This window comes from Hyperolius riggenbachi, chromosome 8, assembly GCF_040937935.1.
Source record: "Hyperolius riggenbachi isolate aHypRig1 chromosome 8, aHypRig1.pri, whole genome shotgun sequence".
Taxonomy (NCBI): Eukaryota; Metazoa; Chordata; class Amphibia; order Anura; family Hyperoliidae; genus Hyperolius; species Hyperolius riggenbachi.
In genome coordinates this window covers 217,686,790-217,758,878 of record NC_090653.1, presented here as the reverse complement: position 1 = coordinate 217,758,878, position 72,089 = coordinate 217,686,790, and the positions used below count along the sequence as shown (strand labels likewise).

At 43.9% G+C, this 72,089-nt stretch overlaps 1 protein-coding gene across 1 annotated transcript; it reads right to left on the bottom strand.

Annotated features, from left to right (window-relative positions):
* Positions 1–38,737: 38,737 nt before the first annotated feature.
* On the bottom strand, positions 38,738–52,409 carry LOC137528456 (uncharacterized). The gene is made up of 6 exons (XM_068249749.1): positions 52,173–52,409; positions 45,840–45,965; positions 44,556–44,722; positions 41,861–42,029; positions 40,575–40,982; positions 38,738–39,188 (listed from the first exon to the last, which is right to left on the bottom strand). Exons 2-6 carry the CDS (start codon positions 45,948–45,950, stop codon positions 38,787–38,789), a joined length of 1,257 nt encoding a protein of 418 aa, XP_068105850.1. The 5' UTR covers positions 45,951–45,965; positions 52,173–52,409; the 3' UTR covers positions 38,738–38,786.
* Between the last annotated feature and the right edge of the window lie 19,680 nt (positions 52,410–72,089).

The following is a 72,089-nucleotide window of genomic DNA, read 5'->3' as shown; positions in this document are numbered from 1 at the left end:
TTTATTCAAGCAAGAGATCCAATAGGGTTTCCCATTTTCATTTTATATAAGTTGATCAGGAGTGGTGGATTTTTCTAATCTATTTTTATGTAAATTGAATGGTGTGTGGTAGATTGTCAATTTATGAGTATATACACCCAAGCAATGTTCTCAGTTTTCAATCATTTTATTTCATAACTGGGGAAAAAATTTAACACATGTGTGATACATTGGTCAGGTTTTTGAAATGTTACAATCAGTCAGACATTTTTTTATGCAATTCTTGAATTGAAAAGATATTTGAAAGAATGGTATGGTGTGTGGCCACCTTTACTTAGAAGAGAGAGGAACAAACAGAGGGAATATAGGAAGTAACAATACCTAAAAGATCATCATCACATTTTACAGATAGTGTCATCTTGTGGTTGTTTTACTATACTGCAGTTTAGGAAATAATCCTGTTGATACTTCCAACAATTTCTACAATTCACTCAGTATTGAAATTAAGAGGTAAACCTGGTTAACAAAAAAGATGTAAACATTGTTGGTTGCAATAGCATAAACCTTATACACACATTGGATGGTTCTCGGCCATGGCGGCCAGATGGGGCAGGCTCTGCAGAGAATGTAGTGTGTGTATGGCAGCAATGGTGTGTCGGCAAGAAATTTGGCCTATTGGATCACATCATCCATGCACAGGCCAGTGCTATTGTTTTGCTTCCTACTCCTCCCACTCAGTGCCTCTCCGTTGTGTGCTGCGCATCATCCCACCACATCCCTCCATAGCAACAGAATGCATCACTAGCCTAGAGACTAGCAAGGCACCTCTTCAGAATTCTGCCACAGAGTATAAATCCTTGGGGGCAACAGACATTGTGCACTACAGTGGCAGAAAATGCATTTTTGCAAATTACATGTAAATTCAAATAAGTATCCATTCTAGCTTGCAATTTCTATGGTACGACAAATGCTGATGTTTGAGACGGCTGTGTTTCTCTTTTGAGCAAGCCGTCTATAGAATGTTTTGTGACATAATGGATATTACGTGTATATTCTATTTGCCTTTTTTCTGACAGTAAAAATAGTTATTAAAAAACGAAATCAAATTAATGTGAACCCTCCCTAAGCTTGTTTTAACCCTTTCATCCATGTTAAGATGTAACAAACGACATGTAGATGAGCACCAACCTAATAATTGCCTGTTTTCGCTCACCACTTCAGCACCAACAATGCAGCAACTGGACGATGGCCCTGTGTGGTCAAAGGGCCCTGGTGTGGGAGCAACCAGAAACAGGAAATTTGGGCACCTGGGGCTAATGGACTGTTTGTGCACCCCATAAACACTAATGCAAAATATCAGTTATTGGGCACCCTAAGAAGAATTTTTTTGTTTTCACAATTAGTGTGTAACGAAAATCCCACGACGCCGGACGGATTGCGGAAATATGGTCGCATCCGTTCCGGCATGCAGACTTTCCAATGCGGAAATTTGGCCGCATCCGCCGCGCAAGATCCTCCAGGTGCACCGCACCAAACTCACCGGCGTGCTACACATCAGGGCTCTGCCATCTTGCCTCTAGGGGGTGTGCGCGTGCGGCAGGCACGCCTTTATACCCCTAGAAAGTGTGTCAGCTGATCTAGAAGCCAGCTGATGTTTTTGCCTGCCCTGATTGGTTGCTGCTTGGGGTGGAGACTTCTATCCCAGGCAGTATATAAGGAAGTGCTTTTCAGTCACACTTCGTCTGTGTTTGCGATACCCTGTGTCAGCACTCAGACCTAGTCAGTTCTCGTGTGATAATCCGGTAGGACCCCGGCTCTTGTCACACCTAGTCAGCCTTGTATTTTGATATTGTGTTATATATTGGTTTATCGCCAATATATACACATATTATACTGTCTTGATTTATCGTGTATGATTCTGTGCCTGTCTTGACTATTCCTCTGCTTCCTGATTCTGTACTTCGCCAGCCCGTACTGTTATCGACTATTGGCTTGGTTTCCGACTATTCTCTTGTCTCACGTTTCTGTACTGCTGCCGCCTGATCTGTTGCCGAACCTCATTTTGTCTGACCTTTCTCCCTTCAGTGGAACGTCTCCCACTGTAGGGTTTCTATCAGAGGCTTGCCTCTTTGAGACGACCGCCACTAGCAAACCCTTGCTGCTAGAGGCCGAGACTTCTCCACTCCGTCTTTTGGAGGATCTCACACACGGGGTTCCCATTCAGAGGTAACCACACCTCTGAGGAATTACCGTGTGGTGGATTGTTCCACAGATTTGCGAATTTACACTGTATATTATTGTTGTCTGCTGTTCCAGACTATACTCTATTGCACCTAGCACCTTCTTGCATCCGATTGTATCGTGTCACGCTATACTTGCATTATCGGTGATTCTGCAGATCACCATATAATCAGGTATAGCATCTGTATTATTGGTGATACTGCAGATCACCAATAATCAGAATATCTGTGCTTGCTGACACCAATCGTTACATAGTGTTTCAATAAATATTGTTTTCAAATTAATTTTGAGAATTACAGTATTGTAAAATTATCATTTTGAATCTCATTATCTTACAGATGTATCTCTTTTTGTATTAACATTATTTGCCAAGAAGAAATTTGGTCGTCCGATAAACAGCATCTGCAAGAACCATCCAAACAAAATGTTTCATTTTTAGATTGACAATATTTTAAATTATTGTTTTGATCTTTAATATCTTATACATTTATCAATTTTTGTATTAACATTATTTGGAGCGAAGAAAAGAAGTTTTAGCGTTAGGCGTCAGGAAAGGGGTTTTAGGGTTAGGCACCACCAGGGGCGTTTTAGGGTTAGGCACCACCAGGGGGGTCTAAGGGTTAGGCACCACCAGGAGGGTCTTAGGTTTAGCCACCACTAGGGGGGTCTTAGGGTTAGGCACCACTACGAGGTCTAAGGGTTAGGCACCAGACGGGGGGTCTTAGAGTTATGCGCCACCATGAGGGGGGCCTTAGGTTTAGGTACCACAAGGGGGTCTTGGGGTTAGGGACCACCAGGGCTGGTCTAAGGGTTAGGCACCACCATAGGGGCTCTTATGGTTCGGCCCCACCCGGGTGGGTCTAAGGATTAGAAGAAGAAAAAGACTGGGTCTCTACCTGGATAAATGCAATTGTAGCACTATTTTATTGCACCATAGTGACAAAACCACAAGACGTTTCGGCCGTCAGGCCTCTCTTCTTCTATTGCTGTGGACTTTTTGCACCCTGAGGGATCCGGGTGTGGACTGGTTGACTCCCTAGCTCAATTATATTATAACAGTTGAGCTCCTGGGACTGCTTCTTTTTTCCTGTGGGTCTAAGGATTAGGCATTGGTAGAGGGAAGGTTCTGAGTGAGTAGGTTAGGTGTATTTGTAGTAAAATATTGGTGATATTTACCAATGTTTTACAATGCTTATTACGACTGTAACTACAGTATGTTTTCGTTTGTATTCGTATACACGATATTTTGCAATTTCATTACCTTTATTTTAACATATTATTCTATTTTAGATAAAGATAAAGAAACTATTGTTATAGACAATTTCATAAAATTTCTGCTACAACCCGCGCTCTTTATTCCAGTCGCCTTTATTTGATATATATTTTATTTGGTATTTGGAACCAGTGGTAGTGGGCAGATAATTTCCGTGATCACAGAAATGCCGTGATTCACACGCACTTTTTCACTATTTGACTTCGGAATCCGAATCCGTGATCGATTCTGGATCACGGAAATCGGACACGGAAAATATTGAAAAATATTGAAAATATTCGGCATGCATTCACGGTCGTGATCGTGGTGCGGAAAGCTGTGATTAGGTCCTGATTATAGGAAATGGGCGGAAATGACATCCCTGGGCCAATCAGAGGCCCCCAGCCAGGCTCTAGCAACCAATCATAGGAGGGGAGCTCCGTCCTTGCTAGACTCTGTGGCACTGAGAGGATCATCTCCAGGCCATATCTGCATAAGCAAGAGTATTTTCAGTCCTTACATTGCCCTTACACATTATCTGATACTTGCATTCAGCTAGTTAGCCAGTGAGTGATTACTTAAGTTAGTTGTAGTCAGTGCAGTTGTCAGTGAGAGAGTATACTGATTGCTGTGCTTAGTGCAGGCAGGTTTACCGATTCTACTGCTCTATTAGTCACTGTATCCTTGTATTTAGCTAGCCAGTGAGTGATTAATTTAAGTTAGCTGTAGTCAGTGTAAGTCCTGATTTGATGTGCATAGTGCAGGCAGGCAGGTTCACACTGATTCTACTGCTCTATTACTGTATACTTGTTAGCTAGCTAAGCCAGCCAGCCAGTGATCAACTTCAGTTAGTTGCAGTCACTGCCACTGTTCCGTCACTAAGTTTAGTCAGTGACATTGTACTGTGCTAGTAGCGTGCAGCCGCTTATTTTGCTGTCCATGTGCGTAGTGCAGGCAGACCGCTGTCCACTAATTTTTGTCCTCTATATTACTATATGTGACACTTGTATTCAGCTAATTAGCCAGTGATCAACTTCAGTTAGTTGCAGTCACTGCCACTGGTCCATCACTAAGTTTAGTCAGTGACATTGTACTGTGCTACTAGCGTGCAGCCGGTTAGTTTGCTGTAGGCATAGTGCAGGCAGACCACTGTGCTGTCCACTGATTATCGTGTTTTATTACTGTATTAAGTATTTCGTTTTTTTGTTTTGTTTGTTTTTTTTCTGAAAAATGTGTGGGCCATCTGTCCCCAGGCCCACACATGTATTGACTTTAAAAATTAGCACACTTTCTCCACCTTGAAATATTGTGCATACAACAATGTTTGGCAGGGGTCATGGGTGTGGCAGGAGAGGGAGTGCCATTGCGTCTGCCACTTCTGGGAATGGTCCATGGCCAGGGAGAGGGCGCTCAGCTGTATGGGGTGCAGCAGAAAGGCGTCTATCAGCAGCACAGCCTGCGCCAAGTCAGCCAACGGTGGTTGCACATTTTAAGCACCTTGGGTTACCGTATAGTCGTTCAGGAGCTTGGGTGAAAGGTGAGTTCCTGGCCCCTGCTGTTGGCCACAGGGGGACACAAAGTGACTGCGATAATTGTTTTTACAATGCCTGTCTTTCCAAATCAAGTTAGAACCTAATACTCGTAATTGGCCTGGTTCAGTTCATTTTTTTCTGTGATGAAACCCGTCCTGTCCCAGGGCCTCATTGGCTGCTGCTGCTGCTGAGACACGCTGCTCCTCCTGCTGTGGCATTTCCCTACTATAAAGTCTGCATTCCCACTGCCAGGGTCCACGGATGCATGTCATTTTTTGGGCAGTATTGTCATGCTGTGGTACCACCAGTGAGGTGCCATGGTTGTTCTGTGCTGCCGCACTGACCGCTTTAGTCCTTCTCCTGCTACCGCTGAGGTTCTATTTCACTACTAAAGTCTGCGTTCCCACCAGCTGGGTCCACGGACAACTCTGCTGCCCTGTCATTGCTATCGCTGCAAGGGAAAAAAAATTACAAAATCCTCTCTGGGTGTTTTTGTGGCGTTGGCCACTCATCCTCCTCCAGTGGTACCACCACCGTCAGGTGCCATTGGGACTCATCGTCACCTCTGCGATTGCTTAAAGTATATTGCCCTGTTTAAAACCAATTATTACCAATTAATTAATAGCCGCATTTAAAGTGTTGATTCAACTTTAGAGTCCATTTTCTCAAAAACTAATAGTTCTTTTTGGAATTTTTTTGTTTAAGTTGTAGCCCCTTATCACCTTTATAATCCATGCAATTTTGGGGATTGTAGCATGTATGGGGGCTTTGCTATTAACGTTAAAGTAAAATCCAGATCACGGCCGTGAATTTCCGTGACTGTCTCATTCACGGCAAAAATCCGGGTCAACTTCGTGAGTCCGTTCAAATCCGGAAATTAAGCACGGATTTTCCGGATTTTTTTTCAACCACGGCCTGAATAATTCGAGTATCACTGTAATGAACAATCCACCATGCATCGACTTTTGGGACTCCACTGACTGCGTTTCTCCTCCAACAGTGCAACAGGAGAAAGAGTGTATAATTTTGCAAGGAAATACTTTAAAAAAAAAAAACCTTATCACACTGACTTTCCTATATGCTGTTACCTCATTTGCCTATAGATATTCCATTAATAGCAAAGTGATAATTAACCTACAAAAATTCATTTTTTCCCATCAGTATCTTCAACATGTCATACATATCCTTTTTGTCATGTCTTTGTAAGGTCAAATCTATGTTCTTTAAACAAACTAGAGCTGAGTAAACCAGACGAAAATAAACTCCAAATCCCAGCAAAGATGATGGTAAATATTTTGGGGGAGAATGTAGTTCATTTTATATCCTCGTAATATCTGCATAAGAGTCTAAACATATCTCATAATGGGCTAAACATGTGACATCTGTATAACCTCAAACATCCTAATCCTGTCTAGCCAAAGTCTCTCCAATGATTAGTTGTGTGGATATTTCGGTGAAATTTTATTTTAATTCAGGACAATGTTTTGGGATGTATAAATAGTCTCTGCAGGGTGAAGGTGCATCATTCTTAATAAAATGCATTCTTCTCGACCTTAAATACAAATCTATTTTTAATGTTTTTTGGGTTTTTTTTTTTTACTTTTAACTATTGCTTTTCTTTTACTTATGTCCCTAATTCACTATTGACATTCTATGCAGACATGATCACTGGGCTACAGAATAGTGACTCCAGCAAAGGGATGTATGTACTCTCTGGATCTTTAGTTTCAAATGTTTGTACTGTAGTTAGTATACAGTTCTATATACAGTAAAGTATAGGAAAACATATGAACATGTAGGAAGGATATACTGTCGGAACACATGAAACAGATATCATCATAAAACATCACATCCAAGATTAGTAATTTTAACATCAGTTAACCGTTTATGCTACCTGGATGTGATCCCCACGTCCAGGCGGCTGCTGCAGTGCTGCTGCGTGCTTCGGCATGCACCCACGGCTGCGCGCCCCCGTGCCGTCCCTCGGTAGCCCGGAGATCAATGAATGGGAAGGGAACATGGTTCTCTTTCATTGATCTAAGTCCCCAGCAGAAAAACCAACGGCTTCTCATCAGATTACAGGCAAACGTACATAAGCGCTCACAGACCAAACAGCAAAGACAACTGTTTCACAACCTACTACAGGTTGATTAGATATAAACAAGAGCTGAATAATACACCAGTCCAACTCGGTGGAGTGCTCCCTTGCTACTGTGATAGCTTAATGAACAAAGATAATAATGAATGGACAAGCGCTCAAAAACAGTCCTGTATTAGTAGGATTCAGTATGCTTCAAAAGCGCTCCATAAGTTCTCATGGAGATTATATATTAAGACAGCCCATCTCACAGAGATTGATAAAGTGTTACTGCAGTAGCCCTCCCCCCAATAAGGAGAGACTCACCAGATGGAGCGGCCAAACCGGGCCCGACTTTACGTTAGGGGTATAGGCCACCCCTCAGCCTCTCTGGCATCTCCGCTGCTGGGCTCACCCCGCTGTCACCTCGTTACCTCCAAGAGAAAAGACGCTTCACATAGCGTAAAAATATCCCACGTTTATTAAAAACTTGTTTTAAAAACAAAATCAGGTGCAAAGCGGCCTAGCGCGGTGTGGGACTGGGGTATAGCAAGCAAAAAGTACACCTGGTAAGCGGCTAACTATGCCGCAGACACCGAGTAACAATCCCTGCAAGAAACACCGCCGCTGGCTTAAACAGGGTGTGTATGCGAACCAATCACCGCGTCTAGTGACGTCAGACGCAACGCTGCTCCGTAGCTCCGCCCTATGCGTTTCATCGCTATGGCAACTCATCAGGGGCTACGGAGCTAGGAGAGCAGCGTGTTTAAATAGCGTAAGCCAACCTGCGCATTAGGAGTTGCTTGCTTGCCCAATCCCAAGTGCCGCTTACATATTAAGAGTAATAGTATAAAATATAATATAAATAACACTCAACATTATTTAATACATTAGCCAGTGTATTTATACAAAAATGGGAAAACATGTATGATGAAAATACAATTAGTACGCTAGGGTAGCAGCAATATTGAAAATGTCCACAAGATGGCAATCATTCAGACATATTACAAAGGTAAGCATCAAAGCTAAAGAATATACATCACATGTGCAAGCTTAGTCCGCCGATGCGACCAATCAGCCTCAAAACTGCTCCCGGCAGTAGAGTAACAGGGATCACAACTATTAGTGATCCTCTATCGATCAGTCTTAAAGAGACTCCGTAACAAAAATTGCATCCTACAAGTTCCAAAAGCTATTCTAATGTGTTCTGGCTTACTGCAGCACGTTCTACTATAACCATCTCTGTAATAAATCAACTTATCTCTCTCTTGTCAGACTTGTCAGCCTGTGTCTGGAAGGCTGCCAAGTTCTTCAGTGTTGTGGTTCTGTGATGCATCTCCCCCCTCTATGCACACTGCCTGTGTATTATTTAGATAAGGGCAGCTTCTCTCTTCTCTCTTATCTTTTACAAGCTGGATAAATCCTCCTCTGAGCTGGCTGGGCTTTCACATACTGAGGAATTACACACAGGCACAGCTGTCTGCACTTTGCAGGAAGAAACAGCCTGAAACTTCAGTGCGTGAGAGCAGGCGGGTAAAGAAACACACAAATGATCTCTTGAGATTCAAAAGGAAGGGTGTATACAGCCTGCTTGTGTATGGATGTATTTTCTATGTGTGGACATACTGTACATCAACCTACTTCCTGTTTTGGTGGCCATTTTGTTTGTTTATAAACAAACTTTTTAAAACTGTTTTTAACCACTTTTAATGCGGCGAGGAGCGGCGAAATTGTGACAGAGGGTAATAGGAGATGTCCCCTAACACACTGGTATGTTTACTTTTGTGCGATTTTAACAATACAGATTCTCTTTAAGAATGAAAAAAGTTTAATTATTGAGAAACAAAAAAAAGTTTGCTAAAGACTGTGAGGTCTTTAAACAGCATCTTGCATACAAGTGGCAAGTAAGGAAACGTGATAGGGTGAGTATCCCGCCAGTACCTCTTCTTGATATTGCGGATGGTGGGGCTGTCCTACTCCCTAATCACCCTGCTCCTCCCACTCCATGGGCCCCTAGAAACCAAGGTTATGGCCTCTTTCCTCCCCCGCCACACCAGCGACATACTCCTAAATGGAAACCCAAACCAAAAGGTGGAGGCTTGCCTTCTGGCACACAGCCAAGGTACCCACTGCAAGCAGGGTATGAATACCCGTCCAGACCTGGGCCCCCCAAGAAATACCCTACAAACAATTATCATTCTTATGAAAAAGGTTATCAGCAGCACCCAGGCCACTACCTGTAGGAGAAAGCGTACCAGACAATGAATCCTCAACCCCTTTTTTCTGTACCCATTAGTAATAGATATTATACACTCGCTCATCAGGTGGAGGAACCCCCTTCTCTATGGAACTACCCCAGACCACGATTCAGGGACGACCTGGAGATCGTCACCGGAATCTCCCCAAAAGCAGCAAACAAATAGCGAGCAGAAGAGGGTGCCAAAAAATTAACGGGACAAGGCATTTTTAACATTAGTGGGTGTCCACTGACTAAAGATGAATTAAGACTGATCGATAGGGGTTTAAAATATGCACCCCCGTGCCAGCTGAATAAGTTTGACGCCTTTATAGATGTCCACATATATGCGTAAAATTAATATAAAGAAACATTTTCTTAAAAAAGAGGGTCCGAGCACTAGAATTAATCCTTCTGAAGTCTACAGGCACACGAACCCAAGGAACAGGTCACTGTTTAATCCTCAAGATTGTGGTGCTAACACTACAGCACCGTTGATACTTTTAAACAAATGGTGTTACATGATTTAGCTAATATAGACATCCCTCGAAACTCGTCCAACTTACAATCTATGGTTAAGGGTCTTTTGGAGGACAGACATTTGGTCATCCGCCCAGCGGACAAGGGGGGAGGGGTGGTCATCCTCAATTGTGACCAATATAATGGTGAATTAAACAGACTGGTGGGGGACAGTCAGAACTACTGTAGGCAGCCAGGTGACCCCACTAGGCGCTACACTGATGAGCAGAGGGAGCTCCTAAAAGGTGGCTTATGTGAGGGTTTTCTAAATGACAGGGAATTTGAGTATCTGGTGCCTAGTTCACCACATGTCCCTGTCATTTATCAAACACCAAAGATACATACAAGTCTGACTGACCCCCCAGGTCGACCTATCATCAGTGGTATGGGCTCTATCACTCACAGATTGGGGCAATACCTTGATGATGTGCTACAACCTGCTGTCGCATTGATTCCAAATTTGTTGCGTGACACCATGCACACCCTGCAGGTCCTTCAGGGGGTACAGGTGACAGGGAATACTCTAATTGGTACAGCTGATGTATCATCCCTGTACACTGTTATACCCCATGATCACTGGCTTAGGGCTGCTGGTGTGTACCTTGGAAAAACTGACATGAGACCTGAGCAGTGTGATTTCGTCTTGAGCCTTTTGAACTTTGTGGCCATCCTGAGTAGGTCATCTATGTAGCGGGCCCACTTCAGGACACAGTTGGACATTGGTCTACTAAGGATCTCCTCCTCCCACACAGCCATAAAAATATTAGCAAAGCTAGGAGCGTACCCTGCACCCATTGCGCAACCGCGCTTCTGTACATAGTACGCTTCTGCATGCCAAAAATAGTTGTGTGTTAAGGCAAAGTTCAAAAGGCTCAAGACGAAATTACACTGTGGCCATCTTGTGGCCAAATAATAAAACTACATCTGCATACATTTTTTAATAAAATAAACCCACATTATTACATTTAAAATTAACGGTTTAACTCCTTCACCAAAAATTACCCAAATAAAATGTTAAAAACTATTAAAATAAATAAATAAATAAATAAAAAGTTACCTAAGGGTCTGAACTTTTTAAATATGCATGTGAAGAGGGTATATTACAAAACATTTTTAAGTTATAAGCTTGTAAATAGTGATGGACACAAAACTGAAAAAAATGCACCTTTATTTCTAAATAAAATATTGGCCCCAGACATCGTAATAGAGACAACATTTAAATGGTGTAATAACCAAGACAAATGGGCAAATAAAATACATAGGTTTTAATTATGGTAGCATGTATTATTTTACAGCTATAATGGCCAAAAACTGAGAAATATAGATTTTTTCCATAATTTTCTTAATATTCCTGTGAAAATGCATTTAGAATAAAATAATTCTTAGCAAAATGTACCACCCAAAGACAGCCTAATTGGTGGCAGAAAAAACAAGATATAGGTCAATTCATTGTGATAAGTAGTGATAAAGTTATTGGCTAATGAATGGGAGGTGAAAATTGCTCGGATGCATAAGGTGAAAAATCCCCGCGGGCTGAAATGGTTAGACTAGTAATTTCAGCAAAGGCCAATGAACCAAGATATACAGTATAAAGAATACTGGTAAATAGGACCTCAACAGGAGATCCTATAAAAGAGGAAACACAACATCAAAAAGGGTACAGGAATATTACAACATAAATATAAAACAAACAATTCTGAGTGGGTCAGGTGTCATACCCATGGGCTACTGCACTGCCTAAAGAAACCCTTAATTTAACCGGTTCAGCACCGCAGTCCGAAAACCTCATGCATCCGAGCAACGTTCACCTCCCATTCATTCGCCTATAACTTTATTGCTACTTATCACAATGAATTGATCTATATCTTGTTTTTTCCGTCACTAATTAGGCTTTCTTTGGGTAGTACATTTTGCTAAGAATTATTTTTTTCTAAATCTATTTAACAGGAAGATTAAGAAAGAAATGAAAAAAATTCATTATTTCTCAGTTTTTGGCCATTATAGTTTGAAATTAATATATGCTACCGTAATTAAAACTCATGTATTTTATTTGCCCATCTGTCCCGGTTATTATACCATTTAAACGATGTCCCTATCACAATTTATGGTGCCGATATTTCATTTAGAAATAAAGGTGCATTTTTTCAATTTGCGTCCATCACTATTTATAAGCTTATAATTTTAAATAATATAATAACATATTCTCTTGACATGCATATTTAAAAAGTTCAGACCCTTGGGTAACTATTTATGTTGTTTTTGTTTTTTTTATTGTATTTTTTATTTTTATAGAAAAAAGTGTGGGAGGGAAACTGCTAATTTTAAATGTAAAATAATATTTTTTTTTTATTACAAATGTATGTTGGTGCAGTTTACTATTTGGCCACAGCTAAAATTTAAAGATGCTTTTTGCTCTTAGCTATACTAAGTATAGCTAAGAGCAGTGAGTGCGGCGGGGGCGGCGTGTGTGGCGTCGGGGCGGCGGAGATCTTCAATCAACATGTAACTGAAGGTCGCAAGATGGAGGATACTGTCGTGGGACCTAATTGACGTGGGATTTTTTTCTTAAAGGTACAGGTAAGTATTTCTGGTTAATTTAGAACATTAAAGGACTTTTCTCGTTGTTGTGTTTTTATTTCATTTAACCCTTTATGGAAATGGGTAAGGGGTACTCCTGCACCCCTATACTCATTTCTCCTGGGAGGGGGGTGGGCATCTGGGGGTCCCCCTCTTAAAGGGGACTCCCAGATGCCACCATGACCCCCCCCCCAGGGAGTCGTCGCCCCCGCCTCCACCTAGGGCAAGGGAGGCGGGGAAGAGCCCCTTGTCCTTGGATTGGACAAGGGGCTCCGGGGGGGAGGGGGAGGCTTGGCCGCCCCTCCCCCCCGGAGCCCCCCCATACCATGGACCATGCGGGCTGGTATAGCTCAGGGTGCGAAGCCCCAGTCGGCCGGGGCTCCGCATTCTGGCTATCCCAGCCTGCATGGGAGACAAGGGGTTACAGAGGCTCGGGAGCTGGGACCCCACGTCATTTTTTTAAAAACTTTTCCCACACTCTGAACATGTGGGAAATAAATTTAAAAAAAAAACGACGTGGGGTCCCCCCCTCCCGAGCCTAGGATATTGTTATTCGTTGGATCATTTCCGAGGATATATTGGCGTGGGAACATTTTTTTAAAGGTACAGGTAAGTATTTGTGGTTAATTAAGATTATTAAAATACTTTTCTCGTGGTTGTGTTTTTATTTCATTTAACCCTTTGTGGAAATGGGTAAGGGGTACTCCTGCACCCCTATACTCATTTCTCCTGGGAGGGGGGTGGGCATCTGTGGGTCCCCTTCTTAAAGGGGACTCCCAGATGCCACCATGAACCCCCCCCCCAGGGAGTCGTCGCCCCCACCTCCTCCTGGGGCACCGGAGGTGGGGAAGAGCCCCTTGTCCATGGATTGGACAAGGGCTCCGGGGGGGGGGGCCTCCCCCCCAGAGCCCCCCCATACCATGGACCATGCTGGCTGGTATAGCTCAGGGTGCGAAGCCCCAGTCGGCCAGGGCTCCGCATTCTGGCTATCCCAGCCTGCATGGGAGACAAGGGGTTACAGAGGCTCGGGAGGGGGGACCCCACGTCATTTTTTTCAAAACTTTTCCCACACTCTGAACATAACCCAAAAATTTTAATTTAAAAAAAAAATAAATACAATTTTTCATTTTTTTTTTTAAATATTGTTTCCCAGTATCTTTTTAACATATCCTGCAAATTTGGTGTTGCTAGGATTTAAGAGGACTTTGCTATTAACTGCTAAAGTCGGCAGAAAAAGTTTCCACGGGAATGTCAGTACGCGATTACATTTCCTTTGAAGATTTAAGATCGATTTTCTCAAAAACTATAAGGTCTTTTTGAACAATTTTTTTTCTTCCTGTTCCCACTATTTTTCTTAACATTCCCTACACATTTGGTGTTTCTGGCATTTAAAGGGGCTTTGCTATTAACCGCTAAAGTCGGCGGGCGTTTAATTTTCCCACGGTCAGAAGAATAATATTCAAAATCGATTTTCTCAAAAACTATAAGGTCTTTTTGAAAAAAAAAATTTCCCTCTTGTTCACAATTTTCTTCTTAACATTCCCTGCAAATTTGGTGTTTTTAGCTTTTAAGGGGGCTTTGCTATTAAACATTAAAGCCGGCGGGCAGATATTTTCAAAACGGCAGCAAAGCCAGGGTTAAAACGAAAATTATCGTTTGGGAGCAATACAAGTATAAACGATAAATATCGTTTTTAAAGCCGGCGCCGTTTTTTAGCTGTCAAAAACGAAAAATAACTAGCGATAGTGGTTCTCTATGGGGCGCCGTTTTTTAACTACGATAACTGGCGCCATTTTTAATGGACCCGATTCTTTATACTCGCAAACCAAGGTTCCACTGCATATCTATTAGGCAAGCAGCCAGGGGCGCCTTTACCTACTGACCACCCAGGCAGCGGCTTGGAGCGGCTTTGATGGGGAAGGCGCAATAAATTACTGTCAGTCCAAGGGGAAATAAAAATTCCTGTCCTGAAAGACCGTTGTAAGAGACTGGAGAGAAAAAGATTTCCTTCTGTTTTAAGAAGGCAAATTACACCAAGCTTTGCTTTTTTAGTAGGAGGGCATTTGGTTCCTTTTATCCCCCTATACATTCCTAGTAGCTTGGGTCACCCTGAGCTGCTTGGTTACTCTGCTCTTTTCACAAATAGCCTTCTGCTAAGTCACTAAAGAATCATTCAGAGTTCAGAATTATAGATACTCCCTAAGAAGAAGGTGTCTGGTTTATAGCTGTTCTCTGCCCCTCCACAGAGGTGACAGCGCCCTACCCCCAAATGTTACTGAGTCTGCAGAGCGAGTGAGACAAACAAACAAACAGTAAACTCTGCAGACAGCTGTGTGCTCTGCTAGAATGTCTGCATGTCTAGATGTCAGGAGGATCGCCATGACCAGCTATGGATCATCTGATCCTCTCCCCTACACAGCCTGCACTTCTCCCTGAATTCAACAGGACAGTGTTTGAAGTGTGTAATGGACACAGTGGGGGTTGCAGGTTTTGTCTTTCATTGTGAGAGAGTGAATAGGAGGGCAGCATCTAAAGCTCAAACAATGATAATGGACATGTAAGCAATGTGTGTAATTACATCCATCACTACTTATAATTGAAGATGGCATAATAATGTATTTCCATTAATGCTGTCTGTTTGCCCTCTCTCTAATGCTATGTACCACCTCACGATTTTTCCAACGATTTTCCCGATGTTCATCAATTTTTTTTTTGAGCGACAAGTAGTCATTTACACGATGTCGTGACATCGCTTAGCGTTGTGTGGTGAAAAGTGACCGTCACTGAGGATCAAGTAAAGTACTGAGGTCGCTTGACTTCTCGTTGGCGCCCGTCCTGTAATGTCACGTGACATCTCACATACCCGCTGGCAGGAAGATGAATCGCTGGACGCTTGTCATGAGGGACACCTCGCTGGATCCATCTTCCTGTGTTGTTGCAGTCACTGTGGTGAGTGTGGAGCTTAACTTTGCTTGCCCTCACCCTCTGCTCATGCTCCCTCTCCCACTGTCTCTCTGACCAAACAACTGCTACTTGGGGAACAATGTGCACAACTATGTACAGTAGTCTGAGCACACTACAGGGGAGCCAGTAGCATTTGGAACTATTATTGTGTATTTATGTAGCACTGACATCTTCAGCACTTTACAGAGTACATAGTCATGTCACTGACTGCTCACTGGAGCTTACAATTTCATCCCTACCATAGTCAAACTGTAATGTCCAACCATATTATTATCATGTATTTATATAGCACTGACATCTTCTGCAGTACTTTATATAGCACTGACATCTTCTGCAGTACTTTACAGATTACATAGTCATGTCACTGACTGTCCTCAGAGGAGCTCACAATCTAATCCTACCATAGTCATAGTCTAATGTCCTACCATATTATTATTATGTATTTATATAGCACTGACCTCTCCTGCAGCACTTTACAGAGTACATAGTCATGTCACTGACTGTCCCCAGAGGAGCTCACAATCTAATCCTACCATAGTCCTAGTCTAATGTCCTACCATATTATTATTATGTATTTATATAGCACTGACATCTTCTGCAGCACTGTAGAGAGTACATAGTGATGTCACTGACTGTCCTCAGAGGAGCTCACAATCTAACCCTACCATAGTCATAGTCTAATGTCCTACCATATTATTATTGTTTATTTATATAGCACTGACATCTCCTGAAGCACTTTACAGAGTACATAGTCATGTCACTGACTGTCCTCAGAGGAGCTCACAATCTAACCTTACCATGGTCATAGTATAATGTCCTACCATATTATTATTGTTTATTTATATAGCACTGACATCTCCTGAAGCACTTTACAGAGTACATAGTCATGTCACTGACTGTCCTCAGAGGAGCTCACAATCTAACCCTACCATAGTCATAGTATAATGTCCTACCATATTATTATTGTTTATTTATTTAGCACTGACATCTCCTGAAGCACTTTACAAAGTAGTACATAGTCATGTCACTGACTGTCCTCAGAGGAGCTCACAGTCTAATCCCTACCACAGTTATAGTCTAATATTTTCAATATAGGATTGTTTTGGGGTAAACCAGTTGACTTATTTGTATGTTTTTTAGGATGCAGGAAATGTCTGAAGTGTCTGAAGACAGAAACTCCATGCAGATTTTGCCCTGGCCAATGTTCAAGCCTAGGACTCAGCACTAAAATGCAGTAGTGGTACCCACTGAGCCTCTATTCTACTCATAGATATCTGCTCATCCATGTCATCAATTCTGACCCTCTACTACCCTTCCTCCCTCCATTCTACTTCTCTTCTCTTGTATCACTTACACTACAAACACACTGTGCTTATCTCCAGAATGGATTATGAATCAAACTGTTAGGCCCAGTGCACACCAAAACCACTAGCAGATCCTCAAAACGCTAGCGGTTTTGGAGCAGATTTCAGAGCGATTCTAGGCATGTTTAGAGACATTTTCTAAACATGCCGAGCGTTTTTGTGAAGCAGATTACAAATATTGTTACAGTAAAAGCTGTTACTGAACAGCTTCTGTAACAAATACGCCTGGAAAACTGCTCTGATCTAGCGTTTTTCAGAGCGGTTTGCATTTTTCCTATACTTTACATTGAGGCAGAATCGCTTCTGCAAACCGCAAATGTGCAGCAGGAGGCACGTTTGCGGTTTGCTAAATACCTCAAACCGCTGGTGTGCACCATCCCATGGAAATACATTAGCCAAGCGTTTTCACAGACAAATGCGGTTGGCGGATCGCTGCTAAAACCGCTCGGTGTGCACTGGGCCTTAAACCACCTTACCATATCAGCCCTTCAATGTCATGATATACCCACTCTAGTCCTACCCTAACAGGTGGTAACATATTTGCATATCTCATAATGTTTGTGAAAAATTATTTTGAAAGTAAGAGTGTCTTGCTTGATAATCCAATCTTGCAATGTGACTGCCATTGGAACTTGTAGTGTGGATGCTGTATTTATTTAAGGTGCATACTGGCAGCATGTGCTGTATGGCATACAATGCTGATCATCCACAAGGCAAACTTAGGCAGCTGCCTAGGGTCTAGAGAGAGTTTAGGGGCCTGGTGGTTGCTAGCCCCCACCAAATCTAACTAAATAAGCCAGGTGACCATCAGTGGAGGGCAAAGTGTTATCTTGCCTAGGGCCCCATTTCATAGTTATCCCTCTCTGATGGCTTATATCATGTGTGAAGTGTTCTATAATGTATATGATTTTTGTTTTATTTTTTATGGGGGGGGGGAGGAGGGGGGGCGCCACAGGATTTCTTGCCTGGAGTGACAAGAAGGCTAGAGGCGCCCCTGCAAGCAGCCATTCTATATGTGCGAAAACCAAGGTTCCACTGTATATCTAGCAGGCAAGCAGCCATTCTATTTGCTCACAAACCAAGGTTCCACTGTATATCTAACAGGCAAGCAGCCATTCTATATGCTCGCAAACCAAGGTTCCACTGTATATCTAACAGGCAAGCAGCCATTCTATATGCTCGCAAACCAAGGTTCCACTGTATATCTAACAGGCAAGCAGCCATTCCATATGCTCGCAAACCAAGGTTCCACTGTATATCTAGCAGGCAAGCAGCCATTCTATTTGCTCACAAACCAAGGTTCCACTGTATATCTAACAGGCAAGCAGCCATTCTATATGCTCGCAAACCAAGGTTCCACTGTATATCTAACAGGCAAGCAGCCATTCTATATGCTTGCAAGCCAAAGTTCCACTGTATATCTAACAGGCAAACAGCCATTCTATATGCACGCAAACCAAGGTTCAACTGTATATCTAACAGGCAAACAGCCATTCTATAAGTTAAGAGGGTTGTTTACTTTCAACAAGAAAGGGGTAAACATTTCACCACTGGAGAAAGGTCAGTACATATACATATGCTTCCTGAATGTCAGGCTGTGCAGCAACAAATAAAAGCTAGACAGCCTGTATCTTTTTCTAATGAATTTAGCCTTGCACTTTGTTTATTTAGTCTCCACCTGTATACCAGACTCACACAACTAGGTGTATTCCAACTAGTGTTGGGCGAACATCTAGATGTTCGGGTTCGGGCCGAACAGGCCGAACATGGCCGCGATGTTCGGGTGTTCGACCCGAACTCCGAACATAATGGAAGTCAATGGGGACCCGAACTTTTGTGCTTTGTAAAGCCTCCTTACATGCTACATACCCCAAATTTACAGGGTATGTGCACCTTGGGAGTGGGTACAAGAGGGAAAAAAATTTAGCAAAAAGAGCTTATAGTTTTTGAGAAAATCGATTTTAAAGTTTCAAAGGGAAAACTGTCTTTTAAATGCGGGAAATGTCTGTTTTCTTTGCACAGGTAACATGCTTTTTGTCGGCATGCAGTCATAAATGTAATACATATAAGAGGTTCCAGGAAAAGGGACCGGTAACGCTAACCCAGCAGCAGCACACGTGATGGAACAGGAGGAGGGTGGCGCAGGAGGAGAAGGCCACGCTTTGTGAGACACAACAACCCAGGCCTTGCATGAGGACAAGAAGCGTGCGGATAGCATGCTTTGTACCGCCATGCAGTCATAAATGTAATAAAGATAAGTGGTTCAATAAACAGGGACCACGCGGCAACGCTAACCCAGCAGCAGCAGACGTGATGGAACAGGAGGAGGCGCAGGAGGAGAAGGCCACGCTTTGTGAGACACAACAACCCAGGCCTTGCATGAGGACAAGAAGCGTGCGGATAGCATGCTTTGTACCGCCATGCAGTCATAAATGTAATAAAGATAAGTGGTTCAATAAACAGGGACCACGCGGCAACGCTAACCCAGCAGCAGCAGACGTGATGGAACAGGAGGAGGCGCAGGAGGAGAAGGCCACGCTTTGTGAGACACAACAACCCAGGCCTTGCATGAGGTACCGCCATGCAGTCATAAATGTAATAAAGGTAAGTGGTTCAATAAACAGGGACCACGCGGCAACGCTAACCCAGCAGCAGCAGACGTGATGGAACAGGAGGAGGCGCAGGAGGAGAAGGCCACGCTTTGTGAGACACAACAACCCAGGCCTTGCATGAGGTACCGCCATGCAGTCATAAATGTAATAAAGATAAGTGGTTCAATAAACAGGGACCACGCGGCAACGCTAACCCAGCAGCAGCAGACGTGATGGAACAGGAGGAGGCGCAGGAGGAGAAGGCCACGCTTTGTGAGACACAACAACCCAGGCCTTGCATGAGGACAAGAAGCGTGCGGATAGCATGCTTTGTACCGCCATGCAGTCATAAATGTAATAAAGATAAGTGGTTCAATAAACAGGGACCACGCGGCAACGCTAACCCAGCAGCAGCAGACGTGATGGAACAGGAGGAGGCGCAGGAGGAGAAGGCCACGCTTTGTGAGACACAACAACCCAGGCCTTGCATGAGGACAAGAAGCGTGCGGATAGCATGCTTTGTACCGCCATGCAGTCATAAATGTAATAAAGATAAGAGGTTCCATAAACAGGGACCGGCAACGCTAACCCAGCAGCAGCAGCAGCACACGTGATGGAACAGGAGCAGGCGCAGGAGGAGAAGGCCATGCTTTTTGAGACACAACAACCCAGGCCTTGCATGAGGACAAAAAGCGTGCGGATATAGCAGCAATGCTTTTTGCCGCCATGCAGTCATAAATGTAATACAGATGAGAGGTTCAATAAACAGGGACCGGAAACTCTACACCATCCCAGATGTTCATTGGTCATGTTACTTGGTTGGGGTCCTGGAGTGTTGCGTAGTCATTTCCAATCCAGAATTGATTCATTTTAATTTGAGTCAGACGGTCTGCATTTTCTGTGGAGAGGCGGATACGCCGATCTGTGACGATGCCTCCGGCAGCACTGAAACAGCGTTCCGACATAACGCTGGCTGCCGGGCAAGCCAGCACCTCTATTGCGTACATTGCCAGTTCGTGCCAGGTGTCTAGCTTCGATACCCAATAGTTGAAGGGTGCAGATGGATTGTTCGACACAGCTACGTCATCTGACATGTAGTCCTTGACCATCTTCTCCAGGCGATCGGTGTTGGAGGTGGATCTGCACGCTTGCTGTTCGGTGGGCTGCTGCTGCATGGGTGTCAGAAAATTTTCCCACTCCAAGGACACTGCCGATACCATTCCCTTTTGGGCACTAGCTGCGGCTTGCGTTGTTTGCTGCCCTCCTGGTCGTCCTGGGTTTGCGGAAGTCAGTCTGTCGGCGTACAACTGGCTAGAGGAGGGGGAGGATGTCAATCTCCTCTCTAAAGTCTCCACAAGGGCCTGCTGGTATTCTTCCATTTTGACCTGTCTGACTCTTTCTTCAAGCAGTTTTGGAACATTGTGTTTGTACCGTGGATCCAGAAGGGTATAAACCCAGTAATTGGTGTTGTCCAGAATGCGCACAATGCGTGGGTCGCGTTCAATGCAGTCTAGCATGAATTGAGCCATGTGTGCCAGAGTCCTACCAGAATCCTCATCATCCTCTTGTGAGCGTTGTGATAGTTGTTGTGATGCATCATAGTCGTCACCTTCCTCCTGGTCTGCTTCTGCTGACCATTCGCGCTGAATTGTGGAAGTCCAACGTGCACCGCTCTGGCCCTCGTCAGTGGTGGCATGAAATTCATGAAATTCCTGCTCCAACTCCAGCTGTTCCTCCTCCTCTTCTTCGTCATAGCTGCTGGGGCCAGCGTTCCCTGAGGCGGATGGCCTGATGTTGGTACCATCACGCTGATCGTTTTCTCCTTCAGATTCCCCCAGTTGCATCATGACAGCTGTTTCCTTGATTTTCAACATTGACCTCTTCAGTAAACACAGCAGTGGTATGGTAATGCTGACTGAAGAGTTGTCACTGCTCACAAGCAACGTGGATTGCTCAAAATTTTGGAGGACTTGGCAGAGGTCCAACATGTTGGCCCAATCGGATCCACAGAAGCTTGGCAGCTGTCCGGATGCGCCTCGGTACTGCGCCGTCATGTACTGGACCACTGTACTCTTCTGCTCACAAAAGCGTGCTAGCATGTGCAGCGTAGAATTCCAGCGCGTAGGGACATCACACAGCAAGCGATGGTGGGGGAGATTGAAGCGCTCCTGCATCTTGGCGAATGCCCCCGAAGCAGTACTGGAATTTCTACAATGTTTGGCCACTCGACGCACCTTCAACAGAAGATCGGCCACGCCTGGGTATGTCCTCAGGAACCGCTGAACTACTAGGTTCATCACGTGCGCCAGGCAAGGGATGTGTGTCAGCTTAGCCAACCTTAAAGCGCGAATGAGATTACTCCCATTATCACACACAACCATGCCCGGTTTCAGGTCCAGCGGTGCCAGCCACAAATCCGTCTGTTCCTTTATTCCCTTCCAAATTTCCTCCCCTGTGTGCTGCTTATCCCCAAGGCAGATCAGCTTCAGCAACGCTTGCTGACGCATGCCAACAGCTGTGCTGCACTGCTTCCATGATCCTACTGCTGCTGGGTTAGCGTTTCCGGATGAGGTACAGCTTTGAGATGCGTTGGAGGAGAAGGAGTCAGAGAGGTAGGTGCTGCTGTTGTTATCCAGTGGGAGGGACGGCGGTGCAGCTGTTTGCGGCGTGGGCAACACCCGCGCCGTAGCAGGTGAGGAATCGCTGCCAGGCTCCACAAGGTTCACCCAGTGCGCGGTAAGGGAGATGTATCGACCCTGTCCGAACGCACTCGTCCAAGTGTCAGTGGTGAGGTGAACCTTGCAGGCAACGGCATTCTTCAAGCTTCGGGTTATTTTGCTGACCACGTGCTCATGCAACTCAGGCACTGCAGAGCGCGCAAAGTGGTAGCGGCTGGGAACCACGTAACGTGGGATGGCCACTGACATCATGCCCTTGAAGCTGTTTGTCTCCACCACTCGATATGGCAGCATTTCGCAGGCCAGAAGCTTGGCTATGCTGGCTGTTACTGCTACGGCCCAGGGGTCATTTGCTGGCAATTTCCTCTTGCGCCCAAACATCTCCGACACAGACAACTGAACCGTAGCGCTGCACACGGAAGGGCTGTTGGTTGTTGTGTTTGATGAACACTGGGAGACCTCAAGAGCACTACTCCGGAAAGTGACAGTGTCAGCGTCGTCTGATGTTTGTGAATGTTGTGAACCACGCAATGGCTGGGCTACTGCTGCTGCTGAGGCGGGTCTGGTGGTGAGTCTGGTGAACCCAAGGGAGGCAGTGTTGCTGGTACCCTGTTTGCCCACAGAGTGGGATGTTTGGATAGCATGTGGCGGCTCATGCTGGTGGTGGAGAGGTTGTTAATACTTTTCCCCCTGCTCAGGCGGGTCTTGCACACCTTGCAAATCGCCATGGTAACATCCTCAGTGCAGTCTTCAAAGAAAGCCCAGACTTTGGAGCACCTGCCTCCTTGCTGGCGATTTCTGTTTGCTCCTCTTTTGCCTCTCACTTGAACTTCCACGCTTGTGGTACCTGAAATTGCGCGCCGCCTACCTTGTGGCACAAGGCGAACTCGTGCAGCAGTGGGTTCTTCAACAGACTCATCTGTGCTGCTGCTACGACGGCGATGTTCTCGTTCAGAAACAAAATCTGGGTCTATGTCCACATTGTCCATACCCTCCTCTTCCATCTCCTTCAACTCGTCATATGTCATTGTGGGGGGCCGCCGCCGTGGAGTAGAGCTCCCCAGAACAACCTCTGCGCAGCTCACTCCAACGTCGTCTTCCAGATCTTGTCGGCCGACCTCCTGCAATTGCAACCCCTCCTGCCCAACTTGCTCTGGGATTTGGGTTTCCGAGTCCTCCTCGGACTTGCCTTGTATTTCAGTGCGCGGTGCATTTCCTACAGTTAATGGTTGTGAATCCGGGCACAACATTTCTGGCTGTTCCTCCATTGACCTTTGAAAGGTGGAAGTTTGTTGGGCTGGGAATAGCTCCTGCGAATACCCCATTGTGTCCTGAGGTAATTCATCGGACTGGTTATCTGGCAGTTGTGTGCGTGGTGTCGCTGCCGGTTGTGTCAGCTTTGTGCCCACTGGCTCCTTGTAACTGGCTGAGGACTCGGACCTCGTGCGTGATGTGCTGGTGCTGCTTAACCCACTGCTGGACGCTTGAGAGGTCATCCAAGTAATTATCTGGTCCTGTTCTTTTGGATCTGTGAGGGTTGTTGTCCTGGACAACATGGGCGGTATTGAGTGGGTTTTCTTGGGTGCTCCCCTGTGGCCTGTACGTGAACCGTCAGGGGAAACACCTCTTCCCTTGCCCCTTCCTCTTTCACCGGATTTCTTCCTCATTTCACTTATCCTTACAGTACACGCTGACTGGCAGCAGTACAGTGGCAGTACAGAAATGCTATACAGTACCACTATTCCCAGGAGTGACACAGAGCACAATGCTATACAGTGGCGGGTGAGCGGTGTACCACTATTCCCAGCAGCGACACAGAGCACAATGCTATACAGTGGCAGGTGAGCGGTGTACTACTGTTCCCAGGCCCAGCAGACACAGATTGGAAGTAAACACAATGCTATATAGTCTGGCTGAGCGGTGTACACAGAGTGGCAGTACACACAATGCTATATAGTCTGGCTGAGCGGTGTACACAGAGTGGCAGTACACACAATGCTATATAGTCTGGCTGAGCCGTGTACACAGAGTGTCAGTAAACAATGCTATATATAGCGTGGCTGAGCGAGGTACACAGTGGCAGTACACACAATGCTATATAGTCTGGCTGAGCGGTGTACACACAGTGTCAGTAAACAATGGTATATAGTCTGGCTGAGCGGTGTACACAGAGTGTCAGTAAACAATGGTATATAGTCTGGCTGAGCGGTGTACACAGAGTGGCAGTACACACAATGCTATATAGTCTGGCTGAGCGGTGTACAAAGAGTGGCAGTACACACAATGCTATATAGTCTGGCTGAGCGGTGTACACAGAGTGGCAGTACACACAATGCTATATAGTCTGGCTGAGCGGTGTACACAGAGTGGCAGTACACACAATGCTATATAGTCTGGCTGAGCGGTGTACACAGAGTGGCAGTACACACAATGGTATATAGTCTGGCTGAGCGGTGTACACAGAGTGTCAGTAAACAATGGTATATAGTCTGGCTGAGCGGTGTACACAGAGTGGCAGTAAACACAATGCTATATATAGCGTGGCTGAGCGAGGTACACAGTGGCAGTACACACAATGCTATATAGTCAGGCTGAGCCGTGTACACAGAGTGTCAGTAAACAATGGTATATAGTCTGGCTGAGCGGTGTACACAGAGTGGCAGTAAACACAATGCTATATATAGCGTGGCTGAGCGAGGTGCACAGTGGCAGTACACACAATGCTATATAGTCAGGCTAAGCCGTGTACACAGAGTGTCAGAAAACACAATGCTATATATAGCGTGGCTGAGCGAGGTGCACAGTGGCAGTACACACAATGCTATATAGTCAGGCTAAGCCGTGTACACAGAGTGTCAGAAAACACAATGCTATATATAGCGTGGCTGAGCGAGGTGCACAGTGGCAGTACACACAATGCTATATAGCCAGGCTAAGCCGTGTACACAGAGTGTCAGAAAACACAATGCTATATATAGCGTGGCTGAGCGAGGTACACAGTGGCAGTAAACAATGCTATATATATAGTGTGGCTGAGCGAGCGGTGTACTACTGTTCCCAGCAGCGACACACAATGACTGGGGGGGACCCTGGCTAGCGTGGCTGGAGAGCGAACTACCCTGCCTGCCTACCCAAAGCTAAACCCACAGAGAAATGGCGGAGATATGACGTGGTTCGGGTATTTATTTACCCGAACCACGTGACCGTTCGGCCAATCAGAGCGCGTTCGGGCCCGAACCACGTGACCCGTTCGGCCAATCACAGCGCTAGCCGAACGTTCGGGGAACGTTCGGCCATGCGCTCTTAGTTCGGCCATGTGGCCGAACGGTTTGGCCGAGCACCGTCAGGTGTTCGGCCGAACTCGAACATCACCCGAACAGGGTGATGTTCTGCAGAACCCGAACAGTGGCGAACACTGTTCGGCCAACACTAATTCCAACTAATAGGGTTAGAAGAAAGAAATTCCAATTTCCAACTATGCCAATAAACTGATTCCAGGGATTTCTGATTCTGATCTCTGAGGAGTCCTTTTTTTGGTAATTTTTTTTGCATTCCCTGATCATGGGCACCGCTACACTGGGGCACGCTGGGACACTGCCCCTCCCCCACGGGAATCACTGCCCTCCCCCCCCCCCTAGGAGCAGTTTGTTAGCAAGTAAGGATTAAAGCACGTCAGCACCCCAGCCGAGTACATCTATGGGTAACTCTTCCTCAATATTAGCACCATCAATCTGCTCTGATCCAAAGTCTGTTATGTTATGTTTTGATGTTTACATAGGGTTCCTATCATTGCTAACTAAAGTTAGACAAAACAATATCTAAAGCTCACCATACAAAACATCATTTTTGATTACCCAAATGGGCCCCACCAGCACAGCCATCGTGCCCCCTTTGTGCCCCCCGCTAAGTGTAAAGCTGGTGAGCTCAGCAATAATCTGGCATTCCAACTAGCAGCTTCAGGGAAATAAATGACTTTATGCTGGGTACACACGTTGTGATTTATTTCTGACATGTTCGATCGTGTTTCGATCAATACATACGGCTGTATCGATTGAAACCTGATCAAACATGGCGGAAATAATCGATTGACCCCGATAGATCCTGCGGATCGAGTGGGAAATCGCAACGTGTGTACCCAGCATTACAGCTACTTTACATGTTGGAAATCGATCAGTCAATCTGATGGGAAAATTGCATGGTGTGTATGAAATCCTTTACACACTGGTCATCCACATATCAGTTTTTCCTGCCAGCTTGATCACTTTGATCAAATAAACTGGGAATCCATTACCCCCACCACCACCACCGAGCCATGTGCAATTTCCTTTTTTACTTCATGCCTGGTACACATGATGCAATTTTCCATCGGAGTGAGGGTCAAATCGATTATTTCCGAGAGGTCCGATCTGATTTCTGATCATTTTTCTGATTGATTTTCCAGTCACTTCTATACAGAATCAATCAGAAAAACAATCAGAGAATCAGATTGTGCCTGTCAGAAATAATCAATTTGACTATCATTTTTTTTTCTCTTTTAAAGCCAATTACATTGCCTCCACATCTCTCTCTCATTACATTATAATTGATTTATAAAGCGCAAACATATTCCGCAGTGTTGTACAGAGTATATTGCCTTGTCAATTAACTGTCCCTCAGAGGGACTCACAATCTAATCCCTACCATAGTCCTATGTCTATGTATGTATCGTGTAGTGTACGTTTTGTAGTCTAGGGCCAATTTAGGTGGAAGCTAATTAACTTATCTGTATGTTTTTGGGACATGAGAGGAAACTAGTGCCTGGAGAAAACCCACACAGACACAGGGAGAACATACAAACTCCATGCAGATAGTGCCCTGCCTGGGATTTTAACCGTGGCCCCAGTGCTGCAAGGCGAGAGCGCTAATCACTACAACACAGTTCTGCCCACAATTTCTACACTACAATTTCCTGCATGTCTGATCTGTTTCAGAATAAGACAGGGGTCAATTTTGTACAGTACAGGTTTCAAGAACGATCCATTTCTCAATTGAAAACAGATCAGACAGTTTGGAAATTATTGAATAGTGTGGTAAAACTTTAACTTAATCAATCTGATCAGATTAATGGAATTGATCTGTTTTTAAATTCGATTACATCATTCTGATCGGATTGGCTAATGTTTTTTCACCTGTTAGTGTTCCTGTTTTTTCCAGATTGATCATAATGAATGAAACAGACAGCAACTACAGGTGACCATACACACTCATCGATTTTCCCATTAGATTCCCTGCAGATACGATTCATCTGCTGAGAACTGATTCCACAAAATTACATATCGATCAATTTTTGATAGATTTTGTCTAAAATCTATTGAAATATCGATCAGACAGGATGGAAAATTTAAAACAATCATGTAGGGCAAGAGCATTGGCAGATCGATGACCCATAGCTTCGCACTGCATCAAACAGTGCAGCTCTGCAGTTCGATTGATTTCAATAGATTCCCTGCTAGCAATTATTTGATTGCAGTGAATGGTAGGAATCAATTCCTTCTGCATCGATTCTTTTCAGAAAGGAATCTATTGTTTTGGAACAGTGGGTGGAAATCTTTAAGTGTATGGCCAGCTTTACTCTATGCGCCATGTTGCTAGATTAAGCCCTGCCCCTTGAACGAAGCCCACCCCCTGACTACAGGTTCTCTCGCCTGGACTGACAAAATCGCCAGAGGCACCCCTTACATATGGAATAACGAAACATCTTCATTATATCCACAAAAGCATTGTGGAGACCTGGAGCAATTAAATCCTTGAACCCTCACGGGAGACATATGCAGTATACTCTATGATGGAGTTTAATAGAGTCAAACCGGAATAATAAACATTTTTCTTAGACATAGTGATCAGGGCCGGCCCTAGACTTTTTGCCGCCTGAGGCAAGTTTTGAAAAAATTGCTGCCGCCCCCCCCCCCCCCCACGTACAATACAGTGGGCGGCGTTGCAGGAAGTGACGTCAGTGGAGCGCACGCTGGAACGAGGAAGAGGTGAGTGATCCCCCGCCCGTGCCTCTTACAGTCTGTCGCTGCTTACGCTACATTTAAAGCTGGAGGGGAGCGCAGATCGGGGGACCCAGGTGAGGGAGGGGGGGTCCGACCCCCCTTCCCCACCGCTAGGCCCAATACCCCCGTCCTGCAAGCTACCCCTCCAGCTCGGCGGCCGGCACCCCCGCACCCACGGACGGGCGGATGCCGCCCCTAGAACTTTGCCGCCTGAGGCAAAAGTTTCACCCCGCCTCATGAGCGGGCCGGCCCTGATAGTGATGTCGCGAACATAGATTTCATTGGCCAGGGGAATTTTAAAACCTATAGGGACTGTTTCTGGCCACAAAAATGATGGAAAAGTTGGTTCAAGAGGTCTAACATCTGGACCGTGGCATGCCGGAGAGGGATCTATGGCAAAAAGTCCCACCAAAAATTACATAGTTAACGCAGTCGTGTTTTAATCTCCAAAGGGCAGAAATCACAGTACATTCCTACATTTGTGGAATTAAAGGACAACTGAAGTGAGAAGACTATGGAGGCTGCCATATTTAGTTCCTTTTTAGCAATACCAGTTTCCTGGCAGCCCTGCTGATCTATGTGGCTGCAGTAGTGTCTGAATAACACTAGAAACAAGCATGCACCTAATTTTGCCAGATCTCACAATGTCAGAAACACCTGATCTGCTGCATGCTTGTTCAGGGTCTATGGCTAAAAGTGTTGGAGGAAGAGAATCAGCTGGATAGCCAGGCAACTGGCATTGCTTAACCACCCTGGCGTTCTGATTAAATCGCCAGGGTGGCTGCGGGAGGGTTTTTTTTAAATAAAAAAAAAACTATTTCATGCAGCCAACTGAAAGTTGGCTGCATGAAAGCCCACTAGAGGGCGCTCCGGAGGCGATCTTCCGATCGCCTCCGGCGCCCAGAATAAACAAGGAAGGCCGCAATGAGCGGCCTTCCTTGTTTTGCTTATATCGTCGCCATAGCGACGAGCGGAGTGACGTCATCGACGTCAGCCGACGTCCTGACGTCAGCCGCCTCCGATCCAGCCCTTAGCGCTGGCCGGAACTTTTTGTTCCGGCTGCGCAGGGCTCAGGCGGCTAGGGGGGCCCTCTTTCGCCGCTGCTCGCGGCGAATCGCCGCAGAGCGGCGGCGATCAGGCAGCACACGCGGCTGGCAAAGTGCCGGCTGCGTGTGCTGCACTTTATTTGATAAAAATCGGCCCAGCAGGGCCTGAGCGGCAGCCTCCGGCGGTGATGGACGAGCTGAGCTCGTCCAGACCGCTCAGGAGGTTAAAAGGAAATACATATGACAGCCTCCATATCCCTGTTGTTACAGTTGTCCTTTAAGTGCTTTGAAAGATCCAGCATACATGGCGATAAGGTAGTGTACGGGTTAGACCCGGTTCCCACTGACAGGCGAAACAACGTGTTTAACGCACCGCATACAACTGCTCAGAGCTTTAGTGATAATGTCAGATAAGCAAATCATTGTTTTTGCTAGTTGACACCTCCATGACATAATTGTTAATCCTCTCGGGTGGCATTCTTTGTGTAGTGGTGTGGCTGCCGTGCCTATACGCACATTCATGGGGTTGCAGGTGATTGCAGTTTTCCAGCCCCTATGGTTGGGCTGAGGTAGTTCAAAGATTGTTAAGTGACCAAAAAAAAACACTTATTTTGCAGGCCTTATACAGGGGTCAGTAGTGGCGGTGAAGGATTATTGGGTTATGTTCGGTGCACTACTAGGACCAGCAGACCTGTCTCCAACAGCTAACGTGTGCACTGGACACACAAAACTGCAATATAACAATAGCAAGAAAAAGAAAAACAGCCCTTAGAAGGGTGACCTACCGGCAAACAGTTCGGGCCATCTCTATAGTGACCCTTACAAATACAAAAATAAAGTAGTGCACTGACTAGGTAACCCATTAATATTTCTCCACCACTTCTGGCACTTAATATCCACTGCTGCCCTGCATAAGGCCTCACTGGCAGGGTCTATATTTTGAGGGATTTGTTGCACATAGCATAAACCTGTCACCTGACCTCCATGAAGTGACAAACAGTTCCTCCCTGGCAGAGTTTTTCTCTCTTTTTTTTTTTTTTTTTTTGATATTGTAATATTGTAAAAAAAAAAAAAATTGACAGGTGGGGCAGGCCACACCGCAGTGGTCGTAGTTGTGCTTCTGTAATTTCCTGTGACCCTAGCATATTGCCCAGTGTTCAGAGGCCATATACCTTGAACTCACAAAATGCCACAGAAGTAGTTGACTGGCTTACACAGCAGCACACCCCATCTTCTACCGCTTCTGCTAGGAACCTTGCCAGAACATCCTCGTCTGGTATGGGCACTCCACAACATCATTGAACTACCTCAACCCTATCATCGCCTGCACTCCCACAAACGTGCGCTCAAGCAAGGCACCGTCACCACCACACAAAATTGCCACTGAGAGGACTAACATTTACTTCCTGGAGGTGTCAACTAGTAAAAACAATAATTCACTCACCTGACGTTATCACTAAAGCTCTTTGCGGTTGTTTGCGTTCCGGTTAATGTGGGGTTTATCTGTCAGTTTAAACCAGGCCTAACCCTTACACTACTATGTGGCAGATGTTTTAAAGCACTTAATTCCACAAATGTAGCAAAATAATGTGATTTCTGCCAGTTAGAGTTTAAAACACAACTCTGGGTCAACTACGTTATTTTTCGTGGGACTTTTACCATGGATCCCCCCCCCAGTCCAGGTGTTAGGCCCCTTTAACCACTCTGCAACCGCCTAATGCCGATTGGAGACCACAGGGTGGCTCACCCAGGACTGCCTAACGCCAATCAGCGTCAAATCCTGGGAGAGGAGGTTAGCGAGGATCACTTAAGTGATGGAGCTCCGCTCTGTCAGCAGTCTCCCAGCTGCGATCATTGCTGGTAGACTGAAACTAAAGTAAACAGTGGTTTGTTTTCGTTGTACAGCACAGCGATCTACCACAGCGCTTTACTGGGGTCAGCCCTGTCACTTGGCTATCCCCTGGAGTGGCTCACCATGCGATCCCTTCTCATAGGCTGATGCCTATGAGAGAGGATTGCCCTGAATGGACCTTAGGGAGAGGGAGGGAAAAATACAAAATAGACTTTTTTTAATTTAAAAATAAATTACAATAATAAAAAAGCCTGCAGCAGCAATCAGATGGCACCAACAGAAAACTCTGTTGGTGGGAACAAAAGGAGGCCAGCTTATTTTGTGTGCTAAGTTGTATGGCCATGCAGCACACTGTTAAAGCTGCAGTGTGCTGATGAATTGTAAAAAATAGCCTGGTCACTAGGGGGGTGTAAGCCTGTCCTTAAAGGGACCCTGAGCACTCATTAAAAATGAAACTGTGACTTACCTGGGGCTTCCTCCAGCCCACTGTAGGCCGCAAGGTGCCCCGGTGTCCTCCTGGCTCCTCTCCTAGTCCTGGCTGGCAGCTCTGCTATGGTACAACTTTGGCCTGAAGTCGTCAGTCAGGGCTGCTTCCCGCTATGCCGAAAAGCATAATCATGCCGGCTGGCTACCCGTCATCACGCTGGCCACATTAGAGTCCTGCACATGCATGGTTCAATATAGAGAACCGCCCATGCACAGGACTCTCACATCGGCTGGCGTGATAATACGTAGCCGGCCAGCGTGATTACGCATATCGGCCAGGCCTGGATTTACCTCACAAGAGCCTACAGTAGTAGGCAAAGATGTTCTGGCATCTTAGGCTTCACCCTCCATTAACCTACAAACTCCCACCCAACCGCACTGCAACTCTGCTGGCTGGCTCAGCTGTCACTCCTTCCTTACTTCCCTTGCCCCTCATAGGTATCTACAGGTGCCCCTTGGTAATCCGTAGCTATAAGTACCCTCAATATTAAGAAGCTAGAGGTACCCCCAAGTATTAGGTAGCTAAAATAACCTAAGTATTAAGTGGCTAGTGGTTCATCCTGACTGAAGGGAGATCTCGTCAGTGGAACGCTGAGAGCAGGGTTAGTAACTTCTCAGTCATCAGGACTCTGCACAGGGAAGGAGGAAGAGAGGCGCTAAGGGAGGGGAGTAAGCCGCCTTTCCATCAGCAGGTGCCTGTAGGCACGTGCCTACAGTGCCTTATGGTAAATCTGGCCCTTATATCGGCAAATCAGGAAGCAGCCCTGATGACTTCAGGCCGTAGTCGTACCATAGCGAAGCCGCCAGCCGGGGGAGGAGCCGGGAGGAGCCAGGAGGACGCTGGGGGACCTTGCTGCCAACGGTTGGCTAGTGGAAGCCCCAGGTAAGTCACAATTTCATTTTTAATGAGTGCTCAGTGTCCCTTTAAGTGTTTATGCAACTTTTCCGTCACTTTTGTGGCCAGAAACAGTCCCTCTAGGTTTTAGAATTTGCCTGCCCATTGAAGTCTATGGTGATTCGCAGGTTCGTGAACATTTGTAGCAAATTAGTTTGTGAACCGAAAATTTCAAGTTCGCAACATCACTATTTTAGACTCGTGCACTACTCAATTTAAAGAGTACCTAAATTGTAAATTACAGTTTGCTTTAAACCTAATAAGTTGCCAAGATATTTATATCCCACACAATAAAATGTGATTTTCCCACCCCCAGGGTCCTTTTTCCACATATGGTCTTGATATCCCCTCCCCTAATGTAAAATTGGGCCAGGGTGATTTTTTTTTCTTTCCAAACCATAGGTGCAAAGGATACTGGGGGATTGATGTCATAATTTCACCCCCCATCCATGTGATCTAATCCAGGTAGGTCACTTCCCTTTTGTCTGTCTTGTCACAACAACTTTGCATAACTGTTAAAAATAATAAATAAATACATAAAGTATACAACTTAGATGCTTTACAATGTTAACAGCACAGTTACAATTTTAGCTGCACAGTTTATGCAGTTATAAAGGTAGTCGGTCATTTTTTTTATGTGTGACTTAAAAGTTACTGTTACCATTATTTTTTTTTTAAACTAAAGTATTAGTCACACGGTCTATCCAGTTATTGCCCTCGCTCAGCTGATGCTGGGAATACACCACAAGTTTTTTCAGCCGATAGATGGTTCGACAGATAATTTCCGACATGTCTGATCTTATTTTTTCGATCGTTTTTCTGATCAAAACTTCTCATAGAACTGAACGGAAGTTGATAACAAAAGATAAGAAAATTGATCAGAAAATCAGATCAGACAGTAAATCGACTGAAAAATCTCATTGTGTATTCCCAGCATTAGTGTGCCTATACTTATTGTGAAACAATCCATTCATTTAAAGCGACTCCGAGCTCTAAATAAAAATGAAATGGAACTCACCTGGGGCTTTCTGCAGCCCAGTGTAGATCGGAAGCTCCCACAGCGTCCATCTGGCTCTTCTCCCAGGGCCTGGCCAGAAATGGCTCCCCGGTGGCTCCCGACGACACTGGGTCCGAGTGTCGGGCTCCTTCTTCCTGAAACGTCACGTCTGTCATCACCGCGCCAGCCGCCTCGCGTCATCACGGCGGCCGGCGTGACAGTACTGCGCATGCGAGGTTTAATCGTGCATGCGCCCGCGCCGTACTGTCACACCGGCCGCCGTGATGGTGTAGGTCAGAAGGCCGTGGGACCTCCTGACCTACACTGGGCTGCAGAAAGCCCCAGGTGAGTAGCAATTTTGTTTTTATTTAGAGCTCAGAGTCCCTTTAAAGAGGGTGTGAACTGTGATTTTATTTTATTTTTTTCTTACTTTCAAGTTAGTGTTGTCATTGCTTAAAAAATAAAAATGACTTAAAATGAATTTGACAAGTTGCTTTACATTAGGGTTACCATTCAATATTTAAAAAATAATTCAGTTTATTATCAATTACGCTTTTAAAATTTAATAAAAATAGTGATACACTCCTCCTTATCAGGGAAACAAGTATCTATCTGTGATAAAGATAGGGCTGGCTCGCAGAGGCGTCTCACTTTTCTGCAAGCGAGCAATAAAGCATTTGGCAACCTTAGATGATGCTTTTGACCCCCGCAGAGGAACACGGAAGCACAACGCTAAGCAATCCAATAAACGGGATATTGGTAAAAATCGGGATTAAGTGTGGCATTTGTGCAAACAAAGGTAAACTACGGTACTGGCATTGTCCATTTATTTGAATGGACAACCACCACTGCGGCAACAACAGAGAGCCCGTGTGAACTGACCCTAAATCTGCCAAAATGTTGTCCTAAATGATATTTACCACCTGTTCAACCAAACTGCCTGGGTACCAAAACATTATCAAGAGACACTAACCACAAGTAAATTATGAACGCTTTCCAATCTCCACCATTGCATGTGGCTAGATACTCTTACATTGTGCAAAGCAACTTTTTATTGTCATGACTACCATCAGTGTAATGCCTAATAAAAGAAATCTTCTACCAGTCAGCTCAATACGAGGTCAAGTGAGGTCAGTGAATAATCTGAAAAGCCAGTGAATAATTGAAAAGCTAATTTAGAGGTCATTCACAGCTCCGTAATTGTACATCACTTTTTTTTAATGATGTTTTAATTGCCTCCTTCAATGCGATCATCCAGCCACATTGATCTGCTTTATTAACTGTGCATCACTATATTGATTAAACATTGTTTTTTGGAGTTGATAACAGACACATTTACTGTATTGGGACATGGATTTTGTCCTGACACTGAATTGCCAGTCCCATAGGGGATCCCAGTGGCTTAATGAAAATGACGCATTTAAAAGGTTAACTGTAGTTGGCACGACTAAATTAAATTTATTAAAACGAGCACTTTAAGCAATAATTCCACAAATGTGACATTTTCATAGAAAATCGCAGCTTATTATAAGCATTCCTTTCTACTGTCAAGCTTGGAAAAAGGAAAGTGAAATTTAAAAGGCAAAACACCAATTTTTTTTTTTATTGCATAATATTGCTATTTATCGGTCTGCTTCTAGTCCTTAGGTGCGTAAGTTATTTACTAGATAAACAGTCTGGAGTTTACAGGCAAAGTCTGCTGTAATATAATTTTATACAAATATAGAGACTAATCTGCAGTAGCTAGCATGAAAAATAGCTTACACTAAAGTTATAGAGGTTGAGCCAGATTGCGTACGTACAAAAAGGGCGCCTGGACAAAAAGGGTGCGGGGTGTAAACTCTAAATAATAATTAATCATTAATAGGGTTTATAAAAATAGTGTGCTATATTTTGTTTACAAATAAAGTTTAACAAAATTATAAATCATTAAATAATGTTTATAAAATCGGAAATTGTGAAAACGTTAATCTTCCCTATTTCTAAAGTTAAACTTATAATTACTTTTATTAAAAAAACAATAATATATGTTTAATTGTTATAATTGTATATTATTGTGAATAACCTTCATTTATGGTTTGTTCTTATAATAAAATCTGAAAATATTCTTTATAACGATGATATAAATATAAGTACGTTCGTAATAAGTGTTGTAAAACATTAGTAATTATTACTAAAATTTTACTAAAACTATACCTAAGCCTACTCTTACACAGAACCCTCCCTGTACCTATCCCTAACCCCTAGACCCCCCTGGTGGTGCCTAAACCTAAGACCCCCCTGTTGGTGCCTAAACCTAAGACCCCCTGTTGGTGCCTAAACCTAAGACCCCCCCTGTTGGTGCCTAAGTAACCCTCCCTGTACCTACCCCTAACCCCTAGACCCCCCTGTTGGTGCCTAAACCTAAGACCCCCCTGTTGGTGCCTAAACCTAAGACCCCCCTGTTGGTGCCTAAACCTAAGACCCCCCTGTTGGTGCCTAAACCTAAGACCCCCCTGGTGGTGCCTAAACCTAAGACCCCCCTGTTAGTGCCTAAACCTAAGACCCCCCTGTTGGTGCCTAAACCTAAGACCCCCCTGTTGGTGCCTAAACCTAAGACCCCCCTGGTGGTGCCTAAACCTAAGACCCCCCTGTTAGTGCCTAAACCTAAGACCCCCCTGTTGGTGCCTAAACCTAAGACCCCCCTGTTAGTGCCTAAACCTAAGACCCCCCTGGTGGTGCCTAAACCTAAGACCCCCCTGTTAGTGCCTAAACCTAAGACCCCCCTGGTGGTGCCTAAACCTAAGACCCCCCTGGTGGTGCCTAAACCTAAGACCCCCCTTTATTATGTGGATAATAATGTTTTACTAATTATGGATGCAAAAAATATATTCCAATTTACATTACGTACTGATCGCTTTATTTTGTGAATAATGTTCTAAAAACAGTAAGGGATAAAACTTTAAATAAAAAAATATATTCCAATTTACATTACGTACTGATCGCTTTGTTTTGTGAATAATGTTTTAAAAACAGTAAGGGATAAAACTTTAAATAATGTTTTAATTATTTAAATAAGATAAATATATTTAGTATTTTCATAAACGTTATTCGGCACGGGTGCATTTTATAAACGTAAATGAACACAAGCTCAGTTATAAATCATTAAACAGCTCCGGGCGCCGTTTGTAAACTTTATTTAGCTCCGGGCGCCGTTTGTAAACTTTATTTAGCTCCGGCGCCCTTTTTTCCTGCTCTGCGCCCATTAAACGTTATTTATTATGGGAGTGAATGGCGGCGCCCTTTTTGTCCACTAGCTGCCTGCGCCCTTTTTTCCCAGCTCCAGCCAGATTACTGGTGGGCTTAGTACTAGTATCACAAGCAAAATTAGGGGGTGCAAAGTGACAAATTAGAACACTGCCTTAAAGTGAAACTTAAGTGAGATAAAAAATTGTATCTATCTTTCTACACCTAAAAATTACTTTTAGATATCCCCCAGTTTTATGTTACGTTTAAAAACTTAAAGTAGATTTATTGTTTTGTTTCAGCTCAATAAAAAAGTCTGTTCCTTATCTCTGCATGATAAAATATATGAACTATTGACCTTTTTTTATGTATCCACATTGTTTTAAGTATCCAAGTTCTCTGCCAGGAAAGTATTTTGTAGCTGTAATTCCTTATTAGTGAGGGACTCTATAGTTCGACTGGGTCCCGACTGGAAAAAACAGTCAGTTGCATAGCTGAATATTAACTCTTTCAGGTAGAGAAATAAGAAAAGCAAAACAGCATATTTATTTGTATGCTTGCCACTGTACATACACGTCTATCTCAATATGTCACTTGTCACTTAAAGCCCCCCTTAAAGAGAAACTTTACTGAACATAACTTAACCGGTTCAGTACCACAGTGTCGAAAACCTCATGCATCCGAGCAACGGTCACCTCCCATTAATTCGCCAATAACTTTATTGCTACTTATCACAATTAATTGATCTGTATCTTTTTTTTTCTGCCACTGATTAGGCTTTCTTTGGGTAGTACATTTTGCTAATTATTTGCGAATTATTTTTTTCTAAATCCATTTTAACATTTTATTTCCATTTAACATTTTATTTTCCATTTTATTTCTCAGTTTTTGGCCATTATAGTTTGAAATTAATATACGCTACCGTAATTAAACCTGCCCTGCATTGGGCTTCATTGGCAGGGGCCTATATTTTGCGATTGTAGCACATAGCATAAAGCTATCTGTCACTTGACCTGAGTGAAGTGACATTCAGTTAAAAAAAAACATCTGAGAGACCAGAACCAATACCGTCATCTAGTATCCACTACTGTCCTGTAGGGAAGCTCGTTTGGATTCTATGGAGTTGAAATTTCCACATTTCTGATCAGAAATCTGTATTTCCAGTCGGAAATCATAGTACAGTAATCAGAATTCCGTCGAAAATTTGAGATACCGATAGTCGTTAATTTTAGGCCAATCAATGCATTCGGAATAAATAAGTCAATCTGTGAATCAGGTAGTGCACTTAGAAACTCGGAATGATTCTAAAGAAAAACTGTACCGTCAATTACTGCATGGCTGATCGCATTTCCAATCATTTCCCGATTCCGATCAGAAGTTTGCACTGCAGCATACCAAATACAGTAGATATTAAGTTCAATCTGTATACTGCAGAAATAAGATCGGAATCGGATTCCGATCAGAATCAGAAGTGGTATCGGTATTGGATTGGAATCGGTATTGCAATGCGTTAATCCGATTTTCGAGGGAATCGGAAATCAGCATTTCTGACCATCCCTACTGCCCCGTATAAGGCTTCACTGGTAGGGGCCTATATTTTGTGGTGATTTTAGCACATAGCATAAACCTATTTGTCACCTGATCTGAGTGCAGTGACATTCAGTTAAAAAAAAACCACCCGAGAGACCAGTACTACTACTGTCATCTATTGCAGCTCTGACTGTCCAGAGTGCACTGACGTTAGCTGTTTGACACAGGTGTGCACACTGCTGCTAGTGGTGGTAAAGTACCTTGCACAATACCCTCATAAATGTTTTTTTCTCTCTCTTGATATTGTTATATTGCAGTTCTCTGTGTCCAGTGCACACGTTAGCCATTGGAGACCAGTCTGCTGGTGGTTATAGTAGTACACCGACTACATAACCCAATAGTCCTTTACCAAACACTACTGGCATCATCTGGTATCCGACCACTACTGCCCCATGTATTGGGCCTATAATGTGAGTGATTGTTGTAGACAGTATTATGTAAACCCACTGGTCACCTCGCCTGCGTAGAGTGACATTCACTTTCAAAAAAATAAATAAAAACAGCTGAGTGAACCACTAATGGCAACAGAAATACGGTAATAAGGAACAGTAAATGAAGACAAAGTTAGTGAAAGCTAAAGAACAATTATTCAGACTCAACGTTTAAGAGGCCAGGTTGTTCCTGGATTTATGTTTATTATCATCCAATATTCATGAGCAGCACATCATCATCTTGTCAAGGTCCAGTTCCTTATAGCATTCGCTTATAATGTTCATACCCACAATCAAGGGTACATCCTGCTGGCTTGTGATCATAAACATCCTGTTCTTATAAACATGCCCTCCAACTTCAACATCGGCTATGAAACAACCGTCCATTGGATCAGGCTCGCAGGTTGCCGTGATCAATTCACTATAGTCACTAGGAAGAGACTTCAAGTGTTTTTGTGACCAGTGGCAAAGGAAACATTTGCGGCTAAGCAAAGAGAATGCAGATCCAGTGTCAAAAACTCCTTCTATACTGACATCGTTGATGGAAATGTTGACAGTAGGTCCAGCCTTATCCTGTTGCATGAAGATGGTTTCAATTTCATTCTCTGTCAGAGTTTCTCCCTATTGAGATAAAAAATTGTCATAAGTACATTTTATCATGGCTTATGTACTAGAAAACCTATAACAGAACATTGGCAACCATTGACTGCATCCTTAAAACTTGAAACAAAAAGTAATTTCCAAACAAGACAGGTAAGCTATCAGGCGCTTCAGAGGGAGAGAAAATGTCTCCCTGATGCCGTGAATACATGGGGGCTGTAACTGAGCCTGCACCTCTTCTGCCTTAAAAGACTTACGAGGCAAAAACACAAAAAAAAGTTAATTACCTCATCGCCATTGCAGTGCTCCTAGTAGACTATCAGCGCCTGGCCTGTCACTGTGTGGCCCTCTGTCAGCATTATCCAAGCTGTAGTTCAGGCCCCGACCCTGCCCAGGGTCACCCTATCAATTTGCGATCAAAAACGCTGCTTTAAAAAAATCCTGCATCTGCGCAGTTCTTAGCCGCTAGTGCGGCTGCGCAGGTTCTCTGGCCTGTCCCCGGCCCGTCCTCGCTCCCTTCACTCTGCTCTGTACGTCATGTGGGAGTGTCCGCACGGCCGCCCACATGACTGATTGAGGGACAAGTCACGTCTCCCCACGCTCAGCACTGTTTCTCTCGGCTGAGGGGGCGCGGCTGACTTGTCCCTCAATCAGTCATGTGGGCAGCCGTGCGGACACGCCCACATGACGTACAGAGCAGAGTGAAGGGAGCGAGGACGGGACGGGGACAGGCCAGAGAACCTGCGCAGCTGCACTAGCGGCTAAGAACTGCGCAGATGCAGGAAATTTTTTTAAAGCAGCGTTTTTGATCGCAAATTGATAGGGCGACCCTGGGCAGGGTCGAGGCCTGAACTACAGCTTGGATAATGCTGACAGAGGGCCACACAGTGACAGTCCAGGAGCTGATAGTCTGCTAGGAGCACTGCAATGGCCATGAGGTAATTAACTTTTTTTTGTGTGTTCGCCTCGTAAGTCCTTTAAAGCAGGCTGCTATACTGAATAGGGCAGCTATAAAGGAACATGTCTAAAGTTGCTCATTAATGGTACAATCTCCCGAATGATCAACTGTATAAGAAGGTCAATTGATCGCAGAGAAGGATCCTCCACAAGGCACTGGTGAGGCACCGGTGAGGTGGGCAAAGGGTGAGCTTAATGATGGCTCACCCTGCTGCCGTTTAAATCCTTGGCGGCAATGAATACTATTCCCCATGTGAGTCATAGCAACTCGGAACCCTGAATTACCCTTACACACCCCACACAGTATAATATTACTGCTATGGCGGCGCCTAGTTTCGGCACTTAATGCTGAGTGCATACGCCAAAACCACCTGCTTTGCGATATATAACCAGGGAAGCCTTGTTCAGACTGAACTATAGATTATACATATAAAGGCAAAAAATACTTACAGCTTCATGAGATGTGCAGATCAGGGTCACATCCTTTTCCTCCTTGTCCAGGTCTACATCCTTATAGAAGTCCATTATTATGTTCACTCCCAAAATCAAGGGTGTAGCCAGCTTGTCTGAGACTATAAAAATCTTGTTCTTATGAACACGTTCTCTAATGCTTACATCAGCAATGAAATAACCTGTGATGGGTATAGTATTCCCATCACTTCCTGTGGTAATTCCAAACCAATCAGGAAGGTCAGTTCTCAGATCTGCTTGTGAACAACTGCTAATGAGAGAAAATGGAGCTCCAGTGTCAAAATCTCCCTTAATATGGCAATCATTAAGGGAAATGTTCACAGTAGGACAAGGCTTCTCCTGTTCCAGGAACAATGTATTAATTTCGTCTTCTGCTAGATCTTCTCCCTGTTGAGATAAAAATTGTGATAAGTACATTTTACAGGCCATTGCTTATGTCCTAGTAAGCCTATAACAGAGTATTGGTAGCCATGAACTGCATTCTAAAAACTTGAAATTGAAAGTAACCCCCAGTTAGGAAACCCACCCACCGGAGACTACACAAAATAAGTTGATGAGTTGATGATGAGTTGCTAGGCAACGAAATATGTTGGGAAGAGCTACGGAGTGACGTATCAAGCGCGTGACGTCACCGGACGTGGTAGCGCTACCGCAAGTTATGCGGCTTTCCATGCACATACACACGCGTACATGTCGCTGTATATTACAGTGTATGAGCGGCAGCGTTGTAGCAAGTTTTAGGCTGCCAAGCATTTAGCCTTTAAATCACCCAGCCTTCATTGTGTATTATGCTGGAGTATCAGGCATATACTAGCCATTTGCACTAAGTGCATGGAGACTCTTAGACAGACTTGTCTTCACTTGTTTTTATTGCGTTTTTTAACAAAAAATATTTGTATGCTATGAGAGCGATTCTTGCTTTTATTGAAGCTCTGAGTCATTGCCTGGCAGACAGGAACACCAGAAGCAGATAACAGCCAGCGGGATTTGCCAGACGGGCTGTGGGATGGCCAATACCCCAGAAGCGAAAACGGGCCCGATATAAGCTGCTCCATCTGGTGAGTCTTGATATAGAGGGGGTTGGGCTGAAGGCCATCCTTTTGTTGGATGAATGTACAAGCCTGAGCTACTGTTTGGGAATAGGATCTGCTCTTGGGCTGCATTAGCTGCTTTGGACTGCTTCATATGTATTGCATGTAGCACTTTATTCCCCGTAGCATATATTCCCCAATTGCTTTCTATTACACAAAATAAAGGTAACTTACAGCTTGATGAAATGTGCTGCTCAGGGTCTCCCAGTAATCCATCACTGCATCCTTATGGTAGTTGGCTTTGTACAGCCAGAACATATGGCTCTCGCCATTGTCCAGTTGCAAGGAGACGGTGCGATCTTTCCGCTGGACCGAGATTGTGGCTACTGGCAGAGGCACTAATCTGTAAGAAGTAAAAAAACATGAATAAAATATACAATGACAACTTGTTTAAAGCTGTACATTTTAATATATGGCACCAACAGAACCCATTATTGGTCAACCAAAACAATGCCAGCATTCAGAGCTGGGACAAGGTCCTCCAGCACCCAAAGCTGAGACACTAAAGTGCGCCCCTTAATCTCTCCCACCCAGCTGTTACACACTGATTGCTATTAGACTAAGAGGCATCCCAGGGCCCCCAACATCTTAATCTTTAGTTATCTGGCTTGCAGTCACTGTCATGTATTCCCTTTTCTTATTTCTCTGTGCTTCAAACACATAAGGGAATGATAGCTGAGTGAGTTGTGCGCCCCCCTCCTACACTGCGCCCTGAGGCTAGAGCCTCTCTTGCCTCTGCCTTGGCCCATTCCTGCCAGCATTGACTGGGCAAATAACTAAACCAAAGACCTATTGCCAAACAAACTGTCACCTCTCCAAAGCCTGAAACATGCTCATCCATTAAATCAAATGTGATCTAAACTTTTCCTTACTTTCCTTTTCTATACACTGGAACTGCTTTACAAATGCACATTCTTATCTAGCCTTGCTGGCCAGAGCAGCAAAAATACTGGCTAGATTTCATTTATTTAATCTGACAATATTTTCCTGACTCTAATCAGGTAATCTCTGCCTCTATACACTGCTTATATTAGAAGGTGACAGGAGGAAGATGGCAGGGCAGCAAGGGCATAGCAATAACCATAGCAGCCACAGAAGCTGCTATGGGGCCCTGGAGCAGAGGGGGCCCAGGTGGTACTTGATGCATTCACTATTAACTTTCTCGTATTCCTCCACCCTCTGACTTTGTCTCAGGGCCCCTGAATCATGTGCAGTGTTGATTGCATGAGACTGTAAATTGCCTTACTAACTCATATCCATAGGGTAGGGGCAGGTGGCATTGTTCAAGAGTGCCTACATCTGAGAACCCCATGAAAGTTTTCCTATGGGGCCCCATGAACTCTATCTACGTCACTGCAGGGCAGGGCTGATTGCTGGATACTGCTGAACTGACAGAGAATTGACAAGGCAGGAAGTGAGAATATCTGAGGAATGGGACATCACAGAGACAAAGCTAAATATGATGGAAAATTGCTTAAAGGGTTTAAGGTGCTAGAACTGCAATGGCTACCCTAAAAATGTAAAAATATATATATATATAACATTTCTCCCTTGTTAGACTCAAAGCACTTGTGCAGGAGCCACTATGGGAGCACTCAGTAACAGTGTTAGGGAGACTTGCCCAAGGACTCCTTACTGAATAGGATACTGGCTTATTGATTAGGAAGAACCATGAGTCAACCCCTGGTCTCCTATATCAGAGGCTGTGCCCTTAACCATTACACTATCCAACCATTATGTACTGATAACCTTGTTAGTTCTTATGCTCTCCTAACAGTTCAGATATAGAACTACCACTAACAGCCCACCTCGCCCTCCTGCCCAACCATTAACACAGTTTCATCTTTGAGAGCGGGAGAAAAAAGACACAGGAACACCGGGAGCCCAATCTCGTGTAGTATCGTCTGGTTAGTGCCAGATAAATGTATAAACAAGTGTCTAGATCAGGGGTCTCAAACTCGCGGCCCGCGGGCCATTTGTGGCCCTCGATACAATATTTTGTGGCCCTCGCCGGCAAAAGCTTCCTTATAGTTCGCTTCAGTGCTCCCAAGTAATCCGCCGTATCCCCGCCGCTAAACGAGGGCTGCAGAGCCCCCAAATCGCCCGGAGGGCAATCCGCCGGCATTTCCTGGAAGGGACAGAGCTTTCAGCTTCAGCTCTGCCCCTCCTGACGTCAATCGCCGCACGGATCACCGCCTCTCCCCACCCCTCTCTGTGAAGGCAGAGTGAGAGGGGCGGGCAGAGGCGGCAATGCACCGCGATTGTGAAATTCCTTATGCGGCCCAGCCTCATCCTGACTTTGCCTCCTCCGGCCCCCCAGGTAAATTGAGTTTGAGACCCCTGGTCTAGATACTCACAAGTGTGGGTTGCAATCCAAGCAACCACGATTTCATGCGGGGCATCTGCATTTGTGGCCCCCTGCGTGTTAATTGTCACACCGCGCATATGGGCGCCTATTGGAGCCTACCACAGGTGGTATTTACTATAGATATTGATTTCTCCTATGGGTTACACAGACACATGCTTATGTTTTATATATCAGTCTGTTGAGATATGAGATTTTGATAGCTAGATGTTTTGATATTTTGATGTTTTGATACTTTGATATTTTGTATTATGTCCTTGTGTCTGAGCTCCTGTCTTAAATTCTTTTTTAAAGGCACTTGAATTTGACCTGATGAAGCGGATTGTGTCCGCGAAACACGTTGTCTGATGTGCATAATAAAATCTGATATTTGTAAGAGAAAAAAATCGCTTATTTGAAGCTAGACCTTAACAAGGTAAGACCTCTTACCTATTTATAGTGCGAAAACTGATACCTTGGGCGCCTCCTACCCTCTCCCTAATTAACACAGATTCAGTCACTTACTTTTTAAGGAAGAATTTCCTATCAAATTTTCTGTATTCCATCCTCACAAGACTTAAAGGATCAAAATTCTTGTCGTTGGTGGGGACAAGAGCAAAAGTAACAAAGGAGGAAGGTCTGTACAACGGGGTCTTCTTCCAAAACCTTCGCAATGCGCCATTTTTGGTGACCTGAAAAAGTAAAAAAAAAAATATTTACAAACACTACACTGAAATTATTATCAAGCCATAAATAAAAACTTTAATGTGACTTAAAGAGACTCTGAAGCAATTCTAAGTTCACTTTTTTAAATTGTAATCATGTAAAACACTATAAGCCCTGCTAAACCGCCGCATCGCCGCGCCAAAACGGCGGGTTTATATCCCCCAAATCCCCTCTGCTCAGTCGCTTCCTGCTTGAGGCAGAGCTTAGGGCTTTAGCTCTGCCTCTTAGCGCGTCAATCCCCGCTGATCGCCTCCTCTCCCCACCCCTCTCAATCTTCCTTCACTGAGAGGGGCTGGGAGAGGCGGAGATCCACGGGCAGATTGACGCGCATGGAGGCAGAGCTGCAGCCCTAAGCTCTGTCTCCATGTGCAGCAAAGTCCAAGACCAAGAAAGTTGTGAATTTTGCAGAGGGGATTTGGGGGGAGTAAACCCCTCGTTTTGCCGCGGGGATGCAGCGGTATAGCAGGGCTTATAGTGTTTAACATGATTACAAGTTAAAAAAGTACATTTAGACTCGCTTCAGAGTCTCTTTAAAACTTGCTGCCGTTCTCCCAGATCTTCTAAGAGGTCACATTTGCATTTCATGTGATGCCAGCACTAAGTAATCGGAGAAAATAAAGCCTCATATACAATCAGGCCTGGATGTACCTCACAGGAGTGTATAGGGACAGATGTCCAGGCACCCTAGACATCGCCTTCCATGAGCCTACAAAGCCCCACTGAACCGCACCGCAAGGGTGCTGCTGGCTGGCCCAACTGTCACTTCTCCCTTACCCGTCATAGGTAGCTACAGGTGCCCCTTAGCCTTAGGTAGCCAGAGGTGTCCTCAGTATTAAGTAGCTAGAGGTGCCCCCAACTGAAGGTAGATATGGTCAGTAAAATGCCTAGACCCGGGTGAGTAACCTCTCATTTACACTCTGTTCGGCACTCTAAATAGGGAAGGAGGGTGGGAGGCACTCAGGGAGGGTAGTGAGCCGCCTTTCCATCATCAGGCGCCTGTAGGCAAGTCCCTACAGTGCCTTATGATAAATCCGCCCTTGTATACAATGACAATAAATAGTGACACATGTTTAAAAAACTTACCTCGAAGTACTTCCTCTCAATAGGTTCAGCAGCCCTGAGGAGATCAGCATCTCCATCCAGGGACAGAGAATCAACTACATTGGAGCGATGGAGACTTGCATCCCCAGGCATAGTGATACAGAAGATCTAGGGGGAAAAGACAGAGATAATAATAATTAGAACAACTGATAAAATGAATATAGAAAAGGACAAACTAAAAAGAAAAAGATCATGTTATAATGCCTACTGTATAATGAATGGCACAGTAGAATGAATACACTGCATTTAACATTATTGTGAATCCATCCCCATATCTCCATCGTACTACACTTTGGTTCTCTGAGGACACATAAATCAGAGATGCCATCTGAGCACCTGGGACTCTGGGAGCACAAAAAAAGAGCTTTGTGTGCCCCCTCACTACCTATGCTGATTGGCAGAGAGGGGGGTCACTTTACTTTGTGGGGTGCTGCTTATTTTCAGTTTCTGACTTGGTCTGCAGTTCAAGATTTACATATGGGGGTAGGTGTGGATTTACATCACAGGAGCCTATAAGCACAGATGTTCTGGCACCCTAGACTTCACTAGAGATGAAGCGAACATCAAAATTTTGGTGCGCAAACCCGACTTTACAGGTAATGTTCGCGAGCCCCCGTACGTGCTAAAAACACCAATTGTGCAGAGTATGTTAAAGAGGAACTCCAGCCTAAACAAACATACTGTTATTAAGTTACATTAGTTATGTTAATTAAAATAGATAGATAATATAATCTCTTATCCACACTGTTTTAAAGAGACTCTGAAGCGAGAATAAATCTCGCTTCAGAGCTCACAGTTAGCAGGGGCACGTGTGCCCCTGCTAAACCGGCGCAATAGCGCCGCTAAAAAGGGGTCCCTTGACCCCCAAACCCCCCACTGCGACACTTGGTCGCAGACTTGGTCGCTCCTGGAGGCAGGGCTAACGGCTGCAGCCCTGCCTCCAGTCGCGTCTATCAGCGGCGGATCTCCGCCTCTCCCCCGCCCCTCTCAGTGAAGGAAGACTGAGAGGGGCGGGGGAGAGGCGGAGATACGCGCTGACAGACGCGCGTGGGGCAGGGCTGTGGCGGTTAGCCCTGCCCCAACCAGGAAGCGCTCCCCGCATTACGGAGGGGATTTGGGGGATCAGGGACCCCCGTTAAGCCGCGGGATAGCGGCGGTTTAGCAGGGGCACACGTGCCCCTGCTATCTATGAGGTCTGAAGCGAGATTTATTCTCGCTTCAGACTCTCTTTAAAAGAACAGGCAAATGTTTGATTTCATGATGGCAGCCATCTTTTTGTTTGAAAGTAGGTGACAGGGAGCATGAGACACAGTTCCAACTGTCCTGTGTCCTGATCACCTCTCCCAGTTGCTAGGCAACGTGAATAACAACATAGGAAACCCCATCATACTCTGCACAGCATCAGGGAAAAAAAGTTTTAACCGCCAACTGAAGGAGAATTCCAAAGACACCAATGCAGGTTGTAAATTCAAAAAATGTTATAAAAAATAAAATAAAAATACAATTTCTACTCCATGTAACCAATGAAAATCAGACAATGAACATTTCTAACTATAACAGTCTTCTTATTATCTTCTTTTCTTCTTACTGGATGTACTTCTTGGAGCTAGAAAGAAAATTGGTTATTTTCAATCCCTAACCTTCCAACCCAGAAATTATCTACTAAGCGTGACCACCCACTTTATCTTACGTTTTATAGAATAAACTTGGACCTTGTTTGGATTTCATAAAACCCTGCGTACCAGCTTTGGAAAAGGTAATCTTAATTCAATACTTCATCACAATGCAGTTATATAGAAATTAACCTCTAATTTTGCTGATCAGCAAAAATCTTTAATACCTTCAACAGTAGATGGAGTACTCCCATTTTATATTCCCAGATGGATAAGCAAGTCTGGCTATCTTACTTGTTCTATATTTCAGCCAGGTCTTTATGAAGGTAAGAAAAATAAATGAATAAATTAATGAGTTAATAAGTTAATATAAAAAAAATAAATAGATTGGTTAGTGAATTACTGAGTGTTTAGTAAGTCATATTGTTACTTGAATTAGTTAAAGATAAAAAAAAACTGGAACCAACAAAAATAGAACGAATGACTCCGTCACTGGTTTTAGAGGCAAAAAATTATCTAATATGCCCGTTCCAACAATATAAAAAAAAACAAAATTTTCTTCTTATGGCCCATACTCACGGGCTACAATTGTCGCCGCAGGTCGCCCGTGAGTATGAGGCGTTGCACGGGCGCGCACCCCGAACCGTCGCTCGTCGCTGATGTCGCCAGGCGATTGAACCGGTCAATCTTCGCCGCAACTGTCGCTAGTCCGCGTGTGTATGCGGACTAGCGACAGCAACCCCATAGCCGGCGCACTGAGTTTCTGGCGGGGAGGAGGAACGTCGGCGACAGCTTCTGTCGCGCCACTAGTCCCTCTTCCGCAGTGTGTATGCGGAGGGACGTGGCGACGAGCTGTCGCCGAACTGTCGCGCACACGCTCCCGTGTGCTAGCGACATGCAGTTTTGGTTGCCCGCAGTGCTGGGCCGAAATTACGCATTAGCGTAATTACGCATCGTAATTCACTACAAATGCACCGTAAGCGTTACGTGTAAGGTTACGGTATTACGCGTAATTAATTACGCGTAGACCGTAGAGTTACGTTTTACGCGTAACAAATTACGCGTAAGACAGTAAACTCCCATTGAAATTACACAGTCTGCCGTAATCGCGTAATATTACGCTCCCGTATAATATAAAAAAGCCGCCGACTTTAAGGGTTAATAGCAAAGCCCCCTTAAGTGCTAAGAGCCTCAAATTTGGAGAATATATTAAGGAGATCAGAAGGAATAAGAGGAAAAAATTTTTTTTCAAAAAGACCTTATAGTTTTTGAGAAAATCGATGTTAAAGTTTCAAAGGAAAAATATATACATTTAAAAACCCGCCGACTTTAACGGTTAATAGCAAAGCCTGCTTAAAATTTAGGAACACCAAATTCACAGGGTATATTAAGGGGATCAGTGGGAATAAGAGGAAAACATTTTTTTCAAAAAGACCTTATAGTTTTTGAGAAAATCGATTTTTAAGTTTCAAGGGCGAAAATGTCTTTTAAATGCGGAAAATGTCAGTTTTTTTTGCACAGGTAACAATAGTGTTTTATTTTCATAGATTCCCCCAAGTGGGAAGAGTTTTACTTACTTCGTTCTGAGTGTGGGAAATATAAAAAAAAAACGACGTGGGGTCCCCCCTCCCAGACCTCTTTAACCCCTTGTCCCCCATGCAGACTGGGATAGCCAGAATGCGGAGCACCGGCCGCGTGGGGCTCCGCACCCTGACTATACCAGCCCGCATGGTCCATGGATTGGGGGGTCTCGGAAGGGGAGGGGCAGCCAAGCTTTCCCCTCCCCCTCCGAGCCCTTGTCCAATCCAAGGACAAGGGGCTCTTCTCCACCTCCGATGGGCGGTGGAGGTGGAGGCCGCGATTTCCTGGGGAGGGGTTCATGGTGGCATCTGGGAGTCCCCTTTAAAAAGGGGTCCCCCAGATGCCCACCCCCCTCCCAGGAGAAATGAGTATAGAGGTACTTGTATTACCCCTTACCCATTTCCTTTAAGAGTTAAAAGTAAATAAACACACAAACACATAGAAAAAGTATTTTAATTGAACAAAAAACATAACCACGAAAAAAGTCCTTTAATATTCTTAATTAACCATTAATACTTACCTGTCCCTTTAAAAGCCAGTTCCCACGCAATATCCTCGGAAATATACTAATCAGTTACAATGTAACAAAGTTATTACAATGTAACAACTTTGTTACATTGTAACTACGCCGCACCCGACGTCACTCACCGCCGCCGCCGCCGCTTCTGTGCTGCAGGACCCGACAGAGCTCTGAGCTATAGCTCAGAGCTCTCTAAGCATCTTTGTATTTGGGCTCCAAGGAGCCCCATTGGTCCTTAGCAGACCAATGGGGTTCCTTCTGATTTGAAGGAACCCCATTGGTCTGCTAAGGACCAATGGGGCTCCTTGGAGCCCAAATACAAAGATGCTTTCGAGAGCTCTGAGCTAATATAGCTCAGAGCTCTGTCGGGTGAAGGGACGCTAAGTCCCCGCCGGCTCCGCTGCCCTCCCCGCCTCTCCCACATGTCACCTATATACATGCTGGCACCCATGGGTGCCAGCATGTATATGAGTGACAGGTGTGGGTGGAGTGGACGGCGGGAGCCGGCGGGGACTAGCGTGTATGCGGCGGCCGGCGGGTGAGAGGCGAGTGACGTCGGGTGCGGTGGTGTTACAAAGTAACAAAGTTGTTACATTGTAATAACTTTGTTACATTGTAACTGATTAGTATATTTCCGAGGATATTGCGTGGGAACTGGCTTTTAAAGGGACAGGTAAGTATTAATGGTTAATTAAGAATATTAAAGGACTTTTTTCGTGGTTATGTATTTTGTTCAATTAAAATACTTTTTCTATGTGTTTGTGTGTTTATTTACTTTTAACTCTTAAAGGAAATGGGTAAGGGGTACTACAAGTACCTCTATACTCATTTCTCCTGGGAGGGGGGTGGGCATCTGGGGGACCCCTTTTCAAAGGGGACTCCCAGATGCCACCATGAACCCCTCCCCAGGAAATCACGGCCTCCACCTCCACCGCCCATCGGAGGTGGAGAAGAGCCCCTTGTCCTTGGATTGGACAAGGGCTCGGAGGGGGAGGGGAAAGCTTGGCTGCCCCTCCCCTTCCGAGACCCCCCAATCCATGGACCATGCGGGCTGGTATAGTCAGGGTGCGGAGCCCCACGCGGCCGGTGCTCCGCATTCTTGCTATCCCAGTCTGCATGGGGGACAAGGGGTTAAAGAGGTCTGGGAGGGGGGACCCCACGTCGTTTTTTTTTTATATTTCCCACACTCAGAACGAAGTAAGTAAAACTCTTCCCACTTGGGGGAATCTATGAAAATAAAACACTATTGTTACCTGTGCAAAAAAAACTGACATTTTCCGCATTTAAAAGACATTTTCGCCCTTGAAACTTAAAAATCGATTTTCTCAAAAACTATAAGGTCTTTTTGAAAAAAATATTTTTCCTCTTATTCCCACTGATCCCCTTAATATACCCTGTGAATTTGGTGTTCCTAAATTTTAAGCAGGCTTTGCTATTAACCGTTAAAGTCGGCGGGTTTTTAAATGTATATATTTTTCCTTTGAAACTTTAACATCGATTTTCTCAAAAACTATAAGGTCTTTTTGAAAAAAAAATGTTTCCTCTTATTTCTTCTGATCTCCTTAATATATTCTCCAAATTTGAGGCTCTTAGCACTTAAGGGGGCTTTGCTATTAACCCTTAAAGTCGGCGGCTACCTAACATTGATCCATGCGTCAACTTTTTCGCTTGGCAGCATGACCTTACGCATTAATTGCTAGTAGGATTTTACACGTAAGCCTGTAACGTAATAACCTGAATTACGGTATACTTACGCGTAATTGCGTAAGTGCTATGCGTAATTATAAACATGTACTGAAATTGAATGTCTATGCCGTAAGCGTAATTTCGTAATGCGTAATAGCGTAAAATTACGCGTAATGATCCGTAAGCGTAGCTTTCTCCATTACGACCAGCACTGGTTGCCTGTGAGTATGGGCCATGAGATCCAAAATCTGTTGCTCCTGTACTCAATCTCTTCTGTTCTTTTGCAGGATCAGTCTACTACCAGGAGACAGTCTATTAAAAGGTACTTATTCCAAATTATTCACTACTGCTGGTAAGTCAACATATTAGCTATTTTTCCTTTCTTTTTCAGAAATCCAGCTGAGCGACTCTTTTCCGAGGTAAGTATTTCTCAAGTAGAGAACTTCGCACTGTCTTGTGCACAACACAGACGAAAAATAAAATTTGCTCTCTGCATTTATTTTTACAACAGTTAGTTGGCTATAAGGGAACATGGCAGGCCTATAGCGGACAGGGCAATGGCTTATTTCATTAAGCAAATTCACTTTTTTCTCAGAATCACTATTTCATAGTCCCATACATAGGACATAGGTAATAGGCAGTTTTTTGGACTTTCATAAAAAAAACTGTTTTCCCATTTCCGCAACTGTTCAGGAAAACGTATGAAAATACAATAAAGATGATAATAAAAAAAAATTAGGGATTGTCAGTCTCAATTCTCAGCCTCACCAACACTATACTTCAGCAGTTAGGGACATCACCATATCCAATTCACTGTAATCAACATGTTCAAACATCTTTCTTGTCACACGCTGATTTATCACAATATTAATCATATTTCATATGTGTCAGCTTTAAAGGATTCTTTCCCAGCACCTCTGTATCGAAAATCACTGGCTATACATCTGACTAGCTCTTTTTCATCTGCCTGAAATCTCTCTCCTGGCTTCCTCACTCCTTGTCAGCTTTGATTGACTGATGGCTGTCTGTGGAGGATTGAAGAATCATCTCAGCGCATTACTTTTTCCCCCAAAATGTCAGCTGCTGCAGTTTCTGGCCTGCATCTCCTCAGCTGGGCCTGCTGCGTCTTTCCTCTTCCCCTGTCCGCTCCAACTGTGCACCTCTGCCCCTCAGAGAGCCGTTAACCTTTTTCTAACGGCTCCCCTGCGCATGTTTGGTTGATTAGCAACCTTCCCTCCCTCTCTCGCGCAATCAACGCGAGCGGCTCTTCACGTAAGAGCCTTATCCGGCGCGTCTGGTTGCCTTAGCAACCGGGAGGAGTGCACGTGTCAATATATACACGTGCACTCGCTCCTTTCCTCCGCATAGCCATCAGCCCTGCCTACCACACAGCAGCGCCAATTACAACTAAGGGCAAAATGCCCTTACTTAACAAACCTGTGTCAGCAGCGCCTCTATTTAAAGCTGCTGACCAGGTAATAATAAGATAATAAAAAAAAAACTACATCCCCTTTTTCTACCTGCTACAATTGCTTTGGTAAGAAAAACAAAGTTCTGATGCTGTGAAACTGTTAAAGAAACACCAAGCCTTTTCAGGTCTGCTGAGTAGATTTTTAGTCCGGAGGTTCACTTTAAGGAGAACAGTGGGAACAAGAGGAATTTTTTTTTTCAAAAAGACCTTAAAAAGACGTTATAGTGTTTGGAGAAAATCAATATTAAAGAAAGTAAGGAAAAAGTCTATTTTAAAATGCAGTAAAATGACAGATAATGTATCAACATGTAAATAAATGTATGTTCAGAGTGTGGGAAATAAAAAAAAGATGATTTTGCATTGTCGCATTTTTCATGTTAAAAATACTGATTTGTTGCAGAAATGTAATAGATAGCGGAGGTATCAGCCGGCGGCCTCTGCCGCGCAGTTACATGCTGCTGCTCTGCCTGGTCCTTCTATTGCACATAGATTGAGGGTTACGCGCGCGCGCGCCAGGCGACAGGACCTTTATGCGAATAGGAGGTGAGTCCGCTGATCTGCCTAGTCAGCTGACTCCAACGGTACTTTGGATTGGCTGAGTGATAGGGGCGGCGCTGCGGGGCATCTCTGTATATATAGTACTAGTCTGTCAGTTGCCCCGTGTCTGCTGTTGCGAATGCTAACGTGTTAGCGCTCAGACCCTAGTCAGATCCCAAAGTGTACTAGAACCAGCTGGAGCTGGGGATCCACACTTAGCCAGATTCTGTTGATAGCTTAAAGTACTAATTGCATTGTATTATCTGTTATGACCTTCTGCTTCCTTTGACCACTCTCCTGCTTGTTGATTCTGTACCTCTGCCCATCTGATTACTGTTGCCGTCTCTGCCTGAACTTAACACTGAATCAGCCTTCTGTCTTTGTACTTTATCTGTCCGTACGTTGCCTACTCTGCTTGTCTGACCTTCCTGTCCTCACCAGTGGGCCTTGCCACTGGTGAGGATTCTGTAGTAGCCTTCACCTGCTCCTCAGGTGTCCGCTAGCTGCAGTATAGTCTTAATCACCTGTTCCTCAGGTGATCAGCCTTTGCAGCACTGTCTGTAACACCTACTCCTCAGGTGTCCGCTAGTTGCAGTATAGTCTTAATCACCTGCTCCTCAGGTGATCAGCCTTTGCAGCACTGTCTGTAACACCTGCTCCTCAGGTGTCCACTAGCTGCAGTATAGTCTTAATCACCTGCTCCTCAGGTGATAATCCTTTGCAGCACAGTGGTCCCTGCTCCTCAGGTGTCCACTGGCTGCAGTATAGTCTTAATCGCCTGCTCCTCAGGTGATCATCCTTGCAGCACAGTCAGTGGTCCCTGCTCCTCAGGTGTCCACTGGTTGCAGTACAGTCTGATCCCCCTGCTCATCAGGTGATCATTGGCTGCAGTACTATCTGAGTCTCCCGCTCCTCGGGAGATCTCCTCTTCCTCATTACTGTTGCACCAAACACTATCTCACATTGGTTGTCCTGTGTCTGGCTATACTAGCATTATTGGTGATTCTGCAGATCACCACATAATCAGGTATAGAATCTGTATTATTGGTGATACTGCAGATCACCAATAATCAGAAAATCTGTTTTGCTGACACCAATCGTTACAAGAAAACGCAAAATTACAAGCTATTATTTGAGGAAATTTCTAAAATAAAAAATTGCATTTTCAATGCGAAAATTACTTTGGCGTAAATTTGCAAGCAATACTGGTTAATATCATTGCATTTCAGCTGCATTTAACATAGATGCTATTTGTATATTGAAAATAGGTTTTACTAAAACAAAAAATATGCATTTTAGAAGAATAACAGAAATGAAAAATATATGAAGCAAATGATAACAGTGTAATGATATAACAGAATAGTAATCAAGGCTGACATACCTCTTCCTCTCCTTTGTAGAAGAATATGAATCAATAGATTCACAAAGAAAATAGATTATCGGCAGTAAATGTCGCAATCCAATCGCAGCTAATAACCCAGATGTGCAGAGCACAACAGCTTATTAGCATCTGGAACTGGAAGAAGGAAACAAGTAGGTCCGCTTCAATGTCTCCAAAGTTTTATTCAATCAGGACTTATCCCATACAGGCAAACATGCACATTGCTGACATGTTTCGGACCTAGTGTGGTCCTTAATCATAGCAACCGTTGCTATGATTAAGGACCACACTAGGTCCGAAACATGTCAGCAATGTGCATGTTTGCCTGTATGGGATAAGTCCTGAATACAACTTTGGAGACATTGAAGTGGACCTACTTGTTTCCTTCTTCCAGTTTCAGTTTTGGTTTAGGCCGCCAAGGTCCAGCTCTGTCTCTTGCCGGAGTGTAGCGGTATACACCTCTACCTATTTTCTTATTAGCATCTGGCTTGGATCTCGCTGTTCTGCTGCTTAAATACAGTAGCTGGTGACATCACAGCAAGCTGTGATGACTTCACAATACAGCTCACTTCCTGCTTCAACTGGCAGAGTGATGCCACCACTATAACACTGATATGGCTTATACAGGAAGTGGTAGCAAGAAAAAGATAAAATATTTTTTTAAGAATCATAACTGTATTTATGAGATTCCAGTCTGAATTTAACAATAAACCCACTAAGCACTATTCGCACCCTGATAAATTTTGCATAACACTAAGGCTATATTTACATTAGTGCATTGCGGTGTGATGTTTCGGACACATTGTAACTAGTGATGGTCAAACATCACTATTTGGCATCTGCCAATGTGTGTATAACTTTTACCGCAGAAATTAATGAAACGATTTGTTCGCAGTGAGTTCCAATGACTTTAATGGCAGGTCGAACATCAAAAACCTTAAGGGCTAGGGATGCTCAAATAACGAATTCGGATGAAATCCGAATAGGTGTTATTCGAGTTTCATCCGCTTAATTAAACTAGACTTTGTACACCTTTTAAAAATAAATTGTGGCTGCAGAGATGCCCTTAATAGGGATGCTCAAATAACTAATTCGGATTTCATCCGGTTAATTAAATCACCTGTGCAGGTGGGCGAGGGGGGGTTAATCTTACCCATCAGGTGTCTTCTTAGGTCCGTCCTTCGGCGCCTTCCATGATGCGGTCCAAGCAGCGGTCATGTGATTACAAACACTTCCTCCTTCCGGGTTGAAGGAGGAAGTGTTTGTAGTCACGTGACGTGCATGGACCGCATCGTGGGAGACACCGAGGGACGGACCTAAGAAGACGCCTGATGGGTAAGATTACCCCCCCCCCCCCCACCCACCCGCACAGGTGATTTAATTAACCGGATGAAATCCGAATTCGTTATTTGAGCATCCCTATTAAGGGCATCTCTGCAGCCACAATTTATTTTTAAAAGGTGTACAAAGTCTACAAAAGCCCAGACAGTGGCATGGCGGAGGGGATACAATGGCAAAATAGTCCCCAAAAATACTATATAATAGTGTTTTTTTAAGAAATGTCAATGGCCGCTGACTTTAACGGGTAATAGCAAAGCCCTCATACATACTAGAATCACAGAACATCAATGATACATAATGTGGGCGATCAACCAAGTCTGATCGCCACAGTAATCAATCGGAAATGATCAGTCCCGCTAACCAATTTGATCAGATTACTGAAACTTAACCAAATTTCGGATTGAATCCATTGATCTGATCAGATTGGTTAGCATGAATCTGGTCGTTAAGGGGCAAGATCGCTCATTTCGGATCAATTACCACAGTGATTGGAAACAATAGATTGGCCATGGGATCTTATCATTAATTGCCACCTTTACAGGGCTCTGGTGACATCACAATACAGCGCACATCATCTCGGTCACCAGCTGGTGGTGTCACCACTATTATAAGGTCCTTATTTTCTTTGAGCTAGGACTCATACTAAAAATATAGAGCCTTATACAATAAGGCCCCTGTCACACAGGCAACTGACAGGTGGTGTCAGCTGCTCTCCTGCACCGGCTGGGCTCTAGTTAGAGCGCTGTACTGACACTGTACAGGCGGCCCCCCATGGGGTCAGAGCTGAGCGTGGCCTCAGACGTGCTCAGACATGACATGTCACAGTCCTCTGCTGGTGGATAAAACCACCGTGTGTCAGCGCTTAACACGCATGGAGTTACTACCAGTGAGGAGCAAAAACAGCAATGTTTTTTTCGCATTCATTTTCACAAAAATAATGTTAAATTCGATTTTTTTAGCAAAAATTCCACCAAAAATGTGTCTAGTTATTTTTTGAGTTTTTCGCGCTAAAAATATTGTTTTTCTGCATTGTCGTGTTTTGTAGTAAAAAATATCTATTTTTCTCAGTTTCACAAAAAAATGCAAAAAAACAAGCTATTTTTCATGGAAATTTCTCAAAATTGAAAATGGCAAGCCACACTGGTTACTACCACTGCATTTCGGCTGCATTTAAAATGGATGCTATTTGTATATTGAAAATAGTCTTTACTAAGACAAAAAATTGGTATATTAGAAGAACAACATAAATGAAAATTATATGAAGCAAATGATAACAGTGTAATGATATAACAGATTAATCATCAAGGCTGACATACCTCTACCTCTCCTTTGTAGAAGAATATGAATCAATAGATTCACAAAGAAAATAGATTATCGGCAGTAAATGTCGCAATCCAATTGCAGCTAATAACCCAGATGTGCAGAACACAAGAGCTTATTAGCATCTGGCTTTCTCTATATCACCGTTATACGCTATAGCAGCATAGAGGGTGATATAGCGGCTGGGAACGCGGAGAATCACTCGCGTTCCCAGCCTGTCAGCGGCTGTCGCCGAACCCGGAAGTAGCCGCCGGCGGGGACAGGAGGATCGGAGCGAGGCTGCGAGGGCACCATACAGCTTCAGGGGGGTGAGGGATGCCCCAGGTGAGTAAAAATCATTTTATTTTTTTGACTTAAGTATCCCTTTAAGTGTTGTGATAAACAGTACAAATAGCTACACAAAATTTGTTTTTTTTATCTACAGTAGCGCTTTTTACTTTTAAACTGGAACTGGTAAAAGATAAATAATGTGTTTTTTATATTTGTGTCTCTTTTTCCTATTAAAATGCATAGAAAACAACATTAGGCAGGAAAAAATGCCATACAATGAAAACCTTCTTAGTCTTGAATAAAATGATATATTTCATTTAGCTGTCATAAGTAGGGATAACGCTATTGCTGATTAAATAGGGACATAGCTGCGTTTTTCTCATGGGATTTATAATTTTTCATACAATTCTTTTTTATTGGGCTTTAGCAATAGATTTAGCAATGCACGCAGTGTGCGCAGGTAAAAACAGAAAGTTTACTGTTTGCATTTTGCTTTTTGCGGTTGCGAGTGGTAAGTGGCCTGTTGACTTACATTATGTACTGTGATTTGAAGCAATGCAGCAATAATGTGTGTGTACGCTGCCTAAGGATGCCTACACACATCCAATTTTGATTTGCCAGTCACTGGCCAATTTTACCACCTCCGTGTAGTATGATGGCCAACAGACTTTGAATTCTGTGAACAGATTTTGTAGGTAGGCTCCTATGCTACATTGAAGTGGTACAATTGGCCAATTAGAATTAGATGTATGTACCAGGCTCAAGTGTGCTACTTACTAGCAACCAAATATTACAAAATATTAAGAAAATGACATTTTAAAAAATAAATCAACCTGCAGCACTTGCTAGCCTCTAATGAAATTGGTGGTACAAGGGTCAATAAATATTATTGTATTGTCACAAGTATTGGTACCAGACCATGGGAAACAAGCAAACCACTACAAGGCTTGGAACCCACTAAAATCACAAATTGCTGGCGAAATCGCTAGCGTTTTTAATTATCGTATTGTAAGCAATTTCATGAGCGGTGTCCGGCGATTTTGGTAGCGATTTTAAAATGTGCAAGCTTTTTGCCAGTGATTTTATAGCTTTTTGCGATTAGTGGTTTTAATTCTGATTGGTCCTTTCAATTTATTATAATTTTTTTACAGTTTGCATTAGTTTAAAATCGCACACAAATGTGTAGCAATTCATGAGCGATTTGCCAGTGCTTCAATACTTTACAGTGAAGCGCAAGCGCTCCCAAAACCCTGCATGTCCTGCGATTGTGATTTTGCTAATCGCAATCGCTACTGTGGAATTTGTTACATTTATTTACATTAGCAGAGCGTTTAGGGAAATTGCTAGTGATTTAAAGGGACTCCGAGCAGTGCCTGTGGGTATGCCTTTAAGCATACCCACAACTAATTAATTATATCCTCACACCTACCAGCATGATGTTTGTAATTATATCCCCCTGGGTTCCTTGTATTTCATTGCATTGCACTGAATGGAGCTGCCGACACTGGGGAAAGTGTCCTCCTGCATAATACAATGCTGAATAAGGAATCCAAGATGGCGGCCGCGATTTCGATGGCAAAATTAGCGTAGGGTGGAGGTTTATATATCAATGGAAAGAGGAGAAAGAGAGCTTCAAAATGGTATGCATCTTTCCATAGTTACTGCACTGCTCGGAGTCCCTTTAAAGTGTTCCCTAAACGCTCAAAAAAGCGTGTTAGTGGGTTCCAGCCCTTCAAATGATGATCCTTAAAACTGATAGTCACTGATATGGTGATCTCCCACGCAGTGCCATTTTCTGCTGATCACCATTCTTTATAAGTGGAGCTCGTAATGGGTCAGTTACGATAACACAAAATGTTGCATAATTTTTTGCAATTAGGCATTGCGTCCCCTCTTATATGTTCTGAGAATTTTATTGCACATTAATTAACACAAGGCAGATTTATAAAAAAAAAAAAAAAAAACAGCCATTATACCCTGCCAGCCCAATAAATTCCAGTTATTGTGCAGTGCAGGTTAGATAAATTCCAGTTATTGTGCAGTGCAGGTTAGAAAGCACAAGCTTACAAGCTCACAAACGACCAGTAGCTACAGGCAGTTTTTCCTTTTGTCGCTGCCAGTAAAAATCTGTCTCAGCATAAAGAGTCCAGGCATTGTGTATAATATAGTGTAGTTGGAAGGGGAAGCACATATCCCCAGTGCACGTGTAATGATACAGTCTCTCTTCCTGACCCTAAGATCTGTCCATGGAGATTGATATCCAGTTACTCTCTAAACCTCCTCGTGAATAAGAGCTGTATTTGATAGATAGACAAGGTGGTGGGTAACAGAACTCCCAGTTCCAACCTATCATGTCTTAATCTCACCAAGGCACTGATTGATGGACTTGAGTTTTGTTAACCTTGTCTGTGCCGCAGAAGTGCATAGTGCAATGCTGTGGAAACATTCATAGCTCTTGTTCAAAAGCCCCTTTTTGTTCATCCTTATGTTTTCTTAAAGGGAACCTTGACTGGGAGGGATCTGGATGTTTCTTTTTAAACAATACCAGTTGCCTGGCTCTGCTGCTGATCTCTCGGTCTGCAGAAGTGGCTGAATCACACACCTGAAAGTCAATCAGAGCACCCGGTCTCCATGCTTGTTGAGGGGCTGAGGCTAAAAGTATTAGAGACACAGGATCAGCAGAAGAGTCAGGCAACTGGGATTATTTTAAAAGGAAAAATCCATATCCTTCTCAGTTTAGGTTCCCTTTAAAGCCTGTTTCCAGGCTCAGTAGATTTAATTGAACCACCTAATAGATCAGTGAACAGCACAAACTATTGATGACTTCTTTTGTGTGAAATGAGACATCTGCATGCAAAAAATGTGATCACATGACAGCTGAATTGAGGAAGTGAAGCTCGGTTCACACTTGCGTTGAAGTAGCAAACAGATCCGTGAAGACGGATCTGATCACCGGTCAATTAGATCCGTTTCCACTTCGTTTCCCTTCCACTGCTTCCGTTCCATTTCCCCACATCACCCCCCAGATCCCCAACCCAAAAGTCTATTTATCTATTTAGAACGGTCCATTTCTCCACTAGTGCAAAGAGAGTGACGTTTAGTTTTCTCATTGCCCCCAATGCAGGGCTTCAGCTTCCGTTTCCGTTCCGCTGGGCTCAGCGGTCCGGAATAATTACTGCAGAACCAAAGTTGTGGTCCATTCAGCAGATTGTGCGGAAATGATCTGTTTGAACGGACGGATGTGAACCGATCCATAGGTTAACATTGGATCCGTTCCCATCCCTTCCGATCCGTTCCCTTCCTATCCGGGAACAGACCGTTTTTTTTTACTCAAATGAGAAATGAAATCATTACTGTTTCTTTGCATACTGCTTTTGCGTTTTCTGCACATTTTAAATTCATACAGCTTTCTGTTTTCTTTCCCACAAAATGGGCCTGATTCACAAAGCGGTGATAACTCAGTTATCACGCCTAAAAGACTTTAGGTGTGATAACCTTTGCACTGCTGAGTTAGCACCATTTTGTGCTCTTTATCGTGCGCAAAGTCAGTTTTGCGCGCGCAATCGCGCAACTCCGCGCGCAGAGCCCATTGGGTTTAATGGGCGCATCGCGTGCACTGCACCGTGCGCTGCGTGATTACGCACGCACAAAAGCGAAAGCCCTATGGCAGAGAGACAGGAATTGCAAGTAAAAATGGCCCTGCAAGTGTGTTGCCTACTTAAAACTGAGGTGACAGGCAGGGGTGCAGGGGATGGTGAAGGAGGGAAGGAAAATGTGGGCAGGCACATAAGAAGGGGTGGAAGGGCCAGTTCTCTCATGAAGCAAGGTGAAACACTTTCATCAGGGGCAGAGACTACGGTCAGCATGTTTGTATTGTGTTTTTACACTTACAGCATGCAGTCAGAGTAGGAGGAAAATCGAGAGGCGAACGAGCAAGGGGAAGAGGTCATTACTAGGTAAAAGAAGCTTGTTGTGCTGTGTGAGGAGTCTGGCAGTGAGTGAGGAGGGGGGAGGCAGGAGAGCAGCAATGTTTCATTTGACCTGCACAGCAGTAAGATGGAGGTGGCACTGCTGTCCTGATTGAGGAAGAATGGAGGACGGTCGACTGGCTGAGGGTGAGCATGTTGTTTGTCACAGACTCACAGCCAGCCAGTGTGCTATTGTGTGTTGAGCTTCAGCCTGTCATGTGAGAACATTAAATGAAGCAAAGTAAATTGTTGGGTGCTGTGCGATCATTCCAAATCGGTAGGGGAGGGGGGGCATCTTCACAAGTTTGCCTCAGGCAGAAAAAAAGAAAGTCTAGAACTGGCCATATTTATGTCATTGTCATATATCTGTCCTGCCTCACCACTTCGCCACCCCCAACCATTATAAGCAGACAATTACCAGGTGTCACCATATTCTCATGGGGTGCATGCATATACTTGTTTTTAAAATCTTTTTTATAATTAGAAAATCATTGTGGGGTCCCACTGTCATTTTTATATGGTAAATGTAATACTGTACACAAATTTGGTTTCAGACAGTCATTAGGTTCTTTAGGTGATTACATAAGATTTTTCCTAGAGTTTAATCCAGAAATAAATTCTTGCCTCTACAGGGTTCCAACAGAGACTCCAATCCATAAATTATTTGGGAATTATTCTTGCCAACAGCTATGGCGCCCTTTACCGAAACAGGTCACTTTGGTGCATGCACAGAGCTGCGTAGCGCCAGCTATTGGCGCAGCTATAGCTGCAATGCTATAGTCCACATCCCACATATCTGTTATTCATGTACCGGCAATAGCCAGACCCCAAATTACATGTCCCCCCGGGCCCTGAGTTGTTATGACTTGGAGGGGGATTAGTATTTTACTGCTATGTACGCACCCTTTGCAAGGTTAATTTTGATGTCCTGATGGCTCCGCTGCTACAACTTACACACACACACGTTATGCTATACACATGACTCTCCTGCCTAAAATATTGTACTATTTTAGGGTCTTACCAGTCATATTCACGTCCAACAACCTAAGATCATTGCAGGAGGCCATATTGTCGTTCATATGGAAGGACAAGTGTACTAATATTCCCAAAAAGGCTATGTCACAACCTCTGAGCGGAGGGGGGGGGGGGGGGGGGAGTCTCGTGGTTCCTAGACTCCTGAACTATTACAGGATGACACAACTTGCCCACATATCCCCCATGCATGCAGGACATCAATAACTTTATGGGTCCAAATTAAATCCGACTTGCTATCAACTTTTACCCTTCATCTCTAACTTGGTCCTTGCAATGCTCTCCAAACTACTAAAGTTAGCTCACAAATCGCCATGTGCACATCTCACTTTGAGCTTGATTCATTAAGGTGCACTGCTAAAGCTCTTGCTGCTATGTAAGAAGCGTGCCTTCTTTAGATAGGAGCGTGCCTTCCCATACATAGTTACTATAGTTATTTTCACACTCTAGGATTTTTCTTCACCTCATTGAGCATTCTGCGCTGTGCTCTTGCAGTCATCTTTTGTGCGTTGCAATTGCTTGTCATCTTATTGCAATCCCACTGTTAGGGGTGTATGTTTTATTTTTTGTGCAATTCCTTACTTTAATAAAACTTTTTGAGACTAAGATTTTGCATAGAGTTCAAACTTTAACCATTTGCCCTCCCCCGGGACGAGTATCTACGTCCCTGCAAAATCCCTCTTCACTTCGCAGGGTCGTAGGTACTACATCCCTTGCCGGAGCGCACTTCCGCATGCTCCTGAACTTGCTCCCGTGCTTGTTTTCACTGCCAATCATTGGAGGAGAGATCAATGAATGAGAACGCAGTTCCCATTAATTGATCTAAGTCCCCGTGTGAATGATCGCTGGCATGAGATGCCACGTCATTCACAAAATCCGATTCTTACACGTCCACGCATTACTTTCTGTTTGCGTACTAATAGTATGCACAGGAAAGTTGTGCGCAAGGACATCTTGTGGCCAAATAGTAAAATTACACCTACACACACTTTTTTAAATAAACAGATCTATATTTACATTTAAAATTAACCCCTTACCGCCCACACTCCCCAATAGTTATCCAAATAATTTTTTTGTAAATATACAGTATATATACAGTATATATATTAAAAAAAGTACATAAATAGTTATCTTAGGGACTGAACTTTTTTTATATGTATGTCAAGACGGACGCAAAACTGAAAAAAAATGCACCTTTATTTCCAAATAAAATATTGGCGCCATACATTCTACTAGGGAAATATTTTAAATGTTGCAATAACTGGGACAAATGGGAAAATAAAATGTGTGGCTTTTAGCCACAGTAGAATGTTTTATTTTAAAACTATAATGGATGAAAACTGAGAAATAATAACTATTATTTTTTTTCAGTTTTCCTTATTATTCCCATTAAAATGCATTTAGAATAAAATAATTCTTAGCAAAAAGTACCACCCAAAGAAACTCTAATTGGTGGCAAAAAAACAATGTATAGTTCATTAAAGTGTGATAATTACTAATACAGTTATTGGCATATGAATGGCTGCAGCACTAATAGGCGAAAATTGCTCAGGTTTTCAAAAATAAAATGCAGAGAGGGCAGCTTCTACACCAAATAGCTATTAGTTCAGAATGGAAAACCTACCCATTTAGCATACGCAATCCTTGTCCCTCCTGCCCAGCTTCTCCGCTCTCCATGGCTCCCTGAATCTATGTCACTGCTCCTGTGACCATGCAGTATATGAAGCCATCCCGCATCTTGTTGTGCAATACTCAATGGATAGACAGATCCCTTTAAAGGACAACCGAGGTGAAAATTAACTGGTCAGAAAACAATTATATCTATCCTCAGTCTTCTAAAAATGATTTTTTTAGATATCCCACAGTTTTATTTTATATTTAAATCTAGTTTTTGAGTTTCTACTGTTTCATTGTCTCTGCTTAATAACAGCAACAATCCACAAGGACTCGACCCTCCAGGAGTGTAATACAGCAAAATATTTATTTTTATACAGCGGTGTTACAGCACACTAAAAAGCACAACGTTTCGGGCAGAGGCCCTTTCTCAAGTGCTCAAGTACTCTGGTCACACATTACAATTATATAGTAAATTTAAAATACACGCCACACCCAAATCAATTAGGGGGGCGGGCACATGCTTGCAATTACATTAACCCTTCAATAAACAGAGAGCGGCCAAAAAACTTACAAGAAGCATCTGAGGCTAAAATCTTCATTGAGGCCATACGGTGACTGAGTCCCCAGTTTTTCCATCCACCATGCCTCACGTTTTAATAGGGAGGCCTTGCGATCCTGGCCCTCATGGAACTGCACAACCTCCAAAACCAGCCATCTCAGCTGACTCACCCTATGTCCAGCTTCCTTAAAATGTCTTGCTAAAGGGGGATCCCGATTCCTTTCCTCCTCCCCCCTTTTGGTAGTATTAGGGTTCTGTATGTTGCTCCTATGTTCGTTAAGCCGAGACTTTACTTCTCTCTTAGTTTGTCCTACGTAGGCCAGTCCGCAGGGACATTTGATGTAATATATCACCCCTTTAGTGTCGCATGTGGCATAATTTTTAAGGGGAATTGGGGTACCCTGTCGTGGATGTCTCACCTCTGCCCCCCTGATGATACCATTACAATTTTGACAGTGCAGACAGGGGAAGGTACCAACTCTTGGTGGTCCCAAAAACGTTTGTGTGGGCCCCCCTGTTCTTCCTATATCAGCACGGACCAAATGGTCCCTGATGGATTTCCCCTTCCTGTATACAAATCTAGGTGGATTCCTACAAATGGTGGATAACTGGGGATCAACCTCAATCACCGGCCAAAACTTAGATATCGTGTCTCGCAAAATCCTCGACTCTCTACAAAAAGTGGTCACAAAATTAACCTCATTTTTCTCATCCTGTTTTTCACTATTATATGTTCTTAATGCTTCACGATCTAATCCTCCCACCTCTGCTGCTATCTCCTCGCATCTTTCTTTACTATAGCCCCTTTTAATGAAATCCTGCGTGAGGAGCCGTGCCTGATTAACATACAGTTCATCTGAGGATGTAATTCTCCGTACTCTAACGTACTGACTCTTAGGGAGCCCATTCACCAATGGCTTGGGGTGGCAACTACTAGCCAATAGATATCCATTTTTATCGGTGGCTTTCCTGTATAAATCGGTTTCAAAATGTCCCGATTTTTTCCTCACCTCCACATCAAGAAAATGCAGTGAATTGGGATCATACTCCATTTTAAATTTAATAGTTTCATGTACCCCATTCACCGTACTGAAAAACTGGCACAGCTCCTCCTCTGTACCTGACCATCCAAAGAAAAGGTCGTCAATAAACCTGCAGTAACCTCTGATGCCAGTAGGGGCCCCAGCACCAATGAAATATGTTCTTTCAAAATCCGACATTACCAAATTAGCTACACTCGGTGCATAAGGGGCCCCCATTGGCACCCCGAGGATCTGCAGGTAAAACTCATCCCCAAACCTAAAGTAAGAGTGGGAAAGGCAAAATTCAAGCAAAGTCGTAATGAAAACGAGCATCTCATTCGTTACCCTGCTATCACCATGTAGCCGCTTTTTCACAGATGTCAAGGCTTCCCTATGGATGATATTGTTATAGAGATTCACCACATCCATGCTCACTAGAAAATCCACACAATCAACATTAATCTGGTCTAGCATTTTGAGAAAATGGGTCGTATCTTTAAGGCAGATTTCATCAGCTTTCACAATAGGTTGCAACCACGTATCTACATAGATTCCTAATGGTTCAAGCAAGGACCCCACCGCCGACACGATCGGTCGGCCGGGGGGATGAAACAAGTCCTTGTGCACCTTCGGCAAGGTGTAAAACACTGGGACCCTTGGTGATTCCTTTAATAAGGCCCCCATCAGATCTTTGCTGATAATGCCTGTATCAGCTGCATCTCTCAGCAATTCATCAATTTCAACCTTAAAGCGTCCCGTGGGGTCATTAGGCAAACACCTATACATATTCTGATCACTTAATTGCCTTTTGATCTCATCGACATAATCTAAACGATTTTGTATAACGATGGCCCCCCCCCTTATCTGCCTTTTTTATAATCACTGACTTGTCGTTCTTAAGCTTATTTAATGCTAATTGCTCTGCCCGGGACAGATTAAATCGCTTTTCCTTTCTTTTTTCCACCTTTGTCTTAATGTCCCTCAGCACCAATTTCTCAAACAGTTCCAATGAACTACTTGTGAACGGTGGATCCGCTTTACTCCGTGGTTTAAGTTTACTGGGAATCTCTTGTATACTGATATGTGGCACTATATCCAGGTTTCCTGCTGCCTTTGTTGGTCTGTTCAAACTGTGCCACACTTTCCAGCGGATATTCCTAGTGTACTTGAACAAATCCACCTTGACATCAAACATATTGATACCACATGTCGGCACAAAACCTAACCCTTTATTCAAAACAGCATACTCAGTGGATGATAGCTGCCTACTCGAGATGTTAATAACAGTTTCATTTCTGTCAGCCAATACATCAGTGTTCTGCATATTCTCTGTTACACTTTCAATAGTCTGAGTAGACTGGGGGGCACCCGTTGGCACAGGGCAGAGCGCAGCAACACAATCTCCTTTATGCAGAGTGACAACCTGTCTGTCAACCTCTAGTTCATATATCTCCCTTGCAGCCTGTTCAACCTGGGCTATGTCCGCTCCCATGATCTGTAAGGCACTATCCCCCGCTGTGCCGTGTGGATCAGCAGGCATCACATACCTTTGTCCAGTCGCTGCGCTCTGTTCTGCCACCCCCAAATGCGGTGCAGTCTTCCTCCATAACGGATCCCCCGCTACACCCTGCGGGGTCCGCGGACACATCACTGGTGGTGCTGGCTGCGGGTGTATGGGCGGTTGTAAGCCTGTGCCCTCGGTCTCCGCTCAGCAATGTTTCATTTGACCTGCACAGCAGTAAGATGGAGGTGGCACTGCTGTCCTGATTGAGGAAGAATGGAGGACGGTCGACTGGCTGAGGGTGAGCATGTTGTTTGTCACAGACTCACAGCCAGCCAGTGTGCTATTGTGTGTTGAGCTTCAGCCTGTCATGTGAGAACATTAAATGAAGCAAAGTAAATTGTTGGGTGCTGTGCGATCATTCCAAATCGGTAGGGGAGGGGGGGCATCTTCACAAGTTTGCCTCAGGCAGAAAAAAAGAAAGTCTAGAACTGGCCATATTTATGTCATTGTCATATATCTGTCCTGCCTCACCACTTCGCCACCCCCAACCATTATAAGCAGACAATTACCAGGTGTCACCATATTCTCATGGGGTGCATGCATATACTTGTTTTTAAAATCTTTTTTATAATTAGAAAATCATTGTGGGGTCCCACTGTCATTTTTATATGGTAAATGTAATACTGTACACAAATTTGGTTTCAGACAGTCATTAGGTTCTTTAGGTGATTACATAAGATTTTTCCTAGAGTTTAATCCAGAAATAAATTCTTGCCTCTACAGGGTTCCAACAGAGACTCCAATCCATAAATTATTTGGGAATTATTCTTGCCAACAGCTATGGCGCCCTTTACCGAAACAGGTCACTTTGGTGCATGCACAGAGCTGCGTAGCGCCAGCTATTGGCGCAGCTATAGCTGCAATGCTATAGTCCACATCCCACATATCTGTTATTCATGTACCGGCAATAGCCAGACCCCAAATTACATGTCCCCCCGGGCCCTGAGTTGTTATGACTTGGAGGGGGATTAGTATTTTACTGCTATGTACGCACCCTTTGCAAGGTTAATTTTGATGTCCTGATGGCTCCGCTGCTACAACTTACACACACACACGTTATGCTATACACATGACTCTCCTGCCTAAAATATTGTACTATTTTAGGGTCTTACCAGTCATATTCACGTCCAACAACCTAAGATCATTGCAGGAGGCCATATTGTCGTTCATATGGAAGGACAAGTGTACTAATATTCCCAAAAAGGCTATGTCACAACCTCTGAGCGGAGGGGGGGGGGGGGGGGGGAGTCTCGTGGTTCCTAGACTCCTGAACTATTACAGGATGACACAACTTGCCCACATATCCCCCATGCATGCAGGACATCAATAACTTTATGGGTCCAAATTAAATCCGACTTGCTATCAACTTTTACCCTTCATCTCTAACTTGGTCCTTGCAATGCTCTCCAAACTACTAAAGTTAGCTCACAAATCGCCATGTGCACATCTCACTTTGAGCTTGATTCATTAAGGTGCACTGCTAAAGCTCTTGCTGCTATGTAAGAAGCGTGCCTTCTTTAGATAGGAGCGTGCCTTCCCATACATAGTTACTATAGTTATTTTCACACTCTAGGATTTTTCTTCACCTCATTGAGCATTCTGCGCTGTGCTCTTGCAGTCATCTTTTGTGCGTTGCAATTGCTTGTCATCTTATTGCAATCCCACTGTTAGGGGTGTATGTTTTATTTTTTGTGCAATTCCTTACTTTAATAAAACTTTTTGAGACTAAGATTTTGCATAGAGTTCAAACTTTAACCATTTGCCCTCCCCCGGGACGAGTATCTACGTCCCTGCAAAATCCCTCTTCACTTCGCAGGGTCGTAGGTACTACATCCCTTGCCGGAGCGCACTTCCGCATGCTCCTGAACTTGCTCCCGTGCTTGTTTTCACTGCCAATCATTGGAGGAGAGATCAATGAATGAGAACGCAGTTCCCATTAATTGATCTAAGTCCCCGTGTGAATGATCGCTGGCATGAGATGCCACGTCATTCACAAAATCCGATTCTTACACGTCCACGCATTACTTTCTGTTTGCGTACTAATAGTATGCACAGGAAAGTTGTGCGCAAGGACATCTTGTGGCCAAATAGTAAAATTACACCTACACACACTTTTTTAAATAAACAGATCTATATTTACATTTAAAATTAACCCCTTACCGCCCACACTCCCCAATAGTTATCCAAATAATTTTTTTGTAAATATACAGTATATATACAGTATATATATTAAAAAAAGTACATAAATAGTTATCTTAGGGACTGAACTTTTTTTATATGTATGTCAAGACGGACGCAAAACTGAAAAAAAATGCACCTTTATTTCCAAATAAAATATTGGCGCCATACATTCTACTAGGGAAATATTTTAAATGTTGCAATAACTGGGACAAATGGGAAAATAAAATGTGTGGCTTTTAGCCACAGTAGAATGTTTTATTTTAAAACTATAATGGATGAAAACTGAGAAATAATAACTATTATTTTTTTTCAGTTTTCCTTATTATTCCCATTAAAATGCATTTAGAATAAAATAATTCTTAGCAAAAAGTACCACCCAAAGAAACTCTAATTGGTGGCAAAAAAACAATGTATAGTTCATTAAAGTGTGATAATTACTAATACAGTTATTGGCATATGAATGGCTGCAGCACTAATAGGCGAAAATTGCTCAGGTTTTCAAAAATAAAATGCAGAGAGGGCAGCTTCTACACCAAATAGCTATTAGTTCAGAATGGAAAACCTACCCATTTAGCATACGCAATCCTTGTCCCTCCTGCCCAGCTTCTCCGCTCTCCATGGCTCCCTGAATCTATGTCACTGCTCCTGTGACCATGCAGTATATGAAGCCATCCCGCATCTTGTTGTGCAATACTCAATGGATAGACAGATCCCTTTAAAGGACAACCGAGGTGAAAATTAACTGGTCAGAAAACAATTATATCTATCCTCAGTCTTCTAAAAATGATTTTTTTAGATATCCCACAGTTTTATTTTATATTTAAATCTAGTTTTTGAGTTTCTACTGTTTCATTGTCTCTGCTTAATAACAGCAACAATCCACAAGGACTCGACCCTCCAGGAGTGTAATACAGCAAAATATTTATTTTTATACAGCGGTGTTACAGCACACTAAAAAGCACAACGTTTCGGGCAGAGGCCCTTTCTCAAGTGCTCAAGTACTCTGGTCACACATTACAATTATATAGTAAATTTAAAATACACGCCACACCCAAATCAATTAGGGGGGCGGGCACATGCTTGCAATTACATTAACCCTTCAATAAACAGAGAGCGGCCAAAAAACTTACAAGAAGCATCTGAGGCTAAAATCTTCATTGAGGCCATACGGTGACTGAGTCCCCAGTTTTTCCATCCACCATGCCTCACGTTTTAATAGGGAGGCCTTGCGATCCTGGCCCTCATGGAACTGCACAACCTCCAAAACCAGCCATCTCAGCTGACTCACCCTATGTCCAGCTTCCTTAAAATGTCTTGCTAAAGGGGGATCCCGATTCCTTTCCTCCTCCCCCCTTTTGGTAGTATTAGGGTTCTGTATGTTGCTCCTATGTTCGTTAAGCCGAGACTTTACTTCTCTCTTAGTTTGTCCTACGTAGGCCAGTCCGCAGGGACATTTGATGTAATATATCACCCCTTTAGTGTCGCATGTGGCATAATTTTTAAGGGGAATTGGGGTACCCTGTCGTGGATGTCTCACCTCTGCCCCCCTGATGATACCATTACAATTTTGACAGTGCAGACAGGGGAAGGTACCAACTCTTGGTGGTCCCAAAAACGTTTGTGTGGGCCCCCCTGTTCTTCCTATATCAGCACGGACCAAATGGTCCCTGATGGATTTCCCCTTCCTGTATACAAATCTAGGTGGATTCCTACAAATGGTGGATAACTGGGGATCAACCTCAATCACCGGCCAAAACTTAGATATCGTGTCTCGCAAAATCCTCGACTCTCTACAAAAAGTGGTCACAAAATTAACCTCATTTTTCTCATCCTGTTTTTCACTATTATATGTTCTTAATGCTTCACGATCTAATCCTCCCACCTCTGCTGCTATCTCCTCGCATCTTTCTTTACTATAGCCCCTTTTAATGAAATCCTGCGTGAGGAGCCGTGCCTGATTAACATACAGTTCATCTGAGGATGTAATTCTCCGTACTCTAACGTACTGACTCTTAGGGAGCCCATTCACCAATGGCTTGGGGTGGCAACTACTAGCCAATAGATATCCATTTTTATCGGTGGCTTTCCTGTATAAATCGGTTTCAAAATGTCCCGATTTTTTCCTCACCTCCACATCAAGAAAATGCAGTGAATTGGGATCATACTCCATTTTAAATTTAATAGTTTCATGTACCCCATTCACCGTACTGAAAAACTGGCACAGCTCCTCCTCTGTACCTGACCATCCAAAGAAAAGGTCGTCAATAAACCTGCAGTAACCTCTGATGCCAGTAGGGGCCCCAGCACCAATGAAATATGTTCTTTCAAAATCCGACATTACCAAATTAGCTACACTCGGTGCATAAGGGGCCCCCATTGGCACCCCGAGGATCTGCAGGTAAAACTCATCCCCAAACCTAAAGTAAGAGTGGGAAAGGCAAAATTCAAGCAAAGTCGTAATGAAAACGAGCATCTCATTCGTTACCCTGCTATCACCATGTAGCCGCTTTTTCACAGATGTCAAGGCTTCCCTATGGATGATATTGTTATAGAGATTCACCACATCCAT

What these genes read in the sequence shown, in the direction of transcription:
- LOC137528456 (XM_068249749.1), bottom strand. Translation starts at nt 45,950, where the DNA reads ATGCCTGGGGATGCAAGTCTCCATCGCTCCAATGTAGTTGATTCTCTG. An exon ending in AGGAAATTCTTCCTTAAAAA is followed by an intron (nt 42,030 to 44,555) that starts GTAAGTGACTGA and finishes TACTTCTTACAG; the next exon opens with ATTAGTGCCTCTGCCAGTAG. An exon ending in TCTGCACATCTCATGAAGCT is followed by an intron (nt 39,189 to 40,574) that starts GTAAGTATTTTT and finishes TTATCTCAATAG; the next exon opens with GGAGAAACTCTGACAGAGAA.